The sequence below is a fragment of the Bacillus rossius genome, chromosome 10, assembly GCF_032445375.1.
Source record: "Bacillus rossius redtenbacheri isolate Brsri chromosome 10, Brsri_v3, whole genome shotgun sequence".
NCBI lineage: Eukaryota > Metazoa > Arthropoda > Insecta > Phasmatodea > Bacillidae > Bacillus > Bacillus rossius.
In genome coordinates, this window is record NC_086337.1 from 58,085,634 (window position 1) to 58,157,722 (window position 72,089).

General features: G+C 40.2%; 2 protein-coding genes across 2 annotated transcripts; one reads left to right on the forward strand and one right to left on the reverse strand.

Annotated features, from left to right (window-relative positions):
* The first annotated feature begins 19,210 nt into the window (after positions 1-19,210).
* On the forward strand, positions 19,211-43,131 carry LOC134536266 (cellular tumor antigen p53-like). Its single transcript, XM_063375978.1, has 9 exons — positions 19,211-19,316; positions 21,791-21,893; positions 25,909-25,981; positions 27,745-27,861; positions 30,198-30,384; positions 33,538-33,757; positions 34,872-35,073; positions 36,620-36,759; positions 38,443-43,131. Exons 2-9 carry the CDS (start codon positions 21,835-21,837, stop codon positions 38,495-38,497), a joined length of 1,053 nt encoding a protein of 350 aa, XP_063232048.1. The 5' UTR covers positions 19,211-19,316; positions 21,791-21,834; the 3' UTR covers positions 38,498-43,131.
* A 2,585-nt stretch (positions 43,132-45,716) lies between these two features.
* Positions 45,717-71,931, reverse strand: LOC134536265 (ribosome biogenesis protein BMS1 homolog). The gene is made up of 20 exons (XM_063375976.1): positions 71,623-71,931; positions 70,834-70,954; positions 69,859-70,049; positions 69,285-69,433; positions 67,802-68,057; positions 65,592-65,720; positions 64,648-64,838; positions 63,788-63,912; positions 62,093-62,539; positions 61,342-61,757; positions 60,591-60,769; positions 59,782-59,944; positions 58,344-58,501; positions 56,899-57,087; positions 53,883-54,013; positions 52,636-52,744; positions 50,218-50,488; positions 48,740-48,915; positions 46,954-47,115; positions 45,717-46,104 (listed from the first exon to the last, which is right to left on the reverse strand). Exons 1-20 carry the CDS (start codon positions 71,675-71,677, stop codon positions 45,892-45,894), a joined length of 3,831 nt encoding a protein of 1,276 aa, XP_063232046.1. The 5' UTR covers positions 71,678-71,931; the 3' UTR covers positions 45,717-45,891.
* Between the last annotated feature and the right edge of the window lie 158 nt (positions 71,932-72,089).

Consider the following 72,089-nt stretch of genomic DNA (forward strand, 5'->3'; position numbering starts at 1 on the left):
ACTATGTATAGGGCTGTGCCGTAATAAATTCATCAACTATTCTCCAGAAACTTTGTGTTCTTCTTCAGGCGTCCCGAGTGGCCATAACAGCTTGGGGGGCCCTACTGCGTTAACCACTACCTCTAGCCACAAGGCCGAACCCTCCCTGAGATCTCGAACCCAAACCAAAATCACTTAAAATCATAGGAGGTAGCGGGGACGGCGTCAATATGCTGTGTAGGGACTGTACAACATTTTCATATAGTTAGATCTTTTTACCCAACACCAACCAGCAGCCTCAGAGTCTAGTGGACCAACTGGGGCCGACGACCCACAGAACAGCAGCAGTTAGTTTGCAGACTAGTCTGGCGCCCTCCTATATAGATTTCAACACCTAAAAACCCACTAGGTTCACCTCTGGTCACAGCCATGAGACCGCAGGTGATGCCAAAACTTATTAATATGAAGAGTCCCAGGTTTTTCTTCTTCAATGACAAGGTCTAGAGACTTCCGAAGGATACAGACATTGTACAGTTCTCAAAACCTTGCCATTCATGCTCTTTAAATGTACCACTTTGACTTCGACATCTTTTCCAGGGAACACCTTTAACACTTTAGCCATAAACCATTATAGTATTCTTCTTTTACCAACACTGCTGATGAGAACCATGTTACCTTCTTTAATGCCTCTAATGCAACCACTTTTTTCGGATGCGTTGTACAAGTTGATTTAATGACATTTTGCACTCTTGACAAAAATTATAAACTACATTTTTTTTTTGGGGGGGGGGGGGGGGGGATGTAATAACCACCGTGTGCGTAAGATTTAACCACCCTATTCCATATCCCCTCACCTTAAAGCAGAATTTTGGTATTTCATGATGCAATTTGCACACTTGATGTTCAAAATAAGACAAAAATTACTGTCTACATCTGATTTCAAAAAAAACCTACTTCCACCAGTTTTATAATTTCAGAAAAAAAAAATTATGTTGTTATTTAGTGAAACTTAGGTTTTAAGGTGTAACCATGTTATAAAAAATGTATTAATAATATTAGGACAGTGCAAATATTTGAGTTTTTGAATTATAATATGAATAAAAAACTATTCATATTCAATTTGACCTTGAATACTTACACTTCAAAACAACGAATATTCTTTCTTACAAATACCGGTACCACATGATTTTGTCATTTACCAACGTTCACTGCTGAGATTAAGTCATTTGTGCGATATAAATACAATTTTTGATATTTAATGGGATCTCATAATCAAAAACATTAACAATTAGCGATGTTTTAAACATGCAACAAGTATTCTAGGATTTGTTTTCGATACTGTCTCGCTAAACAGCAACGGAAAAAATTGTGTAAACAATTCAAAACACGGCATATTTGCCTTTTCAAACTTTAAAATAAAATATTATTTGTATTATTTTCGTCACATGCACCAGATGTAGGAAAACATCATAAACCATGGACTACAACACCACAAAACAATGACACTTCCTTGAGATGAGCATTAAAAGAAGTAATTGTAAAAACTTTCTGAATCAATATGTAGAGTAGCAGGTTGTGGAAAATCAGGCGTATAGAAACTAAAATGAAAGGTTGGTGGGTTCAGTTAAGTTAAGTTAGGTTAGGTTGAATAAGGTTTATAACTACATAATTTAAAATATATATATTTCATAATTTATTATTTTAACAAACATTTTCCATATAATTACGGTAACTGACCTGACTTAAACAGCCTTTCACTTCAGAATTATTGCCCAACTCTCCCGAAGTTGTTAATGACGTGAAAATTCTTTTTAATGGGATTCAAATTCTCTTTCTTACTATTTGAATTCAATATTCGTATTCACGAATAATTTGATATTAGTATTATATTCAAACTAAAAAACATATATTCTCTCAGGCCTAATGAACAGAATGAGGCAAAATAAAGACATCACTTACTTACTGCTCGTCCTGTTATATTTCACATCTCGCATATTACACTGTCATACAAAAAAAATGTACTCTTGGAATGTTACATTAAAAGACCTTCCAATAAATAATAAATATGTGCAAATATTGATTCAAAGAATATTGTTCAAATATGTATTAACATGACTAAAATCATTATTTATTTTTTTACAATGCGATGTTATAAGGAGCTGCAAAAAAATAAGACAAGCATTTTCTTTCAAAAGGTACTTATGTGAGCAACCTGCAAAGCTATTAAAAGCTTTTGAAGATGTACAAAGTCTTCAGTGTGTCACGTGCTATTACTGGCAAATTTTACAGCCCTTTAGATTTTCAGTGATCAAAATCCGAACGTGCCATTTTCAACAAGCCGGCGACTAAATGCACCGTCGCGAGAATCGAAGTAACACCGCACACTTGCTGCCTGAACAGGAATAAGTGGCGTCTCCACACGCCGATTTCCCGTGCAAAGCACCCGCGACTGTGCGTGAAGATCTCTCCCCGTCGTGAACGGACGCCAGCCCGGGTTGGCCGGTCGCGGATCACTGAGCGTCGGCGAGAGCGTCATCCCCCAGGGACGGATCCTTTGCCCTCGGCACCTTCCACACAGTCACGCGCCCCTGTGCGTCCCCGACAGCTGCCAGCTTGTGACCGCTGGAACACAAAAAAATTACGTCAGCTTTCATAATTTTTTTTACATTTTCAGGGTGTCCACGCAATTCTGGAATAAAATAAAGACACCGTTACAGTTCACACGGAACCTCGCGTACACCATTTTATGAACACGCACTAAAACACTGCCTGAAAGAAAGAAAAAAAAAGTATGCTTTCACAGTACATATATCTGATGGCAGACTTGAGAAAACATTATTTCCTCTTCAAATTATTATTACTGGGAAATTTCCCAAACTTATCCAGGATTTAAAGTGAAATCCCATCTTCACTGACCAATTCCATAGCCCATCAGAATGTGGACACCCTGATTTTTAGTTGTAAAACAATCACATTTTCTTCGTAATTTAATTTAGCTCTCAGTCTTTTCCTCACTATTGAATCTGTACGTAAATCAATAAATAAAGCTGCCGATGGAATGTCGAGACAAACTGTCCCAAAATCTTAAATATTTCTACGAAAAATTCATAATTCTGTTTGAATACGCAAGTCATTTTAGAAAGAGATGACTGAATAGAGCTGACTGATTGCCATGACACGATGAATCATGAATGTTCTCTTATTTATCTTATCAGGATTCATTCCATTGTTTAACTTTGAAACTAGAATGTGCCTTTTTTTTTCAAAAATGATTTCAGATATGTAATTATAATTAGGTATATATTTTCTACATTTTTGGTCCGTAAATATACCGATATTTAACTACCATCAAATTACATGTCGGTAGTATTTCTTCTGCCCATGGCGAGGGTTAGAAGAGAGAGTGATTGTTTTTAGCAGGCAAAAATCCCACACTACCAACTCCACCTAATTCTTCAAATTCCCTTTCGTTGGTGTCTTTTGAAGATATTTTTAACCTCTCTCCCACCCCCAAAAAAAAAAAAAAAAATACTTAGTCAATTATTTTTCAGTCTTGTTCAAGGTTGTTCTATATGTGTGGCACGTAGTTTCGAATTTGGGGTACGAGTACCTCAATGTAAATTATGCGATGATTCTCTGTTGGTAAGTTAGAACGGCGGTCCACTCACGAGCGAGGGCTGAAGGAGACGGCGGCGACGGGCGAGGCGTCGCGCTGCTCCGGGGACTGGGAGAGGGCCACGGGGGCGGGGGCCGCCTTGCCGCTGCCGAGGCAGAGGTACTCCAGGGTCCCGCCGGGGCCCCAGGCGAGCAGCAGCTGCGGCCGGGCGTCCAGCCACTCTGCCCCCAGCACCTCCGCGGCGGGGTGGATCACCCGCAACGGGCCGGCCTGCAGAGCAGCACCCCGACTCTCTCCCTGGCACCACACTCACTCACTGTAGCAAACCTCATAAAAAAAAATTCCCCCGACTTCCCCGATGCCTGGAAAAAAAACTGACCTCTATAACAATTACCGCATTCTGTTCCAAGCACTTTTATACAAAAAAAAATTTTCTCGGAAATAACGACATTCCTTGAATATTTAAACACTAAAAGATTAAATGATTTGAAGTTTTTTTTGTTAAATTTTACTTAAGTCCACAATATAACCTGCATTTCAATGCTATATGGTGTATTAACTTGAATTTTGGTGTTACGCAGTGTTTTGACATGCATTTTGATTTTCTTGCAATTCACCATAATAATCTTGTCCCTAGTTGTTACGTTATTATGGAACATCACAAGGACTCAGTTTGGGACGAACCACTGGTAGTCTAATTATTTTATTTATTTATTACAGTTGTGACATGCACACCAACACATCATAAAGAGGGTACTAGGGTGTGCACGGGGATATAAAAAAAAAGGAACGAAAACAATGAAAAAAAAACCATATTAAAATAAAAGATACAAGCAAAAACAAAATGCAAAGGACAAAATAAACAATAGACACAGACACAATAAACAATTGATTTAATGAAACAATCATTCTCTACAGGAAGAGATGAAATAAACAAATTTAGACGAGTCAAAATCAAAAAGTTAACGAAAGCCACAGAGCTATTGGGATTGTAATGTCTGCAGCTTTTAATATTGTGTATTAATCACGTTCGTAATATCCAGGGCTAAGATTTGAATTGTTCATACGATTTGCTTTGTGTCTGCTGTGCAGATGTGCTCTATGTGCTGCAACGTGAGTCATGACCTGTTATCAGAAAATACCTATAAAGCTATTTGCATGGAACCCTGTTTGTTTCCTTACAAGCAACTGTGAACCAGCTTGAGTACCTTTGTGGCTCATTACTATGATTGTATGTGAATCAGAAAGGCCGTTAGACCGTACTTTCGTTCTTGTTCTGGCCATTAATCCCTTTGCCCTGGATATTACGAACGTGATTAATATACAATATAAAAACCTGCAGACATTACAATCCCAATAGCTCTGTGGCTTTCGTTAACTTTTTTGATTTTGACTCGTCTAAATTTGTTTATTTCATCTCTTCCTGTAGAGAATGATTGTTTAATTAAATCAGTTGTTTATTGTGTCTGTGTCTATTGTTTATTTTGTCCTTTGCATTTTGTTTTCGTTTGCATCTTTTATTGTGATATGGTTTCTTTCCTTCATTGTTTTCGTTCCTTTTTTTTTATATCCCCGTGCACACCCTAGTACCCTCTTTATGAGGTGTTGGTGTGCATGTCACAACTGTAATAAATAAATAAAATAATAAGAGTACCAGTGGTTCGCCCCAAACTGAGAACCTGCGATGTTCCGTAATAACTAACAACTAGGGACAAGATTACATGGTGAATTGCAAGAAAACCGAAATGCAAGTCAGCCAGGGGCATGCAGCCGGCCCAAGGGAGGCGGACACTCACCTGGCCCTCGGCGTGCAGGTGGATCTCGGAGGCGTCGCAGGAGAGGAAGAGGCCGCGGTCGCGGGGAGAGTGCCGCACGCACGTCACCGTGCCGCGGTGGCCCTCGAAGGCCGTCAGCACCGGGTCCTTCAGCGGGATCTCGGACGGCACTGTGCACCGAGGCCACGGCTCGACACCTTCCTCCCTCCGCCCCCGGGGTTCTGTGAACGCTCCATTATCACCACCCCTCACTGCCTTCAACCATCCCAACGTCAAACCAAACATTTAAGTAACATACAGAATACTTCGTCGTCGCAAAAATTCCTGTTGAACAGAAAGAAAGAAAAAAAAAAGGAGAGAGCCTTTTTTTGTTTCTCCTTTCATACTTCCTCCTAGCAAGAAATGGATATAGTTATTTACACAGATCAAAATCTTATTTCGCTGGCAAGGTGCTGCAAGTTTTCAAGCGACATGTTTGTCACAAGTATTCAAACACTGAACTTCAATGCTCACAAAGCAATAGAGCATCCAATACCCAAAACGCAGTTAAAATCTTAAGATCACTAATAACATTTAAATAAAAAAAAACTTTTAAGTAAATACATATAGAATGTTAAAACAAAGGTTACTACAAATTTTCGATAGTACTGCATTATTAGAAAGACTATCTACATGATATAATACATCTACACCATCTAATAGGTACAGTCTATGTACAAAGTGAACTCTTATATAAGACAATTACCTATCCCAAGACGTACAGGACAATTCTCATTATAACCAAAACTTCTAATTTACATACCTGCTAATTAAAACGACCTACAATATTTTTTTTTTGAAAAGGATGATATTAGACAACAATTACAAGAACACTTCAAACTGTTTTTTCCCATTGTAACTACCAGACTGCCTGACAGCAAGTCGAAAACTGATTGCTGTTGCAACGGTGCTTTATCCTGTCGCGTTTACTATCTACACAAAGCGCTCGGAAACTAAAAAACGGGACAAAACAAAATAATGCAACTTTTATGAAAGTTTTTTTTTTTACATATTAGCGACGTTCTAAAATAACAGCCGGAAAGGTCACGCAGTAAAAGATGGTGTAAATGTCGGGTGTGTTGTGGAAGTTGGCCCCACTGACCGGCGGACGGCCTGGCCAGCAGCGTGGAGCAGCGCAGCAGTCCCCCGCCCTCCAGGCCGGCCACGAAGGAGCCCGGCTCGTGCGGGGAGAAGCTGAGGGAGGCGACGCCCACCTCGGCCGAGGCGCGGCCCCCCAGGGGCGAGGCCCCCGACCCCCCGTGCTCCAGCGTCACCACGAACCTGCTCGAACCACGTCTCACTCTGGAGCACTGCCCGCTAGACTCACTGCTTCACTGAGCGCTTTGCAAAAGTGCAGCACATCCACACAACTTTCAAACTTTTCAAACACTCATCATGGCAATTAGTCGTAGAATAAATTTTGTTGGTAAAAAAAAAATTGTTTAAGTTTTTTCATACAAACAATTCTTTATTGTTTTTGATTCAAAATGCCAAAAAGGTTGCACCATTCTGACAACAAAAAAAAGGAGGGACAACTTAATTCAGTACAAAATTATTTTTTATAATTACTAGCATGAAAAATAAAAAAAAATCAAGAATAGAGATTTTTTTTTGTTCTGCATTAAATTAATTTTACTTTAGCAACACCAAAAAATTTGAAACCTACACTAACATAACATGTTTCACGCAACAAGCCGAATGCTAGCTGACGCCTGCTCAACCACGTTCTCCTGGCCCAAAAGTTAGCATGTAAGCGTATCACAACCAACCATTCACAGTGGTGTGCTACGCTGCTGGTTGCTACAACATACGGCTAACTCAAAATGAGTCACATACCCCCCCCCCCCCCCCTACTTTCCTGCAACATGCCCGAACATGATACGTCACAGTGTTGCGTTGTGTGTCTCCTCTCAGGCAGTGGAGTGATGCCTAGATGCTACTGTTCGCGACAGTACGTTAAGAGGACTGCAATTCCAAACATTTGTTCCTAAAAAAAAAAACAATAATTTGATCTTAAAACACAACTTGACGTATAACACATTCTTTAAATGATTCGTGCAATGTGGAATTATGATTTAATGCAATTTCTTGGACATAAGCCACTGCAATTTATCACTGTTTTTCATGGTAAAAATTCATGAATTCAAAATAAGAAATAAAAACAAAAAACATAGAAAACCTACTGCGTTCATCGACGTTGTCGTCATTGTGTTGTTCACAATCTGTTTATCTTCATCGTTGTGTTTGTATATTTGCTGCGTTGTCCATGGTTTGTTGTCTGTCTGCATTTACCGATATATTGTAGAAACTGTGTCGTCCGTAGTTAGCCCACTGTCGTTCATCTGTGCCGTTGTTATTTATTCCATGATCAAATTCCTCCCTCGGGATTCTTGAGCTGTCTGATATTTAAGTCTGAATGTTTCCATCCGTGCTGTCGTAGTCGTGTTGTTCGTAATACCTGTTTAGGTTCAACATTGGGTTTCATCTGTTTGACGTCAGCTGATTTAGAATCGTTCACTGTGGGTTTATGTTTTCATTTTTATTTATTTTGCATTTATGAATTTTTTTTCTCCTTGACGAACAGTGCAAAACTGCAATGGCGTTACGTCCCTTCGAGTATGAGGTCGAGCGAGGGTCCCCACAGATGTACTCTGACCTTTCGGCCGGCGTTGCTCACGTATCCCCTCCCACATGTGCGCCCTTGAAGGGTAGTGTGGGAGTATCTTCCAGTTCGTTTCTTTAAAACATTCCAGAGCTTTTTGATATACAGAACTGTTAGGAATCACTCCCTGTTGTTTGATCGGGAGGGTGTTAGAGCTTCGGCAATGACCAGCGGCTGGGGCCACCAACCCAGCATAGTCGCCTCCTCAGCCCCTCCACCGCACTCAGCTGACCAGACAGTTCGTCGCCTGAGAATTGGAGTGTTCTATGTCCATTGAAGTCGGAACTGAGATATAAGCATTTGAAAGTTCAAATAACTATGAATATCATTACATAGAACAAAATAATATTGGTCTTAAATTAGGAACAAACATTTTTATGTGCGTAGACGTGTGTGGATATAGTACAAATGTGGATATAGTACAAATGAATACTAATATTAATTTCATGTCCATAGTATAAAAAACCTAAAAAGTGGACATAGAACTCTCCAATACTCAGGCGGAGAGTCGGCTGTGTCCCGAGCCCCGAGCCCCGGGGACGCACCCGTCGAGGGGGCGCAGGCCGGCCGGGGGCACGGGGTCCGCCCGCCACAGGAAGAGGCGGCCGTCGCGGCCGGCCGAGGCCAGGAGCGGGCGCGGCTGCACGGGGTCCGTGCCGGGCGCCCAGCAGAGCTGCGACACGGCGTCCTGGTGGCCGCTGGCCGAGGAGCCGGCTGGCAGCTGTGCGCCCGACTGCAGGTCCCACACGGACACCTCGCCTGCGCACACGTCCCCGGCGCTGCCGACTCCCGGGCACACACTCACACGTATCTCAGTACACGCGACGGGAGTGAAACTTCTTTGGCAATTCAAACAATGACTCGTAAGTATATTGTACGGGGGTAAAACAACATACAGAGAGAGAGAGAGAGAGAGAGAGAGAGAGAGAGAGAGAGAGAGAGAGAGAGAGAGAGAGAGAGAGACAGACAGAGACAGAGAGACAGAGAAACAGAGAGAAAGAGAGAAAAAGAGAAAAAGAGAAAGAATAGAATTTTCTAAATAAACATGAACTAACAAAGTTATTATTATTACTCACTTCAAAATAACTGCTCAGGATATCAATAATTACCGATCAATCAATAATGATTAATTAAAAAATAAATAATACCCACTGTTGAAATGTTGTGTGTCTTTGTATATTTTTTGTTGTGCCCGCTTCTTGGAGTCTTGGACTGTTGGTAGGCATTTTACCAAATAAAAAATAAATAAATAAATAATTTCTAGTGGCTTATCTGTCACATTTTAAAAATATTAAAACCATGTACATACAGTGTGAACCAGAAGCATACGCAGACTTCTTTACAGGTGTGAACCGGGCAGTGGGGGGAGGGGGGTTGTGTGTGAGAGGAGGCATAACCACTTTGCCTGCAGTTTGATTTCAAATTATTTTCTTTCGTGACTGGGAATTATAGATTATTATTTTTTAGAATTACTGGGGCAATATGTCCCGAACTCCCCCTACCAACCCTTGCATACACCACTGGTGTGAACAGCTTATGACAACTTGTTTGAATTTCATTGAATTGTACATATATTAATTTTCTTGTTTAGTATGTATTACAGTTGAAACTATATTTGCATTCAATAATGGTAAGATCACTAATCCAACATGTCTGAGTTCCCAAATGTGCTAGACTAAACAGCTTGAACTATTTCCTAAAATAAAATTTATATTTACATACACATACGTAATACACTCCATCGCAAACACAAACAAAACATAAGGAAAGATAATTTTGCTGATTGGTTCATTGTAACACTTCATTAAATCTACTTTTAAATACAGTATTTCATCTCATTTTCTCATTTCATCACCAGGAAAGATACACAAACATCAATCATCAATAAAAATGAGTTGCGCAAACCTGGAAGATACTTTAGTTTCTCATAATAGTGTTTTTTTTTTCCTAGTGTACTCTCGACAAGCAAGTTAGTAAGATACAGACAATTACAAAAAAAAAAAAAACACGGGAGTAGGAACAGGTGATTGCCAACAGTAAATAACGATCCCGGCTGTCGCCTAGGGTGATTCAGTGAAACCGTGAATATGTTTAAATAAGGAATGAAAAAAAATTGGTTGTCTGTAAAGTCGGTTTACGGAAGATAGTTTAACGTGACAACGTCATAACAAAACATTGATGAAATAAATGATTGCATACTTTTATAAATAAAATTGAATCATTTTTATTGAATTATCACTATTTTGTATGGATACAAAAAGGAGTGAAATGAAATCTACAATTTAATTGATAAATTTACTTTTATTTTCACTCAGTAATTCAAATATGTTTATTACTTTAACGAAGAGATTATTTAACTATAACTTTTATACATGTTTGCTATTTAACTTCTTCCAATCTGTGTTATTCTGTTAAGGATAGGACGATGATAGGAAAAGTAGGAAACGAATGGGAGTGTTTCAAGTTTAATGTGCCTCGAAAAAGTCAAATCGATGGTTGTTCCAATCGAGTGGAAGAGAGATATATATGCGGCGCAAGCGTACAATGAGCGTAACGGAAAAATGTGCGTAACGGGACACTTTCGTGCGTGTAGCCGGCATTCATTGATTTATTAGACGTTGTCACGTCAAAAAATAACAAAATAATTTTTATTTATTTGTTACAGTTGTGACACACACATAAAGAGGGTACTAGGGTGTGCACGGGACTAGGGTGTGCAAGACGAACTGAACAGCACCCAGTCTGCCAACACGGAAGGCTCTGAAGGCTTGCGCCGCCGAGGAAGGGGGAAGGGGCAGCTCACCGCTGAACGTGCCGACTGCCAGCACGGACGGCTGCGAGGGGTGCGCGGCCAGGCAGGTGACGCACGCCCCGGTCCGCAGGCTCTGCCCCGGCGACGACGGGGAGAAGTCGTGCCTGCAACCAGCCAACCCCAGCACGGCTCACCACCGCCGTCCCCAGCCGGCAAGCTGCCCTGCGCTCCGACACGTTCCCCACACGACAACCATGAACACGATTATACTGAGAACTGCGACGGGACTGGAATATGACTCCGGAACGCACGTCGAAGTACTGCATCAACCCCGAGATGCCAGTTACGTCACGGAATTAAGTAGCACTTAACCGAAACTCGATTCAAATCACAAAGAAAGTAATGAGATGTCATACTCACAAGGATGCTATACTACGTCAAGTATTAGTAAGCAAATAAATATTTGTTATTGCGAAGCATTAGTATTCGAGGTTGACTCAAACACGAATAGTTTATTAAGCAAATTCGTATACTAAACTTTGAATTTTCGCACAGGACTAGTTACCACTATTCTGTGGAGTAAATTTTACGAAACGGCATTTATTAAAAAAAAATTAGAAATCTTCTGTTTTAAAAATAAAATTGAACTAAAAATAAAACAATATAATTAGTCTAGAACTTGGCACTTGACCACATCGATGGTTTGTTTTACTTGCCCTCTCTTTCCGATTTATCAACTCTCAGCGCGCTCTTCAGCGGTTCAGCAGGTGGAAACAGTATGATGGCTGGTCAGTTTACGCTCAGGTCAGTCGGGAAGTCTGGGTTCCCAGACTCTCACTTAAGACAACTTTTCTATTTCATTGTTATCAAAAGACTGCTTAAAGTTGATAAAGTTGTTGAATTCCTTAGTTTAATTAACATTAGTAAAAATCAAACATGGATTTTAACACGACTTAAAATTAGTAATTAAAATACACTCAATTTTAAAACATTAGAATATCCCATAGTAGGAAAAATTACAAAACTGTTTTGTAATTGGAAATTTTAAATTTTCCTGTTGGATTCAAGGTGTGCTTGTAAACCAATTTCAAATGTTTTTCTGAATTTTTTTAGCAAATATTTTTACAATTTTTTTTATTAAATATTGATTTTTAAGCCTACATACATAACCAAAAATAAACACCAGAAAATGATACACAAAATTTCCTACAATTTTGAGGAACATAATGACATTTAAGTTAAAAAAAGGTACGGTACATATATTTAAAGCTTACTGCCACTATAAACTAAAGTGAGGCACAAAAAAAAATGTAAGTTAGCAAACAGCTGCAGGAAATTAAAGTTTCGTGACTTCACACCATTGCGGCTTATTTAGGGACTTTATTTGAGACCTTCCTGACCAGTTTCCATACCTTTGCGTGACCTGGTTGCCCTGAATCACGTGCAGTTGCGCGCGAGTGGACCGTGCCAGCCCGAGGGCACGCCTCACCTGCTGATGTTGAAGAGATGCACGGCACCGCTGTGGTCGCACCACGCCTCGTGCTCGCGCCGCCCGTAGCCGACGGCAACCACTCGGCCGGTGCAGCTCCACGCCAGACCGCCCACCCTCACCTGTATCGCACCACTCTCTCTGTATCGCACCACTCTCATCTGTATCGCACCACTCTCACTTGTATCACACAACACTCTCACCTGTATCGCAACACTCTCTCTGTATCACACCACTCTCATCTGTATCGCACCACTCTCACTTGTATCACACAACCCTCACCTGTATCGCAACACTCACACCTGTATCGCAACACTCTCTCTGTATCACACCACTCTCATCTGTATCGCACCACTCTCACCTGTATCGCACCACTCTCACCTGTATTGCACCACTCTCACCTGTATCGCAACACTCTCACCTGTATCGCACCACTCTTCAACCTGTATCGCACCACTCTCACCTGTATCGCACCACTCTCACCTGTATCGCACCACTCTTCAACCTGTATCACACCACTCTTCAACCTGTATCACACCACTCTTCAACCTGTATCACACCACTCTTCAACCTGTATCACACCACTCTTCAACCTGTATCACACCACTCTTCAACCTGTATCACACCACTCTTCAACCTGTATCACACCACCCTCACAACCTGTATCGCAACACTCTTCCCTGTATCGCACCACTCTCACCTGTATCACACCACTCTCACCTGTATCACACCACTCTCACCTGTATCACAGCACTCTCACCTGTATCACACCACTCTCACCTGTATCGCAACACTCTCTCTGTATCACACCACTCTCATCTGTATCGCACCACTCTCACCTGTATCGCACCACTCTCACCTGTATCGCACCACTCTTCAACCTGTATCACACCACTCTTCAACCTGTATCGCACCACTCTTCAACCTGTATCGCACCACTCTTCAACCTGTATCGCACCACTCTCACCTGTATCACACCACTCTCGCCTATATCGCACCACTCTCGCCTGTATCACACCACTTTCACCTGTATCACACCACTCTCCCCTGTATCACACCACTCTCCCCTGTATCATACCACCCTCAGAACCTGTATCTCACAACCCTCACAACCTGTATCGCACCACCCTCACAACCTGTATCGCACCACCCTCACAACCTGTATCGCACCACCCTCACAACCTGTATCGCACCACCCTCACAACCTGTATCGCAACACTCTCCCCTGTATCACACCACTCTCACCTGTATCACACCACTCTCACCTGTATCACACCACTCTCACCTGTATCACAGCACTCTCACCTGTATCACACCACTCTCACCTGTATCACACCACTCTCACCTGTATCACACCACTCTCACCTGTATCACACCACTCTCACCTGTATCACAGCACTCTCACCTGTATCACACCACTCTCACCTGTATCACACCACTCTCACCTGTATCACACCACTCTCACCTGTATCACACCACTCTCACCTGTATCACACCTCTCTCACCTGTATCACACCACTCTCACCTGTATCACACCACTCTCACCTGTATCACATCACTCTCACCTGTATCACAGCACTCTCACCTGTATCACACCACTCTCACCTGTATCACACCACTCTCACCTGTATCATACCACTCTCACCTGTATCACACCACTCTCACCTGTATCACACCACTCTCACCTGTATCACAGCACTCTCACCTGTATCACACCACTCTCACCTGTATCACACCACTCTCACCTGTATCACACCACTCTCACCTGTATCACACCACTCTCACCTGTATCACAGCACTCTCACCTGTATCACAGCACTCTCACCTGTATCACACCACTCTCACCTGTATCACAGCACTCTCACCTGTATCACACCACTCTCACCTGTATCACACCACTCTCACCTGTATCACACCACTCTCACCTGTATCACACCACTCTCACCTGTATCACACCACTCTCACCTGTATCACACCACTCTTACCTGTATCACACCACTCTCACCTGTATCACAGCGCTCTCACCTGTATCACACCACTCTCACCTGTATCACACCACTCTCACCTGTATCACACCACTCTCACTTGTATCACACCACTCTAGGCCAGCGACAACAACTTCACTCTATCCACGGGCATAACATTATTACTCGACGCATATCGTCGCTTAAGAAACAACACCGCCTAAATTATCATTTTTTTTTTAAATTAGTTTTTATTTCTAAATGTAAACCTAAACATTTAGCATCTTCTCACGAATTGATTTGCCAAAAATCAAACAGAGTTATTAGGGTCTCCTGAAAAAAAATATGCTTTTTGTCATATAAGTGGGATTATTAAGCGACAATATGAATGAATATAAAATTTCTTACAAAGTTTTTTAATGTCAATATTATACTGATGACTAACCAACAAAAAAAATATATTATATTTTGTGATTAAAGAATAATTACCTAAAAATATAGTGTTTTGTACTCAAACAAAATAAAATAAAAACCACTTTAATCATAAGAATAATTAGCATGGAACAGAAAATATATTACAAAAATAAATAAATCTTTCAATTTTTCCGTGAGAAAACTGTGGTTTCCAAACAGTGTAGGTATACTGACAACTTATACTACATGTATGCAAACAAAGACAGCTTGATACTTGACAGTGGACCTGATAATATTAATTTTTTGGAAGATTCTTAAAGCAGGCCAAACAAAATGATGCTACCAGTAGACTATTTTCCTAAGTCTTCCTCGTCTACTCTGCATTCAGGGCTACCTAGAGAGAAGGCATCATTCTGCCATTCAGGTGAGACCAGAAACCAAAGTTTCCATAACTCACTCTGTGCAGTGTATTCCAAGGTACACCCCACGCTTTTGTATAATCACCTGGTTCAAGGGACTAATTTTTGTAGAGGTGTTAGAATACACAATTATATGTCATACAGCTTAATTTAAAGAAAATTAAGAGGACGTAAATTTACGATATGTCGCATTAAAATTCGTAACCAAACAATTTTTAATTTTTTCATCTTAAAATAGAAACTTTAGTCATAAACCAATTTCAAGCTGATTAATTTTATGTTGCCAACTTTGTGAATTTTATTTTGAACGACCATGTAAAGCAAATATCCTTGCTTCTACTCGACGTTATGTTTTCAAATTTGTTTACATTTTTTCTCCTGCTCTTTTTTTTTTCTCGTCATCTGCTTCACTCAGCTGACCCTATGATCACGCAGGGTTGAACACGAGGTTATCGAGTGAAGGATCGACTGAACCTGATACAGATCTTCAACACAGGTTACATTTACAAAAGGGTGAACGTTCACTCGGAGCGGGACAGCAGGACCGGCCGCGATGACTCACGTCCTCGCGGCTCCTGAGCTCGGGCGTGAGCAGCGAGTGCAGCCTCCTCACGCGGTCGTCTTCGTCGTCGTCTCGCTCGGCTGGCTCGTGGCCGAGGAAGGCCCGGCTCCGCTCGGCCTTGTCCAGCTCCGCCAGCACCCCGGGGCAGACCCGGCGCAGGAAGGAAGCCAGGCGGCCGTAGTCCACCTCGGGGGCGGCCGCGGGACCGAGGCCCGCGCTGTCCGTCTGCGCCTGCACGCAGCCCGTTCCCCCGACACCCCTAGCTCGACGTGCGAGGGCGCAGTTGTCTCTTCACAGTCCCATAGCAAATATCTTACACTGATTGTATATTTACTCTTTTAGGGATTATATATATATCTTTCTAAAGGCTTTTTTTTTTTTAACATTTGTTATAAGTGAATGAAGAAAATTCAAATTATTGAAGAACTAGCACATTAAGTGTCTTTAAACAAAAAAAAAATTTTTTTTAAATTGTTGACTTTTTCACTTTCTCTCTTTTACTCCAATTTCAGATCTTACCAAATCATTAGAAGGGAATTAAAAAACGTGGTGTTATTTTGAGACTGGTTTCGGATGCACTCCATTAAACACTTAATTATCATTGGTTCATCCCTACAGTTTGATACGCTTTTGAAGAAGGGGAAACCAATAATGGATTGTGAACCTCAATGTCTCCCAGTCACGTGAAATTTAGAAAAGACGTGTTAACCGTAGCAGCAGCTAAAGAACAAAAGACACCAACTGGTTCACGGTCCAGTGGAATCTAGCCTAGCAAAAAAACTGAAATAACACTGGCTACCTACTATATTTTGACCCTGGCTCCTAAACTTTCAGAGATTTTGTAAAGGCCTGCCCTTAACCCATTGAGCTAGCCTGTGGTTGACTCTAAGGAGATCCTAAGAGTACTGCAAGTCTATCATATCTATGGGACCCCTCAGAATACCCAGAGAGCCCTGGATCAGACCTACATTAGGAACTTGTAAAGGGTTTTACAATATAAAAATAAAAAAATAATGGAAGGGCCCTCGCAACTTGAACCCAACTCACCTCTGCGCTGCAGGATGCTCCGGCCTGGCAGTCCACATCCCCGTACGTCCGCGGGTCTGTCTGGGCTTCGGCATCTTGCGACGAGCTGCCGGGAGCAATCCCCAACATCAGCCGCGACAACATTCGGCCACGCTGCGCACTTCACTCCCCACAGAGCAAAGCGACACCACAGTATGGTGCTGGACCCGCGTTCCAGACGACCCGAGTTCGAATCCCGGTCCAGATTCTGATGACCGTTCCTCACGGGTCCCCGGGACCATTCCGGCCAATGCACGCTGGTCCCTTACTACAGGCGAGACTGACCCATCCCAGAATACTAAAAGTACATACATGTTGAACAGGTCACTGGTTTCTTTCAAGTGGCCTTCGCAACCGTGGCAAGGGGCAGGTCAGAAAGGTGGATGGTTATGAACGTGTAGGGGCGTCTTGAGGGAGAAGGTCTGGGGTGGTGTCGCGGGTGATGAAGGGACACTGCGACTGCTCAGGGGGCATCAAAGGGGGTGGGTAGTAATCTGAAGGCTCAACCCCACACCACGCTGGTCATGCAGATGCTAGCATAAGCAGCTGCAGTATGAGATCCATACTTGGTGATGGAGGCAGGGCCATCTGAAGAAACCAACGGCCCGGGGGCAAACAATTTTATTGGGCCATTACATAGTGTGCAATTTTTCAAAACCCACAATTCAAAATAAAATTACAGACTGTAAATGTTAAAATGGATATAACTGTAAACGTGATATTCGTATCACAAACATGTAAGGTTTCCAATAATATATGTTATCAATAGACTTGTAATTTTCATCCTATCACAGTACAGTTACACGTTATCTTGTGACTCATCTAGGTACCCGTGGCTATTTTGCCCCCTCTGCCACACCCACTCCCAGGCCCTGGATGTAGGTGTGCGAGTTAGACAAGGCAACTGACTGGCATGCGATGCACAGGCAGTCTGTGACGGTTGCAGACTCCAGGTGGGGTACACCGCAGGGTAGGTGGCAGATAGAAAGATGTGTGAGGCTATCTAGTGTGGTCAAGGGTGAGGGGGGTAGAGTACACTGGGGAACAGACTACAGAGAGAGGGGGGAAATTTTACAGGGAGAAGGGACCAATTGTTGGAAGTTCCCAAGGGTGCACAGTAGATCTATGTGGGAGTTGAACATGCTTTCAGGAATTTTGATAGAGGCAGGGGACTATGCCCCCCTCCTAGAAACAATCATTATATACCCCCCTCCTGAAATCAATCATTATATATCCCCCTCCTGAAATCAATCAAAAAAATTACAACCTGTACGTTTTTATGGTACAAGCGTGGGAATGGGTGTTTTGGATGGGCAAGATTCACATGCTTGTTTTGCACAAGATAGCTATTTTTATTGAGAATGTTAAAACAGAGTACGGAATTTTCGGTATCATGTTCTAAACTAGAATAGGTATACTTAACAATACTTTGGAACGGTAAAATCAATTTAAAAAGAATAATTAAATTATATAACGTGGCCCGTAATGACATCGGCGCCACACTGTTGCTGACTTCTCAATTTGTTATGGTATTGGGATCTAGATTACTCTTGGGTTCTCGCCCGGTGGCAAGTTGTTCATACAACTACATACGAGGGTCAGGAGGAAAGAGGTGCTAAGAGCAGCTGGGGACTAGGATACACTCATACACAGAGGTGGGTATACAGGGCGGAGAGATCACTGGTGGAAGATCCAGAGGGACTGGAGACGAACGGAAAGGGGTATGAACGCTTTTCTTGGCAGGACAGGGAGTAGAATGGGTTGGATGAAGAGATGGTAGGGGTGAAAGATGCAAACGATCTGAGGAGATTGCTAAGATGGGGGGGGGGGGGAAAGTGAATGTAATGGGAGGACGTCTCCTAGTCACCGGGTCAGAAATCCCAAATGCAATTAAATTCAATTTTTCAACTCACGTATCTGCTAACGCACAGGATGAAAATCCTAGAACTTCTGAAGGAGAATCATTAAACATAATTTATTTTTTTATTATTCGAAATGTAATGTTACTAATCACTCTGAAAACATTTCAGCTTCAGAACAATAACCTATCAATCAAATCACCCACAAAACATGTCTATGTTTACTTTTTTTATAAAGCAAAACCATAGAGTAAAATATGCGGAAAAGAATAAAATAAGAAAGGTTTCCAGCCAAGAATAAAAAATGGATTTTGCAAATTTCATTTAAATTTATTTTTCTTCATGCACACAAGCACTTTCTGAAATTTACTGTTATATTAATATCAACCAGTCTTTTTTTTAATGCTGCAGCAGAACATGGTTTTTTCCCTTAAGGTTTTTATACACACTTTACATTTCCATTGAACTGTTTTTTTCCCCTTAAAAATAACAAATTAATATTATGAAAGAAAAAAATTGGATGTGTTAGCACTTATTTGGTGTTATCAAATATCGTGTTAGTACTACAATATATGGTGTTAGTTTACGGAGTGACCCGAACAAAAAGACGCCTTTTTTTATGCTTCTCGCACCTGTTTCTTTGGGAATCCTAAAGTGTAGCACTAAGATTTTTTTTATAAATATTTACAATTTTCTTTGTTTCCCGGCATTTTGAATTTAGGTGAGTTTTGGAAAAAAAATTTGGGTTTATTTCTTTAACATTTCACGGTAGCAAAAATGCAATCTAGTTCGTTCATTCTTTATAGACATATTAACTTTAAGGTAGCTATTCAAACCTTTAATGAAAACCCATAATCAGTAGAAGGAAATAACATCATTGATGTAATGTATGGTAAATTTATTTAATATTATACAAAAGGAATCTGTGAATCAAATAGAATAACTAAAAGGTATTTAAAAAATCTATAGCTAGAGCATCTTGGATAAGTGAAGAGTTCCTTGCACTATCTAAAAGGAAAAATATTTTATGGAAAATATTAAAAGCAGAATCATCCCCAAAACCTATTTTTGAACAGTGACTACAGAAGTTGCTGTGTCAATGTAAATAACTAAAATGTACATTAAAAGTAGATTACTACCCCTACTCCAACAAATTCAATGTTAATACTGAAAACCCCAAAGAAACATGGAAAATCATAAATTAAATTATTCATAACAAGCCAAATAAGAGCCAACTAGAGGAAATTAATTGAATCAATAATGGTAAAGAGTATTCCAATAAATGAAGTAGCTGGTTAGTTTCATATGTTCTTTTCAAATATGGGTAAAAACCCAGCACGTAAGTACCAAAACTAGTTCCACCAACTAAAAGTCAGTCTCTACAATTGCAATGTCCTAAACTGTGTCAGACGGACACTGATCACTGATTGGTCCACGTGAACCTCTGACATCACGCGTGGTGTGGGTGATGATCCAAATCTCCGTAGTCAAAATACATTGGATAATTTCAACTTTTTGTCCCAATCTGTGTCCTTTGGTGGCATAGAACAACAACAGAACTTGCACTATATTTGAATTTCCAGTTCCCATTTCAAAAGGTAAACAAAATAAGAGATTTATTAGCATTTACTTTTGCCTTACAAAATAAAGAAATATTATTAAACTCCCACAAATTTCACAAATTAACTAAATATTCTAAACTTTGTTGTGTACACATTTACAAGACATGAAAATAGTATACAAAAACAATTGAAAAACAATTATTTTGGTGCTTTATATTGACTACGCTCTGGTGACTACTTTATAAGTCAGTAGATTCGAATATCGGAAATGTGACGTCATTCAAATTAGGATAATAACACGGGCCACCCACACGTTCGGACTGTTGTAGATGGGCCTTAACAGTAACATTAAATTATAACTATCCCGACAATAATATTGGTTTCACTGTTAGTAAAGGATGTTTTGGAAAAGTGCAATGTGAGTTGAAGGTCACACCCAGGCGGGCAAGTCAGCCAGCCGACTGACGATAAAGTACATAACCACGTATCTCCCATTACGCAGTGTCGTATTTGTCATACAAAGTGCGATGAGAGGCATATAAAAATATATGGTGTAACATATTTATAGTTAAGTGTCATTCAATGCATTTATATTATGTAAAGTATATTTCTGCATAATTTTGGAACACATTAAATAAATTAGCCTTGCTATTTATGGAAACTATTGCTTCAGAATATGCGATTTCGAATAACACAGGCATTTTTAGGAACGAATTAGTCGTGCTAAGTGAGGGATAGGTGTCCTGTATTGTTCAATTTGAAAACTAAATTAATTAAATCACATAATCTCCATATTGTTTTTCTATGTCTTACAATAATTAGTTCTTTCTCTATTGATATATTGAACCCAACTATTTACTATTAGCTGTAAATTTATGTCTGTAATATGTTTACTTCATCTCGTCCTGTAGAGTATGACTGTGTCCGTGTTTATTGTTTCTTTTGTCCTTCGTATCTTGTTGTTTGCTTCTTTTTTTTTTATATCCTTGTGCACACCCTAGTAACCTCTTTATGAAGTGTTTGTCACAACTGTAATAAATAAAATTAATATATAAAGTTATAAATAAATATTTCATGAAAAAGTCAAATTATTATTTTAACATGACTGCCAGAAAGGGCTTTTAGGTTATACATTTTGAATTTATTTTACTTTGAGAAACAGTCTGATTGGAACGTTAGGGTAGTGAAATAAATAGCGTGAATATAGTTTTCAAACATTTTAAAACCCTTAAGGCAAGTATTAAATTATAGCGAACAGTGTTTTCACTCATGTAGTTCGCAGGGGACACGTTGGAGGGTCAGTGTGTAACTTTGTTCGAGAGTGAGCTAGTGTGAGCCAGAGTGAACATGTCTTGAATCGGGTCATGGCCTAAGCATCACTAGTGACCCAGAAAAAAAAAGAGCTTTATTTTTTCTTATTTATTCTTATGTTATTTTACAATGCCATCGGTTGTAAAAAAACAAAGGATAACGTAGCCAAATCCAGTACAAACTACGTGCGGGCTATACAGTTTTCTTTCTCCTTCAGTTTAGAAATGAATAAAACTCCGGTCATGCAAATGAACATCAATCTATTGGTTTATTTGTTTTGACAGAGCCATGGAAGGTTTTTTATTCTAACACGTGATTTTAGGTTGACGCTCGCTTGGCTTTTAGCGACATCAGTGATTGCCAAAGATGGAAGACTTCCAGGGGCAAGAGCTGATGTCGCCGTCCCAGCTGGATGCTGTCTGGAGGTACGTGCGGACTACGGCACCTGAAGAGTCTGCCCTCCCTTCCCTATCGGTGTGGTTATTTGCATGCATCAGTCTGTGGGAAATCGTCCAAGAAAGTCTGCTGAACCTTCTTTCGAAAAAAAGTGTTGATTTGCCCTTCAAATAGGTGATAAAAATAGCAAAATTTTATTTGAACAAAAAAACGCAAATTTTTGTTTATTTGATAACGTTTTTACGTCGCGGGTTCTCGATAAATTGAGAATAAAATTAATAAAAAAATTTTAATAGGGTCATTCCACAAGACATATACAAATGTGTGTTGCTGCACGAATTTTTATTCCCCCGAAACTTAGTTAGTGTTCACAACTACCTTTTCTGAGAAAAACCACAAATTTTTATATTTTTATTATTAATACTTTCTGAAATATAGCTAATTTTATTTTAGAAGTATGTATGGTGTAAAACCATCATTTTTCGGTATTTTTGATTGGCCATAACTTTTTTGTGTTAAGAGCTATACACCTCGTACACATATAATTGGAAAGCTCATTGAATGTACATTTTTGTAAAAAAAAAAAAAAAAAAAAATCCTGAAAATCAAACATTTTGAAGAGAAAAAAAATGGGATTTTCAGGGCAAAAAAACCTAATGTGGGACCAACTTTAAAAATCTAAACTAATATGATTTATAAAGCTCCTGAGGATACTATTTTAAGAAAAAAATAAGTTTGTTTTGATACTTTTGAGTACCAGAAAAGTTACAGAGCTTAGAATATGATGAAATATGAACTACTGAAATGTTTATTTTTCAGTACAAATGAGTAGGATGCAAAATTAATAATTGAGTACCTGTTTAAAATAAAGGTTCAAATGTTCATTGCACATTAAATGAAATGTTGAATACCTGTTTTAAAATATTTAAGGAGACTTGTTGGCGAAAAGTTGAGATAAGCAGAGACATGTTGTGTGTTCTTCCCGTAGCAGTTGTAAGCTCCAGGGGGGAGAGTATTCTTAGAATGTGCTCCTTCTTGCTCCACACTGTGTCACTTGATGAAAGTTTGTAAGAAGTTCCTGGGCCGTGGGGGTGGAACAATTGTATTTGTAGCTCTTGGTCCATGTTAAACACAGCAATTTCTGTTACAAGTCCTAGCCACCAATTGTTATTGTAAACACAACAAAAATAATCATTTACCTTAGGTACAATGTGAGGAATTTCTTTGTTGATGGGCACTATTTTAAATTCGGTGGATATGGATGTCTTTCGAACTTTAAGACTGAATTTATCCACAGGTACAAAACTGTGCAAAGTTCTTGTTTGTCCAACTGCAGTAGCATTGTCAAAACGAGGCTGAAGAAATTTGTTGGCTTCTTTTAAATTGTCTTCAGTGCAGTAAAAGAAAGTGATTCCTTTGATTTGTGATTTACAAAAATTATACATTTCTATAGGAGTTGCAATGTGATTAGTTAGTGTACGCTGAAGACTTGCTTTAGTCACCAACCGCTTCGCCGTACCCCCAACTCCATCACATGGACTTTTGCCGTGAGAAGTAGCAAAGAAATGCCATTCTGCTTTTAAACCGAAGTCTATTTCATGGTGACAAAGATTGATAAAGTTTTTCTTATTCTGATATTGTGCTGCAGAGCCATCTGAAAAGTAAAAGATTTTAACAATGCCAATGTGTGATGACTATATGTGCTGCAGGATAATCCTCTGAAAACAATAAAAGGCAACAGTGCTATGTTCTAATGAATCACTAATTACACAATAACTTTCACTTTCCAGTTTACCTCCAGACTTGAAATACAGGACAAAAGGGTGAAGAGTGCCTTGAGAGTTGACCCAATGGTAAATTTGGATCTCGTCTTGCATTTCAAATGTAAAGTTTTCTGAGAAGTCACCCATGATAATACACTCATTTTCTTGAAGGTTTTCATTTAGGGATTTTACTGCAGTGGGATTATAGATACTGAGATTGTTGTTTTGATATGTGATGATGTAGTTTTAAGTCACTACCTACCAAGACCTTTAAATTAATTATCACAAAATTCTTCAGGTGTAGTTACAAGTTCTAGAAGTTTACATCTATCAGTTGATAACCATTGTTTATATTTGACTTCTTCACTGATTTCAAATGCTATATTTTTTTTCGTGATACGTACAAATGTTTTTTATGTTTTCACAACATGATCTCAAAACTAGAAGTTTTTTTTCTCATCAATAACATCACTTAATGTTTTGAGTTTGGATGATCTACTATAGGCTAGATTATGACATACCTCTCTAACAAATATCCCAACAGAACACTCCATTCTTGACATCACTCCATAAATTAATAACAGTTAATAACATAGAAACATCTCTGAGAAAAAATGTCAATATCACTGTCTAACTTGCAGGTTATATATACTGCATTAATAAAAAAAAATTCTATTGAACAAAAAGCACTGGGAAAAAAATATTATTTCCACTCTCAGCACAACTGCTAGCTTGCTACTAAGGCTGTCTACTGGAAATACTTCTAGGTATTTATTCACTATCTAATGTTGTGACTCAGACTTGCTGCACATCAGCAGATAAGCATGCCTCAGCATGCAAGGTAAGCATAACTGACAGACAGACAGATACTGCTTGGAGTGTCCTAGATGCCAGGCAAACTTTAAAGTAATACATTCCAGGTTCTATAAATAACTTTCCCCTTTATTTTAAACAAGTACTCAGTTATTAATTTCACATCCTACTATTTGTTCTGAAAAATAAATGTTTCAGTAATTTTTTGATATGTCATCATATTCTAAGCTCTGTAACTTTTTTGGTACTAAAAGTATCAAAAAAAAACTATTTTTTCCTTAAAATAGTATCTCAGGAGCTTTATAAATTATATTAGTTTATATTTTTTAATTTGGTCCCACATTAGGTTTTTTTACCATGAAAATCCCATTTTTCCAAAATTTTCGATTTTCAGGAAAAAGTTTTACAGTGTAGGACTGTGAGTATCATGATGTTTTGGCTGGCACACAAAGTGAACATAGGGATGAATCACAGGAAAAAAAATTCAAGTTGTTCATCAAAGTCCTACATTAATTTTTTAATTATTTAAATTACTGAAAATTGAAGATTTCTTGGTTAATTTCATAAATTTACAAAGTAGTGAAGAGTGCAAAAAATATCCTATGTCAATAAGCCAATAAAAAGTACATTCAATGAGCTTTCCGATGATATGTGTACGAGGTGTATAGCTCTTAACATACAAAAGTTATGTATGGCCTATCAAAAAATACCCAAAAATGATGGTTTTACACCATTCTTTTAAAAGAAAATTAGCAATATTTTAGAAAGTATTAATAATAAAAATGTAAAAATTTGGGATTTTTCTTAGGAAAGGTATTGTGAACACTAACTAAGTTTCAGGAGAGTAAAAAATCATGCAGCAAAAAAAAAAATAATAATTTGTATATTTGTCATGGAATGACCCAAAGTTAATTTTGTTTGAAGGGTAAACATTACATTTGTAAAGAATGGTTAATACAAATATACCAGAATAAATTAAAGAATTATTTGTTTGGTGGGGAAGGGGGGGGGGGGGAACTTAGAAATTACATATGCTTCTAAAATGTAGATAGTTTCTAAACCTTTTGCGTTATTATTCTGTTAAATCTTTAAAATTTAGTACAGTTAAATATATATTTTCGAGCCACAGGTATAGCAATCCTAAAATTGTATTTTCAAGCCCTAAAATAAAAAAATAAAATATTTTTGATGTTGAATAAAATTATGTTCAAGTTCTTTGGTGTATGTAATTTTTTTTTTAAAAGGTGTGTAAATGGACATACTAAATGAGAAAAATTTTTTTTATCTTTATTTGTATTGTTTTCAAAATTATAAAAAATTGTTTTTCTAATAGTTTGGTTAAATCAAACCTTGTTAACACAAAGTGACAATATTACGGTCCCTTCAGGTTAGTGTTATTGAGGTTTCAGTGTGCCAACGCCAGGAGATTGTGCAATGTCTACATCATTTGTTTTGCTCTCTCCCTCAGGGTTATAAACGACCAGGAACGAATACACACCAATATAATGGAGGAGCAGCAGCAGAATTTAGTGGAAATGTTGGTAAGTTCTTTAGCTCGTGCGATGGTTATCTGATGTGCCGAGATCAAATATTGCAGAATGTCTTGTGTGGGCTGTGTGGTCAGGCTTAACGTAAGTTTATTGACTGATTAGCTGGTAATATTTATTTATCCATTATCAATTTCTCGGCATTTTGTCCGTAGGAAAATACAGACAGTGGGGAGGGGGTTGGATGTTTTCTGAGGTTTGTACAGTTGGCGATCTTTAATCTCATTTTTCTGTAATCTGGCGTCGATCCCGATCGAGCTTATCCAAATCATGGAAGCAACATGATATCCAAGATTTTTTTTTAACAGTTACATCATGTACATTTTTTCTTGCCACAGAGCATGTTATTGTTATGACCAGGGCTGTTGAGAGAAAGTAAGAAAGCAGGATTGTCTACAGAATTTTTTATTTGGGTGGTTTCAAATTTTCAAATTTTCTGTTTTCCTTTTGGGAATGATAAATATTTTAGGATTTCAGGTGGCGGCCCCTTTCATGTACACCCCTGCAGGGGGCAAATAATTTTGTCTGGCTCTCTCCGTATTATTATATATTAAAACCCATCAATTTAAAAGAAATATATATATATATTACAGACTGTATAAATAACTGTGACCATAAATATAAACATGATCTGCATTTATTGCATAATTTTGCAAGTTGTAAAGGTTTCCTCAAAATTCTATTAACAAAATACTTATGATTTTCGTCCTATAAGGGTATGAATTAAAAAAAATAATCTCTCTTCAAATTGGGATTTCTTCCCCCTCCCTCCCCTTTGCCCATCTCTAGCAATGATTCTGTATGTTAGTTTTTTTAGTACTGTATGTTAGTTTTTTCTGTATTCCCATTAAAACTATTGACGTTCTATAATCTGGCAAAATCGCTAATCTGCCATTGCCTGGCACGGTTCTGAATGTAACTGATTAAAGAGCCTGGAACGTAAAGGTTTTCAACTCATGCTGTGTCACCCAGATACTGTGTGTAGTAGTAATATTATTGAAGTAAAACTTATTTTGGAACAATGAGAGTGAATTTCAAGGCTCAATTTTAATGCAACTTTGTTGTAAAACATTGTTGTGAAATGTTTCTGATGAGATAATGACAGAGAATAGGTATTTGGCCAAAAAGATATAAAGAGACCACTATGCTATACATGTTGCTGAGCTAATTTTCGTTCTCATCTTTGTGCGATCATTCATTCCCCGTCCAAAAAAAAAAAAAATTAAATGAGAGAGATAGATGAACAAAATAACAAGACAGAGAGTGTGCACCTGCATTTATTTCAGAAAATAGACTTAGGTATCCTTACATAGCCAGCTGTGAGTGCCTTGTATTTTATAATTTCTACCAGCAGACTCGTGTTCCTCGTTGTTTAACCAGCAGCGTACAGAGCGCTGTTGAGACAGTCCTTGTATTTCCCGCATAGGTAGCGCTTCCTGTTGAATTTCGTATTTTGTTTAGGGATTTGGCATGCTCCAAAAGGCAGAACTGTTTGAAGAAACAGTAACATGCACAGTTTTTCTTTATGGTGTATTTCAACATTATTGTTGGTTAGTCATTATTGATTGATATCCTGAGCAGTTATTATAAAGTGAGTAATTTTGTTAATTTGTGTTTATTTAGAAAATTGTCTTCTTTCTCTCTCCTGTTTTACCCCTTGCGATACACTTAACGAGTCGAGGGTTTAATTGCAAGAAGTGTCACTTCCGTCGCGTGTGCCGGGTTTTTTTGAAAGCGTGTGTTATGGGTTTGGGCAGACGTTCTGCAGCAGCCTCTCTGCCACGGGCTTCCAGCCGTGCAGCGAGGGGTGGGCCGGCCCACACAACTTCAGGATGAGCGTCAGCAGCGAGGCTGCCGGGAAGACCTCGTGCGTGGTGAGTTCTGGCGTCGAGCCCCGCTCCGGGCAGCACCGTTGACGGTTACTCTCCTCTCCTCTCAGGGCCGGTGCTGGGTCACGATCGGCCGGCTGAACTGTCGAGTGTAGCCGATTCAAACACAGGGCGTCTTGAAAGCTACCTCTTCGTCACACTATTGATCTACTTGTTGGATGCGTACTGCAAAACACTTTATTCATTAAATTGGAGGTTGAGAGGGCGTTTAAAATCCTTCCTTAATATTAATTATTTTCCATTTGAAACTACCTGTGGAAAGATTTATATTACACTAGCTGCCCGACCCGGCTTCGCACGGCTATACTAATGGAAAAAGAATTATGCCACATCTCCCATTTACAGTAATGGTAAATATAAAAAATTCATTGAAAATTTATTACAATGCTGTATAATGTACCGGAGAAAAAATGAATAGCACCGATGGTTTCCCGACTCGTGCACGCAACGTACAACTGATATACCCGTTCTTCGCTACGGCAGTCTACAGGCAGATCACTCTTGCGCCGCTCATTATACATGCCCCTCCTTGTGGGTACGCCACTGCCGCGCGATACCCGTTGCCATGGAGACGCAGAAGGCATGAACAATGCAAAATACTGTTCTCATGCAGACACAGTACCCACTGTTGCCTGGTTTTAACCACCTATGCTATGGGATCTAATTTTCGGAAAATGTCATCCTGCGTAACATAAGGAACATTACTGTGAAGTTTCAAGTCTGTAAAATATATATACTTGAAAAAAAAGGGCAATTTTTGATATTTAAAGTACTTGCAAAATTTCAACGGTGATGAGGACTGCACTAACAATGAAATAGCCGTTGCCATAGAGACGAATGAAGCATCAACAAAGCAACAGCCGTTGCCATGGTGATTTCCTACCAAAAACTGGAAATAAAAAAAAAATTAAGGGGTGGACTACCCCTAACATTTAGGGGGATGAAAAATAGATGTTGGCCGATTCTCATAGATACCGGATAAGCACAAAAAATTTCATCAAAATCGGTCAAGCCGTTTCGGAGGAGTATGGCAACGAAAACTGTGACACGAGAATTTTATATATTAGATTATCGTGTTTCAAGCAATATTGTTAGAGAATATATGTATTTTTTTTTTACTGGTCAGACATTTGAAGTTTCAAGATATATTTATAAATATTTTATTATTGCCGGATGTAAAAAATAATTAGAGATTCTTAAGAAACGGGGTCCCTTACGTATTAATTCAAAGTTACCTAAACATTGCACAGTCCAAAGGTCAAAGTCCTGAAAGTCACCCAAAAGTAACAAAACTGGACTGGTCATGAAAATTGCAAAAAAAGTCCCTAAATAATTATCAGTTTTGCTGGAAGTCATGAAACTTTAATTTCCAGTAGCCTTTCGTTAGCTTATATTTTGACTTTTAATACGTCATTTCAGTTTATATTCATATGTAGAAATTATTTCTGAAAATGTTTTAGCTTTCTAAGTTAAAAAAAAGAAGTACATTCCTATGAATTGTAGAAAATATTGTATTAAATGTGCTTATGTTTAATTTTGGTATATATGTAGATTTAAAAGTTCAGAAAAAATTTAGAATTTGCTGCACTAGATATTTGTAGACACCCACAACAATATCCTGTGCTTTTGTTTGAAAAATTAGTGCCACCTTGTTAGTAAATTTTTGTTCATACATTAATCAGAATGTTTTTACATTCTGTAGAAATAGCGATGTACAAAATGTGTTTATTTTGTAATAATAAGTTGTTATTATTCCACTGGAAAACAATTACATTAGTGAAAAAAAAATCCCCATTAAGCAGTGTCACGTTCCTGGCAATAGGGGTTTGATAGAGAGAGGGAATTACTAAATATTCATCCATACATACTCCGTCACAATTACAACTTTGAAAATACTGAATTAGAACATAAAATAAGTTACTAGACGTACGCCCACGTACCTACCTCCACGGACATGTCTCTGCATCGCAATGCTTCAACCTACCAACACTACGAACTTCCATACCGCAAACTCCAATACAGTATTTCCTTTTTTCCCCCCCTCCTTTTTAAATATATTTTTTTTTCTTCCCGAAGCCTTCAGTCCACAATTTTATTATTTTCCTGCCAAATTTTTTTTTTTTACAGATGGTTTTAATTTAATTGTTTCTTGACATAAAAAATATTTTAATTCAAATTCGATGTTATCGGAACAAAATATCGGCACTAAAATATTGATGTTTCAAAGTTCGAACCTTAAATATTGGTAGTTGCGATGCATGGACGGTGGATGGCACGGCCGGCGAGAGCGGAGGCCACAGACCGGTCCCCGGTGCCCGCAGTACTCGTCGCAGCTGGACAAGGTGTTCCTGCCCATGAACGCGAGCCTGCCCGTGCAGTTCAAGTGCGTGTGGGCAGAGCCGGACCTGTGCGTGCGCGCGCTGCCTGTGTTCCTGGAGGCAGACGAGCTGCACAAGCCCGTGAGGCGCTGCAGCCACCACGTGCGCGACAAGGAGGAGACCAACATGGGTGAGGCTGCTTGCTACCAGCAACGGGCCAGCAACCGGGGTGGCTAGCAACAGGGAGGGCTAGCAACCAGGGTGGCTAACAACAAGGAGGGCTAGCAACAGGGAGGGCTAGCAACCAGGGTGGCTAGCAACAGGGAGGGCTAGCAACCAGGGTGGCTAGCAACAGGGAGGGCTAGCAACCAGGGTGGCTAGCAACAGGGAGGGCTAGCAACCAGGGTGGCTAGCAACAGGGAGGGCTAGCAACAGGGAGGGCTAGCAACCAGGGTGGCTAGCAACAGGGTGGCTAGCAACAGGGAGGGCTAGCAACCAGGGTGGCTAGCAACAGGGAGGGCTAGCAACAGGGTGGCTAGCAACAGGGAGGGCTAGCAACCAGGGTGGCTAGCAACCAGGGTGGCTAGCAACAGGGTGGCTAGCAACAGGGAGGGCTAGCAACCAGGGTGGCTAGCAACAGGGTGGCTAGCAACAGGGAGGGCTAGCAACCAGGGTGGCTAGCAACAGGGAGGGCTAGCAACCAGGGTGGCTAGCAACAGGGAGGGCTAGCAACAGGGAGGGCTAGCAACCAGGGTGGCTAGCAACAGGGTGGCTAGCAACAGGGAGGGCTAGCAACCAGGGTGGCTAGCAACGGGGTGGCTAGCAACGGGGTGGCTAGCAACATGGGTTTAGCAGCAACAGGGTGGCTAACATGTGGAATAGAAACAGGGTGGTATCCCTGCCTAATTTCAGTGAAAAAAGAAATATCAAAAAACCAGCAGATACAAAATTAACTTTTTCATGATGTCGCTAGCTTTTATACTTTTATATAATTGTATTAGTTTTTTTAATTAAAATTTATAAACTTGACGTTAGTTAGTTTAAAAAAGGTTTCCGTGTTGATATTAGGAACATTTATTTACAGTTCAAGTAGTAGTGGCAGTATTGGTAGTGGCAGCATGCTTTAGATAAATCAAGTTTTTTGTTCCTAGCTAACTTTACCGTGATGGTGATACCTGTATTTATTTACGATTTATTAAATTCAAGAACTTCATTAAAACCCAGGATGTTTAAGTTTGAGATGTACGGCCGGCACACGTAGCTAAGAAATGATGAGAGTTCAAAGTATGTAGTGTTACGAAGAATGAAAAGGGTGCTTGCTGATTTTTTGATTATGGGAGACACTTTTATTTTTCAGGAGTATCGGCTAAAAATTAACAAGCGCACATTGAATCAGCAGACACTTATTCAATTGAATGGGCAAAATTTACTTCTGCCGATCTGTATCAGCACAGCTCTAGTACGCAGTTCGAGTTTGAATTTGACCGAAAAACTTCAACTGCAGGTTCACTATGACAAAATAAGTTGAAAACATCAATACAACTTATGGTCTTGAAAGAGCTTCCTGAAACTGTAATACAACATTGAATATGGAACTGAACAAAAAAATTTTTACTGTAAATAATAAAGTATTTAGGATGGAATACTGAATGTCTGGATTATTACAGCAAATTTTGTCGTTGTTGCAAAACTACGCCCAGTTACTGTATATCAATAAAATAATATTTAGACATAGTCCAAATTCACGTGGCTGTATAACTTCTTTTAGTTCAACATAATCTAGATGCTTAGTGTTCCATTTTGAATACTTTCTCTATTATCCCTACTAATATTATAAATGTGAAAGTGTGTTTGATTTTCCTTCTTTCGCACTGCAATGGAGCGACATGATTTTTTTGTATATAAATAGTTTATGGGCCAGAGTGTGACCCTAGACTACTTATAATTATGAAATGTCATCCCTAAGGGAGTGAAAAAGGGGTAAATTCAGTTTTATAATAGGCACACAAACTGTGCGTTTATGTCATTTCTCTAAATCTTTCATATGATCATATAGTAAGGTCTGGAAACTTCCTATCCTTCTCCTTGGCGAAACCCATCTGCTTAGTGAAGCTCGCGGCAGCTAGCGAACTAAAGGCACTAATAACAGTTTAGTTTAGAACTTCGTCAATATATGACGTTGCCTTGAATTTGTTACGCGCTATCGTTTGGTGTGTCCGTCACGTCTTGCCTAGGGATTACCTGCCTTCCCACAAAATGAAGCTGAAGATTGGCGTCCCGGTTTTGCTGATGCGTTGCCTCGATGCACTTAGATTGTGCAATCAACGGGACATAAAAATTAAAATTTTTTCGTTATTCATGTGTATGTCCTACAGACTTGAAACTTGTAGTGATGTTCATTACATTATGATGTGTTTAGCTTGTGCAATGCCAGGTCTTCAGCTAGTTTACAATAAATATGCTGCTTATATCCATCATCAAATGGATATTCCAGCCGTGGAAGCACTTTAGGTAATGAGTCTTATTAATGTTTCATCTTATTTTGTCGCTATAACTAGGGATGTGCGAATCCTTGATTTTCAGTTCGGTTCGAATGTGATTCGAATCCCTGGCAATATTTGAGATATGAATCCGATTCTGAATATTAAGCACAGAATAATTAAAATTAACTGATCAATTTAATGTGTGTTCTCCTTTTTCTAACTGTAACTACTGGCAATTATTTATTACACTGAGATTGAAATGTTTATAATTATGTAAACTTAATTAATAATTAATAATAAACACATTAAAATATGAAAACCAAAACATATTCGATTCTCCAACTCAATCGTAATAAACTGCACGCCACAGGAAAATCTCAGTTTTATAAACATTTCAGCAAACGAAACCATTTTTTCTCCAATAAATAGCCAAGATGTTTTTTTCTTGTAGGTATGTAGTTGTTTTTAGTTTATAGTTTGCTATACAACAAAATTCGTAATTATTTTAATTATAATTATTTTTAGTTTAAGCTCTCGAAATTCTTTTAATGTCACTGTGTTAATTATTTAATTTACATATCTTTCTTTGATACATCATATTATAAATACTTATGTAATAGTAGCCTAATTTTATTTTTCACTGCTAGTATTTATGAGCTGTATTAATTTAATTTATAACTTTTGTGAATATTCGTAATACTGTTCGAATCCATGTACGTACAACGATTCCGGGTTCGGGTAATTGTGGATTCGAACCGTACCCGAAAATATCGGGTACTCGCACATCCCTATTCATCAGGTGATTTCAGACTTGTTCTGCACTAATGATGGTGTCATGGATGTCCTGACGTGCTGCCCAGACTTTGAGTTCCCGGCGCACGTGGTGCGCTGCGAGAGCATGGACAGCGTGTACACCGAAGACCCCTCCTCGAAGCGCCTGAGCGTGGTGACTCCCCTGGGGACCCCGCCGCCGGGCAGCGACGTGGTCGTGCTTCACTACCGCTTCATGTGCAAGACCAGCTGCCTGGGCGGCATGAACCGCCGCCCCATCCACGTGGTGTTCACCCTCGAGAGACACACGTGAGTACCCGCGCCGCGACGGCGCTGCGTTGGTTCCGCGCCTCATGGTCGACGTTTCTGATTTTGCGTGGTTTTGAACATATGTAACGGCCATTGGCCCGATGTCAGTTGTGGGTCCGGCTCAAGAGCGCGCTGAGAGGAGTGTCTGTCGCTGCGGCCGCCCAAAGTAAGAAGCTTCTCAGGACTATCACTGATGCACGTCCATCTGCCTACTTGATGCACATCAATCGCTTCCTTTTAACTCCAGGGCTCACCTCGGGCAGAAGACTGTTTCACGTTAAGTTTCATTTTATTCGCCAGACGGATTCTGGTCGCATTACACAAACTCTTAACGCAGTCCAGCAAACGTGCCTGGACCGCCCTTGTACCGATTCGTGCCATCGGCTCTTGATAACGTGTTGAATATACAGACGAGCAACGTCAATGAAAGTATTGAATTAACGTATCAGTTTCCTTTGTGCGGGCGACCACGCGGGGAGACAACACACGGACTGAGGCGTGTGGGCTGCCTTCGAGAGCCGACCTTTTTTTTTTCTTTTCTTCTTCTTCTTCTTCTTCTTCACGTGTGGTGTTTGGTGCGTATGTTACAAAAATTAATAAATAAAGGTTTTTTTTTTTTTTTTTTTTTGACGTAACAATGTCTAATAAATCTATGAACGCCGGCTGCACGAACGAAAAAGTGTCCCGTTATGCTCATTGTTCCATTACGCTGTGTCCCGTTACTCTCATTGTACGCTTGCACCGCATCTATCTTTCTTCCACTCGACTCTTTATAAAGTGAAGTGAAAAGTTAATGTGGTTTTCATTGCTTATAACAACAACAAATTCGGCAGTAAAGGTTAATTATTCTTGCTTTTTAAAAATCTGATTACTAGTATAATTTCAAGTGTTTATTCTTTTATTATTATTGAAATAAAATTGATTCAATTTTATTCATAAAAGTATGCAATCATTTCATCAATGTTATGTTACGACGTCACGTTAAACTATCGTCCGTAAACCGACTTCACAGACAACCAATTATTTTTTTTATTGCAGTAGACCGTGTAGTCTTGTCCCTGTGGTGAGGAACAGGTTGCATGCGTGTGATGTGGTGTGATGTGTCTGCGTGCAGGGGCGAGGTGGTGGGACGCGCGGCCGTGAAGGTGCGCATCTGCAGCTGCCCGAAGCGAGACATGCGCAAGGAGGAGGAGGTGGCGGCGAGGTCAGAGCAGTCCCCGTCGGCGCTCCCAGGCGGCGAGGCGGCTGCTGACCCCGCGACAAGGCCGCCCAAGGCCAAGAAGATCAAGCTGGAGCCCGCGAAGCGTGTTCGCTTCGTGAGTACACTTCCATGGCCTTGTACCGGGGATGCTGCTCCATGACATTGGCTTTCTTATCCAAACGTCATTTCCAAAATTACATCAAATTATTCACACAAGTCGCACCCCGAGTACAAGACCATCGTAACTCAAACACCAGTGAAAATACTATCACAACTCAGATGCCATAGTCTTGCACATATTCTTATGTAATGCTTTCCAGAGTGCAACACTGCATTATTTGCCATAAGTCCCGTGAAAGTAAACATAATATTGCGATGGTCTTGCAGTGCCTAGATAATGATTTTTTCCTGCTTATGGTAAAAAAATATCTCAAAAACTCAATTTTTTTGAGTTATGATAGTCTTGTACTCAGGGTGCGAAATGTCAAATAATTTTCTAATTGAATTTAAACATAACAGTAAAATGTTTTTTTTCTTCCTACACTTCAAAGAAGTCATCAGAAAAATGATTCAAAATACGGTAAAATATAAATGAGAAATATGTTAATGGAACTGAAATGAAGTGGTGTAAAATGCAAGAAAAAAAGAAAAACATGGCAAGGCATTTTTTTTTTTCAAACCAGAAATAATTTTTAATATGAAAATTGTTTTTTGATCAAATTAAGTGGAAATGTTTGAGTGTTGCAAATTTTTGTGTTGAGTAATTGCATATATTTTAAATAATAATTTTATGTTGCTAGTGTTTATGTAAATTTACCAAGTTAGATATATTTTTGAGTTAGTTCTAATTACAAAATTTCAGGTCATATTTAATACTGTAGCATAACTGCTACTTATTCGTATCTCAGTGAAATACCCATATATAAGTGTTTTAATTGCTCATTATTTTTGTTTGATGCATTAATAATCCTTATGATTTCATTGAAATTACTTTCCAAATAATTGTAGGGTTTTATGAAACAAAATTTACTAACTGCTTGGTTTTGTAATAACTTTCAAATTAGTATGTATGTGTTTTCTGTCTATTAAATTCAACAGATGAAGCAGCGGCCACATGTGGTGCTATCTTGTAGCAACAGCATTAATCATTTGCTCGCCATGTCACAGTCATTTGTAGCGACTTCACATAGTTCCAGCCCACCAATAGAAATGGACATAACATTTCTTCGACACTGCTGTGCCTGTTGCTGCAGATTGAAAATGTATAAACTTCGGTTCATGCGAGCGAAGATCGTGTAGTTCACAGAATGGGTTGGCGCAGTGTTTAGACTAGTGATCTAAAAATCATTCTTGGGTTAAGATCATTGGATCGCAGATGAAAAAGCAGAATGGTGTGACTATCCATTAGTCCACCATGTTTCTCGCTTGTGCAAAATCTGGTTCGGAACCCAGATGACTAGTGGGGGCAGAGTGGACCACGGAGGCACAACAAAGGAGGGAAACAGAAAGGAGGAAGGGATGTGGAGAAGGTTAAGAGGGAGAGAGAGGAACAGAATAAGGTGTCTACAGGAAATCAGAAATAGTGGAGAAAGAGTTTGTCTTACATTGTGATATGTGGCTTAAGCTGTTTTTTCAATGACATGACACATCAATCTTTTCAGATACCTATATTTGGAGACGAAGACTTCTTCAAAGAGTGTGCAAGGTTGTTGCGCACACATTTCATCGGCGGGAAATTAGTGGAGTGCCAACAACTTACCGCGGAGGAAAAGCAGAATTTGGACACCTTCAACTCTATCATGTGAGTAATTATTAAATCCCTGTTGTGAAAATAAAGCTGAAATTCATGTTTTTTCACGTTAAAGCTGTTTGAAGCTTGTAAAAACCTGATGTCAAATCAGTGTTTGTGTACTTAATGGAAATGTTCACAAAAAGGATTAACTTTTTGGCGTGATAACGTCTTAAAAATCAATGAACGCCGGCTGCACGCACGAAAAATCATGACTCATTGTCACGTTCCGCCTGAGCAGAGCGTGCAAGCGAGAGCGCGGAACAAGCGATAGAGAGGGCACGATCGGCTTGTGACGCATCTATCTCTCTTCCACTCCATCGGCCGATGCGTCCGAGCAGAAGAGAGACAGCGGCAGCCACAACCTACACGTGATTTGTTTTGTTTTGTCAACTGTTTATAAAGTGAAGTGAAAAGTTAACGTGGTTTCCATTGTTTATTTTCTTATGACGTTATCACGTAAAATTATCTTCCGTAAACCGACTTTACAGACAACCCCCTTTTTTAAAAAAAAATTTGTGCCACTACCCCATTCTAAGTATTGCTGTAGCATTTCTGAGCAGCATAGGCTAGAAGTAGCTGGTGATTTTGACAGTGACTGCACACTGAAGTACTCTGGTATTTTTCCGAGGCATCACATCACTAATAGTTAAAAAGTTTCATAATACTCTGCTTGAAAAAAAAAAAATTAAGAGACAGATATCAAAAAGTTGGTGTTTCATACTGGAGGAATGTTTTAAATCAAGAAAAAGTCTTCATTTGTTGAAAAATCAAAAGTTATTTTAAGGTACTACATTGAGAATGGTAGTTTAGTTTGCATCAAAATCCACATGCACCAGACAACGGAAACTGAACAGGAAGTCATAAAGAGGTTTTCACTTGAAGGATGAGAAACATTTGTTTATGATGCACCTCCACCTGCATATCAAACCAGTATTTGACCCACAGGCGAGCAAAACTTTGTTACTCTCTGCCAGGAGTCTCAAAACTCAAGCCATTCGCTCGACCATTTAACACAAGCAAAACATTTCCAATTCTCCTGAGCAACTGTCTTAAACGAATCTACAATGTTATAAATACCAAAACAAGAGCACTGCATGGAAACGACTGATGTGGTAAACGTTACCAACTCAATGATGTTTGTTAACGTCAGTTGAGAAAAAAAATGTGCAGATTTATTAACCAGATAACTTGGAACAAAGTTATGCAAATTACTTGGCTGTTACCGAAAACCATGTAATGCTATTAAATAGTAATAGGCACCCCTTAACAAAATTATATAAAAGCCTACAGTTAAAACATACCAAATTAAAAGTGAGATAAAATATTACTATATTTGCTTTTATACTTACTGGTTTCAAAAAAAAAAAAAGTCAGACAACTCTAGCCTAAAAATTATTCAAATATGTAGATGGTGACGAAAACATAAGAATTTAATGTTTTTATAACATAAAAATAAGTTTACCGGCTGTGGGTTTGTACTATTATAAAATTTAGTTTTCCAGAGTTTTTATCCAGAGGGAAAAAAAATTATTATCCCAAAGTTAAGGAATGGGGCTCTTTCCCAACATTTATCCCGATTTTCGGGATCCCGTCCACCTCAAGTAACGACACTTCATCCTCGGCAACTGGTTGTGCTCTATGCCTTAAGTAGCTGCAACATTAGGGCACAAGTTTCTTTTTTTTTTTTTGCAGTGACAGCGGCCAGGCTAACATCAAAGAAGAAATTCATTCAGAACTTGCTGAGTGAAGTATGTATGTATATTGTGGGTGCTGTGTAAGTACCTATAGTGCATTTAGGTGTGGTACCTCTTTGTAAGTAGTGTTAGATATCACGTATTACAAAGTATTTTTGTTTTCTTTGATAGCAGAACTTGCCTTTGTACACGCAGTTCGTGTAGTACCTACTTCTGGATCAAAAGATGGTTTTGTTTGTTAACTGTTATTTTTATAACAGTGTTTGTATATACGTAATGTAGATGAGCAGTAAGGTGCCAGTTACTTTTGGGGCCAGAGATCTGATGTAAAATTAAAGTGCAAAATTCGGAAGAAGCTATTGCTTTGCTCGGGTATTATCCATGTTGAAAGTGCCTTTTATCAGTGATGGGTCAAAGCCATTTTCTCAAATCTGAATATCAAATTCGAATCCCAAAGAGTAAATTTTTATGTACCCCTCGGAAGCCGTATCTAGGTCTCAAGGGTCCAAAATTAGAGAAAGTATAAAAAATTAAAAGATTACCTATGTCATTTAAACATTGAAACTTTTAAATTTTTTTTTTTTTTTTTTTCGTGAAATAATTATCCAGAATCAATAATATTTTAATTTTATATATATGTGTGTGTGTGTATATACAGTAGAATCTCGTTATAGCGAGCACGGTAATAGCGAGAACACGGCTATAACGAGGTATTTTTGAGGAATTTACGGCGTGATCGCTTGAAGCGCGCTTTTTTTATTTGTCTGCTTTATCTCCACCCCTCTCGCTCGCCACTAGACATCTTGCCGTTGACGCCTGTCACATTCTTCAGCCTTGCAGTCGCCACCTAAGTGCGTGGCTTTAAAAATAGAATCCCATCCTTTCTTTCTTTTATCAAACTTCCGTTAGTTATCTGTGCCGTGTGTAGACAAAGTTTGAGATTGGAACAGAAACAACGTAAGAAAGTATTTTTTTACAAATTAAAAATATGTATGTTTTTGGTTTTTAATCGCGTATATTCACGTTTTTTGTTGTTGTTATATTAAAAGAGATAATATTAAAAAGCCGCTCTAATGAGATTTAATTGTTTCTTGGTTAACAAAAACTTTTAATTATCAAATATTGTTAATTGTTTATATTCTATTTATTATTTACGCGACGTCATACTGTACGCGTACGCAATACGACTGGATTCGTTGCTGCAACATAACATAGCATGTTATGCTGTATCAGAAGTAACGAGTAACGTAACGATAGTAACGAGTACTAATTGTTATAGTTACGAATACATACGGGTACACATTTTTTCGTTATTTTTACACCTCTAGTAGGCACTACCGTATTTATTTCCGAATCGCTAGGACAGTTTTCTTGTAACTTTTGTTTCGGTCAGTTGTTAGGGTATCTGTCCGGGAAAGGGGTGGTGATGGTTTGAGTTTAATCCCAAATTTATTTTCTAAAGAAGTTGACAGGTTTCTTTAAATGAAAAAAGTATAGTTTTCCAGCGACTATTTCGTTTGAGGCGTACGTGCGTTGCCGCAGTGTAAGGAATTAAATCGTCGCGCTACACTAGCACCACCTGTTAGCAACATCCCGAACCAACATGGCCGCCAGCAGACAGCCCGCGTCGGCAATAGATAGCAGGACAATGCTGCATCGGCCGCGGGCTGATATGCAATACTTACGTGCCGTGGTAGGGTAATCTGGTTATTTTGACGCAAACGGTGATCGCATCTGTTCTTATGGGGTATCGTTTTAAAGAGAATTCACACATCTGCTCACAGAAATTAATATTTCGTTAATATAACCTGTTATTTTCCAATTATACAGGTTTAAACACAATTTTTATGCTATTTTCGGTTAATTTTTATTTTTTGGGGGCCAAAATTTGTCCAATTCGGTTATAGCGAGGACACAATTATAGCGAGGATCAAACCCGGAACCGTGACACCTCGCTATAACGGGACTCTAGTGTATATAGAGATAGACGCACACAGCGAAACCCCTTATTTACGTTACCGTTATTTACTTTTCCCCGTTATTTGCACTATATTCATCAGGTCCCGTTTAGTTCCCATTTAGTCCAATACAATACTTTCACGCGAATTACGTCTCAAAAATTGAATCCGTCCCGCTATTTACGTCAGGTAACAACCATAGTAGGCCTAAAAACATTGTGAAAAACGTAACGTTTATAGTCGGCAATGAACATTTTAAATCGCAAAATATACATATTTTAAAACATGAAAAGTTGCTTTTCTTTCTTAACATATAATAATTTAAGCCTAGGCGTGTAAAAGTCCGAGTAATTATAGCAGGAGACAATCTAAAATGTACTAGGAAAAAATGTAAACTCACGAATGTATAAACGTAGGGGAAATGTCGGGAATATTACGACTTTACGAGGCTGCTTGTAAGTTGTGATACTAAATTTATGTCACAACTTAGCTGGTACGAGACATAAACTTCGCAAGATAAAACGAGCGGAGTCTCAGTAACTTTTTTATACGTATTTTATAGTTTCAGAAATATTGTACAGTTGACACATATTTTTTAAACTAACCATTTATTTCTGGGGATCGTAAATAATTAATTATTGGTATCAAGACATCAAGATGAACGTAAACTTGAACATGTCACGGCAGCGAGAAAACTGGTGCGTATACCAATAAACTGGTATTAGAACTGGACAAAACTGGTACACGGGAGGTGGAGCTTATATTTTTTTCCGCTAAGCTCGCATCTATTGGCTGGCTGCTGATGGAACGTCACGAGTCTGGGCGGAGTGTTGAGTGAGTTATACTGCGCATGCGCAGCTCAGTCGGTGGCTACGCCGCGCCGAAACAACAGCTGATTGAGTACAATGACCTTTCTCCGCGCATGGCGTGCTATTGAAGGTAAATTTCCAATTTGCTGCCTTTTTTTTTAATTTTTTTACTGTGGTGCAATGCGTATGTGTAATGTAGCCCGTATTTGGTATGAACGCTGCAGGATGCGACTGTATTTTAATTAACTTTAACGTATTTCTTACTTTTCCCATTATTTGCACTTTCCTGCTTTTTACACTTATTTTCTTAGTCCCCATGAAAAGTGCAAATAAGGGGTTTTGCTGTATATATATATAATATCTCAGGGAATGGTAACAGGATAGCTATGAAGAAACAAATTGACGTAGTAAATGTCAGAGGTTATCAGTGTTGGATTATTAATTCACTTTATTTCCTTTAAAATCTTTCTCTTTGACTATAGAAGAATCCTTTGAATATTATGGATTTGATGGTATTTGAGGACTTGGTTGGCCGATCCCTAGTATGTGTTTCACAGAGGGTTCTGGTTGTAAGAAGTGTTGTGAGAAAAATATATTTTTCCAGAATGCATTAAATTTACTTATGAAACGAGGGAAAATAATTTCAGCTCTGTATGACACAGTTGAAGTTGTTGCTGGTGCTGTCAATATTGGCATTATAGATTATAGTGATTAAAGTATGTAATGTTTCTGATAGTTAATGTTGTCAGATGTGCCTTTACCATGTAGAACTTGGTTTCAAGACCAAATTCAACTGTGCTAGTAGTTTAGATGTGATACTGATAACTTATCAGTTAGGTAAGTTTCTGTGAGTGTTTATGTTTATGAAAGATACGGACTTGTGGTGCTCTGCACGGTTCTAGTAAAAAAAAAGCGTAGCTTTTTATTCTTTAAGCTAAACAAAAAATATGAATGAAAACCACGATATAGGTAGACCAATCATTACTAGCATCCAGATCCAGTAAGCGAACAAACACCACTCTCATTTAAATTCATCAATATTGGAACTAATTTATACATTATTCTTGCCATTTGAGTGTAATTTGTTCTCCATAGTCTACAGTTTGAATGTACTTTGGTTTATAATGCAACATGTTTTGCTTGCATGCTTTGTTTATTTGTATTTGGTCTTTTACGTACGAATGGCCAGAAATTTAACATTCCAATCAAGGGACTAATTATTTTAACATTATTAATGGGAAAACATATTATGGGGGAACATCTTAAGCCAATTTTACTGTAGTTCCTTATTTTTCCGGAAATAATGCAACGCTGAATACAATGTGACCCCAGACATTTTGATTTTGAGTTCATAAAAAATACTTTTTTGAATAAAAATAATTCAAACACACACCAATTAAAAATTATTTAAATTAGTAAATTTATATATTTACTACAGCTTTTCTGGTGACACTTTTGTCAATAGTGATTTACAGGACTCTTTTTTAAATAAATGTTAGAAAAAAAATTTTTTTATCATTAGTCAATTTATTAATGTATACTTTCAACAAGCAATGAAAGGTGGAAGAATTCTACTTTTCCCATTGTAATGTTTTCTCAAAGACAGTCCCTTGAAAAACTTCTTAACTGAGTTTCTCTACACTTAGAAATTTAAACTTATTAACATGGTAACATCTTATATATATGCATTTGCATGTGATGTGTGTAATGTATAGTTTAGTGGTTTTTATTTTTTAAAGATTACAATGCAGGAAATAGTTTTACTGTTGTTATTAAGATAGTCAATCTTTTTTGTATTATTGTTAGCTAGAAAGAAATGACTTGATGTGTTAAATAGGAAGAATTTGTTTTACTTGTTTTTATAATGCTGTCTTCTCGTATTTTTGTACCTTTATTAATTAAATTTTTTAAAAAATAAAACTTACTTGTGTTTTAATTGCCTGAGCTAGTGAGGTGTTCACTGTATTCGGAACCAACTAGAGAAGTACACGCGGAGGGATGGAGGTTGGGACTGCACTTGCACTGCATTTGATACTTGAAGTACAGAAAAATTTGTAATGTCAATGTTATATAAAGTATCAAGAGACACCAGTGATCACTACTGCCGTCTTCTGGTTTAGCAGCATTTACGAGAGTTTATCTGGTGCCACTGGTGTCAGTATGCGTGATTTACGCGGTTTCTTTTACAATGGAAAGCAGCAGATACTAATAAAAAAAATTGAGTTTTGCCACTGCACAAGAAAATCCGTTGTTCAGTAATAAAAAGTAAAAGAAATTTATGGGGGTTAGACGTTGCAAAGCAAAAGGACACTTGGACAAAAAAAAAATTTGATAGCCTGCACTGTTTTGTGGTAAGTACAGTACCTACTAGAATGACATGTTCACATTACGAGCTTTCATTGCCAATTTATTTCGCTAAAATATATATATATATACACAAAATTACAAATTTTTTTTTTTCAGTGTAAAAATGTTCTTTTGGAAACTTTTTCAAACATAACCTCAATTTTGTATTTTTTTATTTCAACATTTATATACATTCACATAACTTTTTTTTTTTAAATAATAAATTGGAACTTTTTTTGTTTTTTAGATTGATACATGTATACTTTTAAAAAACTATAAGGACAAAAAAATTTTTCCTTTTCTCATCAAATAAGTTTTTCCCCACCTAGGACTTATTGAAGGTGGTCACTTGAAAAAAAATGTCTGAACAGAATTTCATTATTTTCATCATCTTATTTGTACCTGATATTTACCAGTGGTGTTACAGCTAGTTATGATCTGCTTCTCTAAACTACAGTAGAATCTCGTTATAGCGAGCACGGTAATAGCGAGAACACGGCTATAACGAGGTATTTTTGAGGAATTTACGGCGTGATCGCTTGAAGAGCTCTTTTGATATTTGTCTGCTTTATCTCCACCCCTCTCGCTCGCCACTAGACATCTTGCCGTTGACGCCTGTCACATTCTTCAGCCTTGCAGTCGCCACCTAAGTGCGTGGCTTTAAAAATAGAATCCCGTCCTTTCTTTATTTTATCAAACTTCCGTTAGTTATCTGTACCGTGTAGACAAAGTTTGAGATTGGAACAGAAACAACGTAAGAAAGTATTTTTTACAAATTAGAAATATGTATGTTTTTGTTTTTATAATCACGTATTATCACTTTTTTTTTTGTTATCTTAAAAGAGATAATATTAACAAGCCACTATAATGAGATTTAATTGTTTCTTGGTTAACAAACACTATTAATTATCAAATATTGTTAATTGTTTATATTCTATTTATTATTATTTACGCGACGTCATACTGTACGCGTACGCAATATGACTGGATTCGTTGCTGCAACATAACATAGCATGTCATGCGGTATCAGAAGTAACGAGTAACGATACGAAAGTAACGAGTACTAATTGTTATAGTAACGAATAAATACGGGTACACATTTTTTCGTTACTTTTACACCCCTAGTAGGCACTACCGTATTTATTTCAGAATCGCTAGGGCAGTTTTCTTGTAACTTTTGTTTCGGGCAGTTGTTGGGGTATCTGTCCGGGAAAGGGGTGGTGATGGTTTGAGTTTAATCCCAAATTTATTTTCTAAAAAAGGTGACAGGTTTTTTTAAATGATAAAAGTATAGTTTTCCAGCGACTATTACGTTTGAGGCGTACGTGCGTTGCCGCAGCCGCACTCCTGCTTTTTTGTAAGGAATTAAATCGTCGGGCTACACTAGCACCACCTGTTAGCAACATCCCGAACCAACATGGCCGCCAGCAGACAGCCCGCGTCGACGATAGATAGCAGGACAATGCTGCGTCAGCCGCGGGCTGAGATGCTATACTTAATTGGCGTGGTAGGGTATTCTGGTTATTTTGACGCAATCGGTGATCGCATCCGTGCTTATGGGGTATCGTTTTAAAGAGAATTCACACATCTGCTCACAGAAATTAAGATTTCGTTAAAATAACCTGTTATTTTCCAATTATACAGGTTTAAACACAATTTTTATGCTATTTTCGGTTAATTTTTATTTTTTGGGGGCCAAAATCTGTCCAATTCGGTTATAGCGAGAATCAAACCCGGAACCGTGACACCTCGCTATAACGGGTCTCTTTGCATCAGACACAGGCAGAAAGAACAGAAAAAGCAGTCTACATTAAAGCCGACAGATTTGCTCTGGAATTTTGTTAAGTACGTACTTCAATTATATGTGTACTGTCTATTTTAAGAATTTTTATGGTTTCTGGAAAATATTTCTTATTTTGAATTGATCGCTGAAATAATTTTGATGGGAACCCAACACTTTATACAAAATCCTGTACTAATTATATGAAAATTGTGTGTGTGTTTTGTGGAAACATTTACTCTGTCGGGACGAGGAAGACCAAGTCAGTAAAGGATCTGGCTGGTCTTTCTCTTCAATAAACCGATTGGAGCTGAAAATTAGTTAGTTCGAGCCAATGCAGAACCAAACTTTCGTAATTTTTCCTCTGGCAGTGTACGAGTTTACATAGTAAATTTTTATTTGCAAAATAATATTCAATTGCGTATTCCAAACAATTCAGCGTTGATCCTCACCTGAATTCAAGTGCTCAATGAGAGACACCTATAGTTCTATTTGGTTTTTAAAACTGATGTGAAAATTTCCGTTAACGTCGGCTGTCGAAGCGAGAGTCACTACTATTGGGCGGCCGCGTGCCCGGGCTTCTTGCGCGCCAACTTGCTGGCGGCACGGAACAGCTGCTTCTTGAGCGTGCGTTGTCGCGCCAGCCGGCGCTGCTGCTCCTGCTGCAGCTGGCGTCTGTGCGCGGTGACGCGCGCCGCCATCTCCCGCTTCTGCTGCTTCACCTTGTGGCCGTACGACGTCCTCAGCATCTTCATCAGCCGGGCCACCTGCACCGCACGCACACACACACTTCGCACCTCGCTGGTTCCGCTTTACCACACCACCGTCTGCGACTTCCAGCCAAAGCTGATTTCCTAGCATATCATACTACCAATTTTTTTGACGTGATAACATCTTATAAATCGATGGATGCCGGCTGCACGCACGAAAAAGGCACGACTCACTTGTCCCGTTCCGCCTGAGCCGAGCGTGCAAGAACCGGCCAAACCACCGTGCGAGAAAATCTTCCATAGCATCAAACAGGTTAAAGGCGGGGCTTTTTTTTAACTAATTGTTCGTGATTATATTTAAACAAATAAATTATTTAAATTAAAATTGCAAAAACTGTAAATAAATTTTGAAAATTAAAAAAAGTATGCAATTTTTTCATAAATGTTTTCTTATGGCGTTATCACGTCAAATTATCGTCCGTAAACCGACTTTACAGACAACCCCCTTTCATACGTAAAAAAAAAAAGCATTTACATAATCTTAGTGGTTCTAATCTAGAAAGGCATTTGTGGATGTAAGAATTAAATTTGGAAGCTTTGAATAGGTCATATAAACTAACATATCGTTGTTGTTACTGCAAAAGGTCGTATGTCAAAAATTGGAATTTGTAAATTGTTTGCTGTTTGTTTTTTTTCGGAAGGCAACCTATGTTATGGGAAAAAGTGGTTTGTCAATAACTGTAAAGTAAGAAGCATAATTCTAAGAATACTACCAAAATTTCATAACATAATATGATAACCCTGATGAATGAAACAGTTTTTTTTATCTCCTGGGAAGTGAGACATTTTGACATACGACCTTTTGCAGTAACAGCGACGATATGGCAGTTGTAGCAGCGCACGCACCTTCTCCTCGTGAGGCTGCCGCACCACGGCGACTCGCTGGGACTGCAGGCTGGGGCGGGGCTCGGCCGGGCCCTGCCGGGGCTTGTTCTTGTAGGGCAGCTCCCTCTGCAGGGTCCGGGGGACCACCAGCGGCCGGAACACCTTCGGCTCCCGCTCCACCGGCTATAGCACGCCACACACGCCGCGCTCGCTCGTTTACAATTACAGTTCTCAACTCCTGTACCAAACAAAGTTATAAACCTTCTTTCGTAAGTTATGCTGCACAGGGCGTAAGCAGGGGGGAGGAGAATATATATATATATATATATATATATATAGACACACACACCTGAAATCCTAAAAAAAATACGTACCAGCAATACCAATGTCATATTGCTGTATCATGGTTCATACATCATACCTCATACCGTCATACCCTCTTGCGCAATCAACAATTAAGTAGGTAGTTTTTAAAAGACCCCTTTACTTCACCGCCTTTAAGAGGTTGAAAACTAGATGAATAGCACAAAATCCCGCAATTAAAAAAAAACATGTTGAATGGTTCATGCACATAATATAATTTTGTTGGTTGGTTAAATTTTTACAGATAAATCCCTACTGTCCAGAATAATCTCTGTAAATCTCTGAAATTTGCAGCCCCAACATTTAATTTGATCACTAACTACTTTTACTTTATAAATTCAAAGTAAGGCAGTTTAAATAGACATTTATAGTTTAAATGTGAAATACAAAAAATTAATTCAAAATTTCTTTTTATATATTGCTTCTAATCTTGTGGCCTGAAATTCGCCAATTGTACTGCGGTTGCACAAACGTTTGCTACCAAGTCTGAAACAAAAAAAATGATAAAGCTCCAATTTATCCATTACTTGCCATCAGTCTTTATTAAGGAGTTTTTAATGAGTCTTAGTGAAATTTAATAACTTTTAAGAGCCCTTATTCAATTAAAGACAAATTAAGGAGGTGTACAAAGCCTGTTACTTGCCAGTAACCTGAGAGACAACACACAAACATTTCCCGTGTTTTTCAAGAAACTTGAGAATTGTGTAACCGTAAACATAGGTTTTATTATATAAACAGCCGATATCGGAAAAAGTACCGATAATACTGATAACCAATATCTGTTATCGGGTCATCACTAATTCTCCTCCACCCATGAAATAAACTTCTGGACATGCTCCTCATGCTTCATAATACAGAAACCCGAATACATAACCAGCTTTAATAACTAATGTGGTACACTAGAGATCAGAAGCACGCATTCACCAGTCTAGTCAGTCTCTTCCCAGCATGTACACTAAGTCTAAGCATGCTCTGCACTCCCTGGTATCACAAAATTCCATGTATGTATTTCTAACCATTTCCCCGTAATCCAAAAGAAAGAATGCTACCTATATTCCACAATTTAGTAAAAAAAATATGCAGATGTCTGAATCGGCTTGGGTTGTGGGTTGTGAGCAGCATCGAATTCGAAGGATATAATCTCCGACGTTCCGCTCAAGGGCGTCGCCAGTCGATGGCCTGGGGGGGGGGGGGGGAAGTCGTGGAAAAGTATGTATTTTTTTTGTATTTGACTACATATTTTATATCTCTAAGGCTATAAGGGGGGAAGGGGCAATTGCCCCCCCTACCCCCCCCCCCCCGGCGACGCCCTTGGTTCCGCTTAACACCGTAGTCACAATTCTCAGGGAAGCATCGCGGCAAGCAACTGCTGCCTGAAGACGACGACGGCAACGTGGACCGATTCATCGGAGAGCACGTCTCGGGACACGAGGCCCCGACTGACCGTGTAGAGGCTGTCCACAGCGGGCTGGTTGTGGACGCCGGCCTCCCTCTTGAGCTGTCCCAGGGTCTTCATGCCGCGCCACGCGTCCTTCCGCTCCGGGGGCAGCAGCAGGGACGCGACGGGGGTGTAGAACCGGGGCACCTCCACCTGGTACCACGTCCGGCAGAACACGATGTCTGCAACACCGCGTGGCGCGCGGGCGCCCGTCACCACAGGTTGAAAATACCAAATTGAAAAAAAATACCACTGGCTCAATAAACTTTTTCAACTTATCTTAAAAATAAACTACCATTATATACAGTTGTATATAATACTCTTCAACTATATGTATTTGCTAATAGTTTTGCATCCACACATCAGTTAACAAGAGTTATAACAAAAAACAATCATTGTGTGTTATTAATAAACTCCTTAAATAGACCTCTAATAAATTGCAGGTTACATCCCTCACCCATTATAACACACATTTAGCTTGCAATTACTTTGGTGTGTTGCAACTTATTATTATTTAGTATTATTACCATTTTCATAAACTCTTCCGATGTTGGTACAGTCTGCTCTAGCCATCTAGCGAGACGCGAAGCAACTGTCCCACCAAGGTTCCAGGTGACTTGTTTGTGGTCATATTAAACAGATAAACTTGCCATCTATTAGGACTTAACGCATCTTTGGTGTGCCTGCAATTGTGTGGAGGTTAACCGAGAACTTGATTTAAGAAACAGAACCAAACCAGGAATCTACACAATACTGACTTGTAGGCTTTTGGACATAAGCCATTGCTAAGCAATGCTTCTTCAGAGAAATATGCATACCAGGTCCATACCAGGCATTGATACTATTATCTTTGAAAGATTTGTGCAATGGGAGTGCAGGACTTGATGTAGGCTTTTGGACATACGCCAATGCTCAGCAATTTTCTTTTCCAGCTTCCTCAGAGAAATATGCATACCGGGTATTGACATTATCTTTGTAAGATTTGTGCAGTGGGAGTGCATGACTTGATGTAGGCTTTTGGAGATACGCAACTGCTAAGCAATGGCGTATGTCCAGTGGCGTAGCCAGGATTTGTGTATGGGGTGTGTTAAGAAGCATGCCCCCCCCCCCCTCCCCCCGTGTTAAAGCGCGGGGATTGGGGGATCCTCCCCCGGGAAAATTTGGATTTTAAGGTGTAAAATAGTGCTATTTTAGCAGTTTTCGGTTCTTAAATTTAAATATTGTAATGGTAAAAATTTTATTAATTTTAATATGAATTTTTTTTGAGTGATGAATAAGAAATTAATTAAAGATTTGGAGCTAAGGGGGGAAGGTTTGAACCCTTAAAAAAAAAACCCTGGCTACGCCCCTGCGTAAGTCCAAAAGCCTACATCAAGTCATGCACTCCCACTGCACAAATATTACAAAGATAACTACACAATACTATTGGAAATTTTTGGCAATGGTCAAAAATCTCCAAACACTTGAACGAGTGGTGCTCCTACCGCTGAGCAGGATCTTGTCTTCGAAGGTAGCGCGGAAGGCTCCCTCGGGCTTGCTCTCCGCCTTCTTGATCTGGCCGCGGACCCCAGACACAGTGCGCACCCGGGCGCCCTCGAACTTGGCAACCTCCAGCGCCGAGCTGAACATGTCCTTGACGAAGGCCGTCTTCTTGAAGATCTTGTACGGGGCGCCGACCAGCTTCAGCTTCTTGGTGACGTGGGTGGACTTGTCCAGCTCCACCACCGCGCCCGTGGCGGCCACGCGGAACCCCGGCTGCGCACACGACACAATCCGCGTCAGTGCACACACGTGGCGGCCACCCTGAACACTGGCTGCGCGTACTACACACCCCCTCTGCCGTGCACAAACACAACTAGGTTCAAAAGTGTGGGTATGAATGAAGTTGACTGGTGTGTACTGACATCGTACCGCCTGTGACAGTGAAGCCCGGTCTCCACCCCGCCAGTACCTTACCCCGCTGCGAGACAGCACCCCTAGCCTATGCAGGCTGACGCTGCCCCACCCCCCCCCCCCCCCTCCTCCTAGGCCGGCCGCGATCAACAGCAGTCGACAACGGGTCATCAACTAGGACGGACGTGCTGATCCCCGCGTTTCCCATCCGTTCAAAAACCGTCCGGTAATTACGTGCGTGTGTTCATTGTGTTCAGCAACCATATAGCCTAGTAGCTTAGTAGTGCACGCTGGGGCCGACGACCCACCACAACAACGGCTAGACGCTTTAAGACTAGCCTGGCGCCCTCTCGGAGAACAAACACCTCAACAGAAACACCAGCAACTACTAGGCTCACCCCGGGTATCGAGTTCAAGACCCCGGGTGATGGCAGTACGAACAAATTTAACATTAGAGTTATTGGTAGCACCGACCATTGAAAGATAGATACGTTTGTGGGTGCCACTGTGACTAGAAGGGTTTTTTTTTTGAGAGTTAAGTCATGTGCCGAACATAGCGTGCGTGAGCTGCAACACTGTGAAGGACAGCGGGTGTGTTTTGCACACAATTCTAGCTGTGGGATGCTGAAATGGTGACTTGTTGGGTGAATTGTGTGTGGACAGTCCCGTGGATATGATTTACTACACGATATCACAAAGTGAACGAATGGTGTCCCGGTCAAAATGAGACTGCGTCCGTGCTAACGAAGAAACTGTGCCTGGCAATGGTTAACAACATCAATTATGGTCCTAGGTGTTGCAGGCTCTCGACCGAGACATTCAAGTGTTGTAACTCCGAGTGTTGTATTCTATAACAACGAGCCTCCCACTAAATCCTTTCTGATAACAACTTACACTGGATAAAACTATGTTTCCTGGGGAAGAAAGTGGAAGAATAATTTTTTTTTTCTTTTCAGAACTCAAGTGATGGGTCTGCCTCACGGCTGACGGGGTTAAATCACAGCTGAAACATCATGACTAGGGGCAATATTATATGTTAAATTGCGATAAAGCTGGAATAACACCGAAACGCAAGTTAATACGCCATAAAACACCTCAATTCTACAAAAATCATGATATTAATAAGCATTTTTAATCAAAGCTTAACTCAAATTACAAAAATATATACTTTTAATATATTAAATTAGATGAATGCAAATTGTTTATCATGGAGTTCGTACCAAAATGTATGTTACTAAAAATATTGGAAAAAAAGTTCCTTTTTTATATACTATATATATATTACTGAAATAGGTAACTAATTTTCTCAGTACGACATTTACAAACGCATCTATACATGCCGATTTATTTTTATTGTTCTCAGTAGCTAGACATGCTTATCGTGAAAGTCCATCACGTACCTGCCGGGTGGCGATGTGTCCGACCGTACCTGCCGGGTGGCCATGTGTCCGACCGTACCTGCCGGGTGGCCATGTGTCCGACCGTACCTGCCGGGTGGCGACGTGTCCGACCGTACCTGCCGGGTGGCGACGTGTCCGACCGTACCTGCCGGGTGGCGACGTGTCCGACCGTACCTGCCGGGTGGCGATGTGTCCGACCGTACCTGCCGGGTGGCGATGTGTCCGACCGTACCTGCCGGGTGGCGATGTGTCCGACCGTACCTGCCGGGTGGCCATGTGTCCGACCGTACCTGCCGGGTAGCCATGTGTCCGACCGTACCTGCCGGGTAGCCATGTGTCCGACCGTACCTGCCGGGTGGCCACGTGTCTGACCGTACCTGCAGGGTGGCCACGTGTCCGACCGTACCTGCCGGGTGGCCATGTGTCCAACCGTACCTGCCGGGTGGCCATGTGTCCGACCGTACCTGCCGGGTGGCCACGTGTCCGACCGTACCTGCCGGGTGGCCACGTGTCCGACCGTACCTGCCGGGTGGCCATGTGTCCGACCGTACCTGCCGGGTGGCCATGTGTCCGACCGTACCTGCCGGGTGGCCATGTGTCCGACCGTACCTGCCGGGTGGCGATGTCCTGCAGGGCCAGCACCCCGGTGCCCTGGGGCGTGATGGGCCCCCAGAAGTGAGCGATGCAGGCCACGTGCTCAGGGGTGTACTTCAGCATCCTGGCAACACCACACACAGGGGTCACTCCTCAAGCCGGCCATCCCGGTTCCAGTGAGAAACAAAAAAATTAGAAGCAGGCAAAGGGACATCACGTTTAGGACTAACGATCCGCCCCGAATTCACATGGACAAGATCTACCAATGTGGCCAAACTGAAGATTTAATAAGTGAGCACCTATAAGTATCATGTGTTTTCAAATATTATGCACATACTAGCACACGTACTGCCCATAACGAAAGAATTTATTCGCTAACAATACTGACATTTTTTTTTTTTTTCACGTAAGACAGCCCAAAAGAATTTTTGTTCGAAAATCACACGTCAAAGGGCTGTGTTATGTCCATGTGAATATACTCAATGCTAAAAATCTGTTCCTGCAACATTGAATGTTTCACAATGTTCTTTATTTAGACTATCTCTGAATAGTATAAAACAAGGTCGCTATCCACGCCTGTGTGTTTGTTTGCTTACTTCCGATAAACTGCACAATGGATTTTCACGTGGTTTTCACTATCATTTAGAGAATTTATTCAGAAAGGTTTATTGTATTTAGTGTATTCATATTAAATTTATAGATGGTGAGGGAAATCTCGATGTTTTGTAATCAATTAGCGATAATGTATACATGACTGATAGATAAAATTAATGCACTACAGAATAGTATGTCTTAAAAAGGCTAGAGAAAAGTCCATGATGGCATTAGTCAATCTTCTAAGGATGACCTTTATTATCCATTTTTAATCTTTTGAAAGTGGCAAATCAATCAAAATAGCTAAAAACCTGAGATGTGTTGCCTTTGCCGATACTGGTCCCTCTACTCTGGAGCTCGAAAAGGGGGCGACAACGGGTGGAGACGCTCGTCATTGTCTCAATGGCCACAAGGAGGCCGACTTGCAGGAGGCGTGGGTGGCCCAATCGAGTCTCTTCCAGGGGTTCCCCGCCAGAGAGTGCACGAGGTTCCGGTCAGTGAACGACCCATCGAGACAAACTACGTTTAGTGGCCCTTGACGAACACTGCCAGCTGTCCCCGCAGTGCCAATTGTGGTAAATAGCTTACAACATTTCACAATAGAGTTTCCAACCACTCCCTGGTTGGTTCCGTGTGTGTCTGCGAGGGAGAGAGAATGAGCGCGTCACCTGTGTCGCAGATTGTCCTCCAGCTTGGAGAAGACGGGGACGGTCTGGAAGCGACGCCAGCCCAGCGACACTATCACCGGGTCCTGGGACTTGAGGATCCTGCCGTACCACCGGTGCTTCTTCAGCCGCACCTGGGGGCACGGACAACGAGCACCTGCGCTCACGCTACACACTCCACTGCGCTACACCACGTGGCTAGAGACGAGATCCTGTGGTCTTATTTTTATAACGACTGTTTGTTTTATGGAGACTGTGTGACATTCACAATGTTAAAATGTAATAATTTTTTTGTTAGTGGCTCAAGTCTCATTTTACTTGAAATAAATACATAAATAGATGAAGGAAAATTTGTGTTGTCAAATACCAGAAATGGTAAGGTAAAAATTATGTAAAGTCAGGTGCATTATTACTGGGGGAATATAATACTTTTTTTCCAATACTTTTTGTCCAAAAATATTTTTACAAAGAAATTAATTAACACCAAAATATTTTGAATATTTAAAATTAAAATTTATGAATGAGTATAATTTTTCTTTAGATTTTGTTTTACTTCTTATAATGACTCAAATTTTGTATTAACTTGCATTTCAGTATTTTTGGTTTTAAAGTCAAAAATTCAACCTAATATCATTTATCTTGAGTTCTGGCATCCAAAGCAAACTCATTTTACCTCAAATTATCTGTCATAATTACATTATGAAAACATGTATTACAGGGAAAAGATTCTATGGTGAATTGTGATAAAACCAAATTAACACCCCAAAAGCACGTTAAAAAACTGCATTACACCGAAATGCAAGTTAATACACCATATAGCACCAAAATGCAAGATATGTATATCATGGAATTGAGTAGCATTTTACCAAAACTTCTTTAAAATCATATTAAAAAAACAATTTTTAATGTTTGAATTTAAGGAAAGTCATTTCCGGACAAATATTGTACCAAAGTGCATGGATCCGAAATAATAATTTACCGTGTTTTATCGCAGAATCGTCGCACGCGCGTAATCGTTGCAACCATATTTTAGGCTGTCAAAATTGGGATAAAAAAACTTCTCGCGTAAACGTCGCATAATGTTTTTGGTCCCGCTAATAGATGCCGAATGCTTTGTGTAGGTATCTTTTCCATATAAAACGATGTACTTTAAAGTAGAAATCTAATATTTATTCAGTCATTACCACTTACTTAATAAATTAACGGAAAAATACGAGGTTGTTTGGCGTGTAAATTTTCTTATAAAGACGTTTTTAAAAGTAATTTTTTTTTATCTGATCGTCTGCGTCGCCGCGGTGTAGGTGTAATCTAAAATTTAATTTCGGTAGTTACCACTTATTTATTTAATAAACTGAAATACTAAGTTGTCTGACGTATAAATTTTCTTTTAAAGACGTTTTTAAACGGTATTTCCTTTATCTGATTGTCTGTGTTACCGCGGCGTACCGCTTATAAAAATGTAGCCAGCGCATCATTCATGTTTGGATATGTTGCTTCCCGTATAGAGCGCGCGCATGTAGTCGAATATTGATATCTCGCCGACTGGATGCAACGCGCGCACTCTGTCAGGTGCCGAGTTAACTACATTTGATAGCCCGCATTCTTTCGTGGCAAGTGTGTACTACGACATGTTAGTTCACGTCAGATTTTAGTGGCTTGCATTCGCGTTAGAGTTTTTAATGTTAAAGAAAGGTTTTTGTTTAAGGAATTATTAATATAGATTGTTTGTGTGCTCTTGTATACTCCGCCTTTTTTTAAATAAACGTACTTTCCTTGAACGGGTTTTGTTTTTATGAATAACGTTACCTAACAAAAAAAAATTTTCCGCACAATGGTCGCACCCCTACTTTTCAAACTTGATTTTAGAATAAAATCTGAGACGATCATGCGAGAAAACAAGGTAATTTATTTTATGGTACATCTCTTATTGAACCACTTTTAAAACAAGAAATGCTCGCTAAATTATTTTTATTGTTCTGAATGCATTTGTTTTATACCAATATATTACCAATTATTTTATTGTAAAAATGCAGAATAAATTTTACCACCATTTAGGTAAAGTATTACAAAACAGCTTTTATAAAAATAAAAACAATAAAACCAAAATCATCTGTTTTAAAAATGAAATTGGACTAAAACCATAAAACTCTTCTCTGTATGTATTACCTAATGTTGTTTAAGATCTACACACAAAAAAAACTACATATATATGTATGTACATTTATTCATAAAACAACAAAAATTCCACGCAACCTAATGTTCCACTATCCTTTTGAAATTTAAAGTTCTTTAATCATTTACAAAAAAAAATTATTTTGAAATTATTCGTACATACATTAGCAGTTTCTATTTAAAATACCTAACTACTTGGTCTCTGTTACAGTCAACTGGTTTTACAACAAAATTCACAGATTTATAAATAGTGGTTGACCTAGATGTAAAAAGTAGATTAATCCAAAGACACTTTGCACCCACGGGAGGGGTTTCAGGCATATGTTAATGGAGGGAATAAGAGGGAGGGAAGGCCGTGTGCACGGGCGCCCATGCAGCCCGTTACAACTTCAAAATTTAAATATGGCACCCTTAACTCAGCACTCCTGGTGATCATCAGGTGAGATTCTGTGGTTGATCTGACACCGGCGCCATCGCACATCTGGCTATCGTCAGCGAAAACCGTGCTATCAGGTAATAGCAGTCTCATTACAAGACGTACACATTAACGTTGGCCATGTTTCCCTCACGTAAAGTCGCGGGAACGGAACCCGGACGGACGGACAGATGGACGGATGGGCGGACGGACGGACGGACGGACGGGCGGACGGGCGGACGGATAGGCGGACGGACAGACGGATGGGCGGACGGACAGACGGATGGGCGGACAGACGGATGGGCGGACGGACAGACGGACCTGCGGACGGGCGGACGGACAGACGGACCTGCGGACGGACGGACGGACGGACGGACGGACGGACGGTCGGTCGGACAGACGGACGGACGGACGGACGGACGGGGCACGCACCTGGACGCAGCCGACGTTCTCCTCGCCCATCTGCAGGCCGCCCACGATGAGCGGGTAGGTGGGGTCGAAGTTAGCGACCAGCTCGTAGGGGGCCCGGGCGATCTCCACCCGCACGTACATGCCCGGCCGGAAGCCCTCCAGCTGCACTCGCAGAGCGTCGTCCAGGCCCTCGAACTCGCTGCGGTTCACCTGCGCAGGGCTGCCACGCTCGCACACACGCTTGCGTTACTACACCCTCCCCCCATCCCCCCCCCCCCACAGCGGTGCGTCTGCACCGGCTTTCAACTGCGCATCTCATACCCACAGTGTTACGTCTGTGTGATTTAAATTTGTTTCCTGTGTCAAATATCTACATATGACATTTTCATAAATGGTATTAATCAACTCACATAAACAGCTGTGTTCAGCGCACAACTTTATTTTCCATAAAAATTTTTTTAAGGAATTTTGGGAAAAACTTTTTAAATAGAAGAATATTGTTTTATGGAAATTTTGCGCTTCACCATATTTTTGTTTCCCTAAATCTGGCAACCTATACATTTATATTTTCCAGATGAGCACATGATATGTATTTACTTATAAATATAAGTTAAAAGAATAATATTTTAGGGAACGGTATTAACAAAAGAACAAAGATAAACATAACTAAGACTACTAAACTTAAGAGTTTGCCAGTGTTGAATTTTTAAATATACTATATTTACTCCAATATTTTTCTTAGAATCTTTACCTCGAATCCCGAATATTTTTCCTCAAATCCCAAATCTTTCAAACACTGGAGATTCGGTGGGATTCGAGGATTCGACCGGCCCATTCCAAATTATAATTAACTGGTATAAGTGCTACAAGTATGCCATTTTTTAAGCATTATTTATTTTATGAGATGATAAAAAAACAAAAATTATTTACATACTAGTAAAGAAAAAATTTTAAAAGTTCCATTCAGCTTCAGAAGGCTTTTGGTACAAACTCCCACAACTGACCACTGTTCGAGCATGAGTTTGAAATTCTTCACATTTGAAATTACAGCCTGTATTTACTAACCTAGTCATGCTGAAATAATAATTCACTAATACAGAGTTTATTAACAATAACTTTGCAAAAATAATGCAAAACCACTATTTTAAGTTGTTTTAATGTTGTTAAAAGAAAAAAAGGAAAAGTTAAAATTAGGATTTTTGTGCATTAAAAAAAATGATGTTATAAGCAAGAACATTACAAGATAGTTGTAATTGTAATTACTTAACTAGATTAAAAATCAATCAAATCACCTTGGACGCTGTTTGGTAATTGTTTACTGAGCACAGTTAAGGCAACAAGACCCCAAGGATTACAGTGGTCTACAAACCACTCGGGCACCAACTCAGTGTTCATAGTGCTGGGTCATGACGGTTGTTGGGGTGGCACCCATGACCACCCTGGCTCGAGGCAGTAGCGATCCGCACCTGGGACTGGTGGTCCACCTCCTTCTTCAACTCCTCGTAGAAGGACTTGCCGCCCTCCTTGTCGTCGTACTCCACGTCGAACCTCTCCTTCAGCTTGCGCTTCTTCTCTGCCAGCTGCTCGCGAGTCGGGCCGGCCGGCTGAGCGGGCCCCGCCCCCTCTGCGGGACCAACCCCCGCCCCCTGTGAGTCGGCAGGACCGAGCCTGCTGGTGTTCTCCGGTTCCAGCCAAAGGAAATGCTCTAGTAGATTATTATAAAAGGCCTGAATTTCAATGAATCCCGCCACACAAAGTGTAATTAAAATAGATTAAAAAGCTAAAATAATTAATAATCTAATAAATTTGTTTAAAATATGTATTCTTTCTCTTTTTGATAATACTGTGCTATGATCACTACATACTTATAACCCTATAAAAATACAAGTTTATCAACTTTTGGACTAGTCAATAATTCTTGGACCTGTTGTGACTGCCTTCGAACGCTGCAACCCTTCGGGCAGTCGGCCTTGCTTGGCACGGCCCCAGTAGCAGATAACCAACCAACCTTACCCTCTTCCCTGCTTCACCCCTCGCACTGTAGGGAGTGGGGGGGATACGTGATAGACAAGATTTTATGGTTTTATTTTTAAAACAGGATTACAGTGTTATTATTTTTATTTTAATAAAAGTTGTATTTAATATTTACTCCACCAAAATTGTAAACTTTCATACTACATGTTTGCAATTAAGTTATTTATAATAAATTGGTCTAAAACAGATACATTCAGAACAATAAAAATAGTTTAGTACATACACATTTGTGGTATAAAAGTGATACAATAAGAAATGCCGAATAAAACAAATTAAATTAATTTTTCTGATCCTTCCACTTCGGTACAAATATTTGTCTGAAAATTTTTACATTCCTTGAATTTAAAACATAACAAGATTTTTTTTATTTTTTTTATTTGAATTAATTTCAATGCGGTATTTTTGACATGCTTTGCAATCTTATTTTTGTTTTATTGCAATTCACCATAAAATATTGTCCCTAGTGATGGAGGCCACCCAGCCTGCCAGGTAGTCGGGGAGGTACGGAGTAGACCAGACACCTGGCCACCCTCACTGGACTAACTCTCTTCCAGCCGCCCCACGGAGGGAGCTACACACAATGCTAAAAACAAATTCTCCTGTAAAATAATATAATCGGTGTTTAGCATTGAACACATTTTTGTATCAGAATGACTAAAACTGTAATAATAACTGTCAATAGGCCCTAATTTAAAGTCTTGGGGAAAAAAATTCAACAAATAGTAAATTTTTAAAAAATATACATACAAAAAATTATAATAATTAGAGATGATAAACATTTTAATATTCTGAATGTCAACGAGCCGGGCACTATCGACCTGGCAACAGGTACTCTGCACTGGCGATGAGCGTATGACAGAGCCCACCCACCTTCGTCGCCCTTGTCGGCGGTCGCCGCATGCTTCTCGCCCGTCTCCAGGTCCTCGAAGTCCCCGAACACGTCGCCCTCGTCGTCCATCCGGAGCAGCTCGGCAGCGTCCTCCGACGGCCCCCAGCGCCCCGTCACGAAGCAGTCCCGTATCGCCTCCCGCACCTTGCAACACGCGACGGCTCCCCTCAGGGCAGGCCAGGGCTCGGGCACTCGGAGCGACAACTGACTATTCATCAATTACATTTCGATACCAGGCGCTGACCCACAGACCGAGGCAACTACAGACTCAACAACTTTAACACTGAGGAAAAAAAGAGCATGTGTAACTCAGAATACGTGATAGAAGTGAAACTATGTACTTTGGCAATTCAAACAATGACTCTTTAAGTATATTGTAAGAGGTAAAATGGCAGAGAGGGAGGAAGAAGAAATTAACAATAAATATTAAACACTGTTGAAATACACCATAAATAAAAACTGTCTCATAATACTGTCCCTAAACGAAATAAGAAATTCGTAACAGGTAGTGCTATCTATGCAGAAAATTACTTTCTTTGAATTTAACATTAAAAAGATTACACATTTATCATCAGAGTTAAGTTTTAATTTATATTTCTTATTAGTTTCATGATTTTAGTTCCATTCTGGTGCTTTTTGAATTTCGGTGTTACGTGGTGTGTTGACACGCTCGTGGGTGTTGTATAGGTTTCACCGCAATCCACCCCATGTGGCCTTGTCCCCGCCGACAACACGATGGCTACGGTTGGTCGGGAACACTGCAGCGAGACAGCAAGACGGCGGGGCTCACCTCCGGCTGCATCCAGTCCCTGAGCTGCGGCTGCTGGAACCTGGAGCAGTCGTCTGCGTCCCGCGCGTCCTTGCGCGCCTGAGCCTCGCGCTGCCGGCGGCTCACCACTCGGAACAAGCCCCCCACCTCCCCCGGCCCCTCCTCAACGCCGCCCGCGTCCGCATCGCCGCTCAGCTCGCCTGCAACCACACGCTTCCACTCGAACCAAGCACTTCGTTCGAGTTCTCTTCTCACAACCAAGCATAACACCAGCAACACCAAACTCTTTCTAGTTACCAAACTAAATTGAGCTTAAGACTAAAATGTCTTGTCTCTAGTAAAAGGTGAGATTGACCAAAAAAAAAAAAAATGACACACGTCTTTCCCACACCCAAGCCAAGGTATACTCCAAGGTATACTCATGCCTCATGTCTAGCAAATATCCAGCAAATGGGCCAATGAGAGCTAGAAAACCCCCTCCCACCCCCAAAACACCCTTTTCCATTGCTGCTGTGACTTCGAAGCAGATCGAAAGGATCGGAGCTCTGCGCACTTGGCAAGAGACAAATGTTTGCATCAACCATGCCTGTATTATCACAGTGACTAAACAAAACATTCACTTCAATATTCATATAACTATTTTTTTTTTTAAATAATAATAGCACGACACTACAGATGAGTGTACAAATAAAATTAATAATTTTTTATGCTTTCCCAAAATAAGTAATTTATACTCACGGAAGTTTGTCCACCACTTGAACCTTCAACTCACCATAAACCAACTTCCACAAATTCTGAGTGTTTGCCTGCCGCTCCACAAAAGCATCTGCCGCCTTCCGGGCCAGGTCGTCCTTCCACCTCAGCGAGGATCGCTCCGCGGCACCTTCGACACCAACGGAGACGCTCTCGGGGTCCGAACTGCCGGCCTCCTGGTCGCTCCCCACGTTGCTGTCATCTCCGTCATCGCTGTCATCAGCCTCCTCGTCACCGTCAGACAGCTGTCCGCCTTCACCAGCACTGTCGGTATCGTCACTCCCGACGTCCTCGTACTCATCGTCGTCACTGCTGCCACTGTCCTCGTCTGCCGGGACGACCTGCGCGGGCGTCCTGCCGCTGACGTCTCCCCGCTCCAGCCTCGACAGGGCGTCGGACACTCGGCTCTGGATCAACGTGTCGTTGTCTTTGTTCCTGCAAGCGAGATCGCGCACTTCACAGAAACTTCTCCCCACTCGTAACCACGTGAGCTTTCATCCTTAACGTGACGGATATCAACTGAGATCATACTTTATAACTAATTCACATCAATTAATAGCAATTTACTGCAAATAATTTGTACAATCTACTAAACTTCAAATTTTATCTACTACGTATTCTGTAATCAAAATTAAGTTACGAGAGACTATTTTACAAGTTAAATTACAACCTGAATGAATCTTTACTTGATGGTAACAAAACCTTCAGCGCATCCAACTCATTCAAATTTATGAAATTTGACTAGTTAACTCGCACATGGCAAATCATACCTGATGGATTTTGGAGTTGATTCGAGATCCCCCTTCACATCTTCAGCTTCATCGGGCGAAGCACCGGCGCACGGAGCGGCACGCACGACCTCGGACTCTGACTTCAAGGCGCTGATGGCTCGCGCCAGCTTCGTCTCGACCTCCTCCTCGCTGCTGTCGTCTCCGGACCCACCGGAGCCCTCTCGCTCCGCCGACACCACCCGTGACTTCCTCAGCTTCTTCCTCCGCGGCTCTTCGACTCCGCGGCGTGTCGCGGGCCCCGCGCCAGGCGGGCGTCGGCGCAGATCAGAAGCATCGATCCCGTCAGACAGCTCGGAAACTGCGTCATCGTCGCTGCTCGAATACCCAGACGAGGCCTGGTCGCTGCCGCCGACTCGGTCACTGCCCGCGTCTGCAGGACCATCCGCGGCCTCCTCAGCTCGCTTCCTCTTGCCGGCCACCGCGTCCCTGAGCAACACACGGTTCCGGAACATGAGTTATAAACACAACTGTTAACAGGCGCTAGATCTTGGACTCCTTCTGAAAATGCAAAGAAGTTAGATAAAGAAACCACGTTTTTACAGCACATGGTTTTACTTTTGCTAAAGCTGTTACAAATAGAAGGTACAAGTCCGTCTCTCCACGACAAATAACAGCCAAGAAGACGAAAAGAAGAGGAAGAAGAGCAGAAAAAATTTGGTTCATCAAGGGAAAAAAGCCGTTTGAAAAAAATTCAAATTTTTGATTGCATTATAAGAACATTTTATTTCCGTTGCAGATAGCAAAAGTACTGTATAAACTTTACAAAATTTTACGTAAAATTTAACTTTATTTTAATATAAAATGACATATTAAAACAGTATATCATAATTTACAATTTATTTTCTAATATTAAAACAATACTTATTGTGATCAAAAATAATTTCTACATGCTTGAAGTACAGCCTCCAATGTTTCATACTTAAAGTGCGACAGGGCAGCTCCTGCAAGATATTTCGGGAGGGGCTACAGTACAAAGAATGGATGCATGTCAAAGATTGGCCTTGGAGTATGATGAATTTATGGTCTCAAACATTGAATTTCAATAGTTTCATACAACTTTTAATGAAAGAAAAGCTTAATTCATGAATTTAAATGTTTAAGTATACCATCAAAAACAGAGTAAAATAATAAAATTCAGGCTTGGGAGGGGCTGTCGCCCCCCATCCCTCCCACCTGCCCCCCTGGAGCCATGGTTGAGGTGGGAACACTAACTGAAATGAGGCGTCAAAAAAAACTAAATTCAGGTTAGCTAAGGCCTGCTAGAAAACTAAAAACCTTTGTGACATCCCGCACAGTTACTGTTTACTTTGGGACTGACGTCACTGCAGTGACCCTGCACGCACGTAGACCATCCAAGGGTTTCCCCCCCTATTTTTCATTGACAAACCCGGTTCTCTTGGGCGTTAGCCCTTCCCATCCTGGGGCCCCCAACGGGCGTGGATATGAAATACACCGTGTACGTGAAAGCCGTTTGAGAGTTGGCTACGGCTAGAGGCTACCCATCTCGACAGTTGGCTGTGTCCTTAGCCCTTGGACCTTATCAGCACTGCTGACGCCCACATCACACAGGTACCCAGTGAACCAGTGGTCCGGTGGGGGCCTGGCTGTTCGGGCAGGTGACCGGAGCGCACAGGGAGCCCTCGGAGCGTGCTCGACGCAGAGCGGACCACTTGCCCCGTGAAGTCCCGGGTGGAGCTGGAGAAGAGTCGCAGCGTGCTGTGCGCCAGCTTCACGTCCACCGTCTCGCCGACATCCAGGATGGTGCTCACCAGCGCGCGCTCCGGCCGCTCGGTCTCCTCCTGTGGGCACGGACACCGCGGCGTCACACGGCACGGCCGAGACCGCGATCAGGGATTGTGAACGGGTGTCCACGCAAACCTACAATAACATTTCTCCCACATCACCTGACCAAAATGTCCAATTTCGCAGACTTTTTTTTTTTTAAGATTTATCGAAACAAAAGAAAATCCAGCCTTGCCGAGTTAAAGTTTAAATTAGTTATTCATTACGATATCACCGCTTACTCATTTAATTAAAAGAAACACGAAAACTGTCTGATGTGTAAATTTTCTTTTAAACATGTTTTCAAATGTTACAACCTTTAACTGTGTCGCCACTGTGTAGAACGTGCAAAAATGTAGCCATCACTAGCTGGTATCATCAATGTTTAGTTACACTGATGCTCGTATAGGGTGCGGGCACGTAGTCAAATATTGATATCGACAGCTCTGCCTCCAAGTAAAGCACATTTGTTAGCCCACACTTTTCCGTGGTTAGTGTGCACTACTACGATACTTATGGGTACAATAGGTTATTTCTAGCTCACGTTTGGATCACGTTTTCTTTATTTCCATTAAGTTGAGTGAAATTATGTTTTTTTTTTTAATGACTAATTAATTTAAATTGTTTGGCGTGCTTTTATGTTTATTATCCTGTTTTATTAAATGTACTTTCCGAGCGACATGTTTTGTTTTCATGAAACGCAGCCTCGACAGAAATGCTTCCCCGGCACGAGAGTTGCTCAGGGCTCTCACCGGGCGGTGGGAGTGGCTGCCGCCCAGCTCCATGTACACGGCGTCCTTGTCGTACACCAGGCCGCCCACGCCGGAGAAGGGGGCGTAGACCAGGCGCTCCTTCTCCGCCAGGGAGCGTCGCCCCAGGCGGTCGGGCAGCGGGCAGGGGTCGGGCAGGAAGGCCACGTCGTGGACGCGCAGGTCCCCGCAGCCTGGCACGCACCGCCACAGACACCTCCAGCCGTCCATGTGGGTTTCAAATCATTTCAATGACAATTCTTTTTTTTTAACTAAAAATTATGCAAATATCTAGTGAACCAATTTCAGGACTTTTTTCAGAACCTCTTAAGGAAATTTTTTCAACGTTTTAACTCGCTACGAATCTCACATGGCTATTTATTTTTGTTTCCACAGGTGGTTTACATAAACAGAACTGGACCGTACTTGTGGTAGAGCGCGTGCCACACAAGCGTCGAGCGTGCAGGGGATCGTGGCGGCTGACCTGGAGGCTTCACACGCACGGCTTAGAACCAAAACAACTTAGAACAGTCCGTAACTTAGAATTCTCGAAAAATATTCGCATAACTTAGATCTTTCGTAATTCAGAACAAATGGTAAATTAGAAACACACAACTCCAAAACTCCACAACTTAGGAATCCCATAACTTATAACTAACACAACTTAGAAACAAATAACTTAGATAATTCAATGTTGAGTGTTTCTAAGTTTAGTGACACAACTCCAAAACTTCACAACTTAGGAATCCCATAACTTCGAACTAACACAATTTAGAAACAAATAACTTAGAAAATTCAATTTTGTGTGTTTCTAAGTTGAGTGACACAACTCCAAAACTCCACAACTTAGGAATCCCGTAACTTAGAATTAACAGAGCTTATAACTGCCATAACTTATAAACTTCAATGTCGAGTGTTTCCAAGTAGAGTGCTCCCGAGCCACTCACCCGGTATGTGGACGCTGGACAGCTTGTTGAGCGGCACGCCACGCACGTAGCCGTACAAGCACACCTTCCTGTCCGCCTTGGGGTTTCGGCGCACCTCCTCGGGGGCCGTGACGTCTTCCATGCGGTCCACTGCGCACCGGCACGCCCGCACGCCCTAGACTCGCTCCCTCCGCCTCCGATTACCAGTCACATTCCCTCAGGCATTACACTGCAGCTGTTCCTGTCACGCAATAAAAAATGTTTATAGTAGGAGAATACTGTACGTTAATGTATGAAACTAGCATGGTTTAGAATATTAAAAAAAAAATAATAACCATAAAATAAATTACTGAATCTACAATTCGGAATAGCTATTACCCCTATTTTGATTCATGTCGAAAACCTAGGGTAAATTGGTGCTCAAACAACAACCAAAATCTTCGTAAAAAACACAATTCTACTGACAATTAATTATGGTCAATTGTTTTATAGCAAAAAAAAATTGAAAAAGATAATTATAAAAAAATTTGGAAAAAAATTTTTTTTTAATTAAATTCTTTAGTAGATATTTGATAACAAACTCTTTTTTAAATTGTTGCCAGATGTAGTATAAGAAATATTTTTGCATATTTTTCTTATACATAATATAAAGATGAGATTTATTATAATTATTATTTTTAATTTTACCATTGATCTACCCCATTTTACCTTATACATTTAATCAATATCTGATACCAACAATTCTATGTATCATGATTGTATATTATTAAACAATTGCAATAATATGTTATAAAAAATTACATACTAAGAAACTGCTATCAGTCTGTAAAAACTTCTAACAACCACTGACTCCATATCAACATCAGAATCACCAGAGCATATCCATGTTTATTACCAAAACATTATTTACATTCCCTGTCGCTTCTCGCGAGGTAGACGGGTGAGATGCTCATGCACAAATTTCACACCTTGTTCTGGGACTAGGTTTATTTTTAATATAATTATAGTACTTAAATAAATATTAATTAAGAAATTTATATAGTACATACGTACAACTTGGATATTACAAAATTTTCCCTGATTTTTATTCCAAATTTCCATCCAGAAAACCGGCTTCCCGGAATGCTATTTCACTGTCACGTCATGCTCTGACACACCAGCCCAGGGCAATAAAGTGAAGAGGGCGGAGCTATGGCGTGTCTCATCCTTAGACTGCAGTGTGCCTTTAATGGGCATTCGCTCCCTCTTTCCAATGCACAATATCCACTAGCACTGTCCTGGTTTTGTGTGCTACGACACAGCAAAGGTTTTAGACAAAACTTCATGACGTAAATGAAAATTTTTTTAAACACATCTAAAAAATTTATTTTGGAATGGAAAATTGGGTATGAGAATTTCGGAAAATTAATATTATTGTTGTATTTCATTGTACACAATTCTTACTTCTAAATAAACATAAATTACAGACGCCATCTTGGTTTCAGTTATTTTCATCAATTATTTTATACCGTATAATATTTGAATATTCGTCTCAGTTTGACCATAGCACATACCTAACTAATGGAACGTCTTGTTATTAGTTTTGACTGACTGCTACAAATAGTTTCTCCTATGAAATAATAATTGGTGTTTAGAATTTTTTTTTCTTTCGGAATGTTTACAACTGTGATAATACTGTCATTACACACCATTTTATGGTCTTAGAAAAATCAAATAATTTTTTTTAAATAAACTGAAAGTTATAGTTGTTGATAGTATTCAAGATAAGAAACTTGACACTAAGTGCTCCGCCTACCCGGGCACACACGCGGTGCGCAGAGCTTCAGGAAAAACAACGCGATTTCATAACTACTCAAGATATCCGAGCGGGGGTCTGCTTCCGAAAAGCGTTTAAGAGTTCTCTGAGGGCCGAAAAGTACTTTTGATTCCGGATTAAGTTTTTAAACTGTAGTTTTAGAAGAGTTAAAACGGCTAAAACAAATTTTTTCAGAGTAATTTTTAGGCGTAAGACAACCGGTACAGATTCTTGAAAACACTTAAGGGACTTGCATTACACCTTTATCTTCATTTCCCCGCAGTATTATAATGTCACAGTCACCGCTCATGTGAGGACGAGAAGACTGCGCGCCAGTCCATAGGAGACACCGCGCTAGAAGCACCAGCCAGTCCCGCCTCACTGACACACGCACACCCCTGACGAGCAGGGTGTGAGGCGGACTACAGTTAGTTACCGAGCAGGTAGGGGTGGGCGGAGCGCCAGGCGAGCGGCCGGAACTTGATGACGGACACGAAGCGGCTGAGGTTCTTGACCTCGTTGCGCAGGTACTCCCCGTGGAGCAGCCCCGACAGGTAGAACAGCTTGGCGCCCGCGTACACCTCCGTCCAGAAGCGGTGCTTCAGCAGCTTCTTCACCTGCCGCACCTGCTTCGCCTTCTTCAGCACGTCGAGGTGCGTCAGCACGCCCATGATGCGCGGCATCCCGTGCACCTGCCAACGCCCCGGTCCCGCTAGCCGTCGCCCACACACGCCGGTACGCTTCTCCCCGCTGCGTTCACTACCCACCACGCAAGAGTTCCACCAAGTACTTTCCATTTATTAAAATGGTTGCTTTTTTCGTTACCTAACAGGGATTGGGTTTTGGACACGCACTGAAGTACGGTCTGCGAGTTAGGTTACGGTTGCATCCCTTGCTACCTCGCTTGAATGTCTGGGAATACCGCCCCTGCGTTTACTACTCGCCACCAAGTATTTTCCATTTGCCAATCGTCATATAAGGTAAAGAATTATGTATTTCCTGTTATCTAAAGCTGGGCCTGCAATGATCCATCACGTCCAACTGCCGAACACATTACCTAAAGCTAATCAGAAGGCCCGTCCATCTGTCCGTCTGTCAAAAGCTTTCCAAGCTTTCACTTTCGACGGAAGGACGGGCGGAATTATAGCCTCCACAATGTTTGCAAGGTATTTACTTCGTATAAGGTTATGAAGTTTGTTTGTCTAGCTTCTTCCATAACAGGTTTTAATCTTGCAAACAAATTTTAAAGTTTTTTTTATTTCAAACAAAATTTTATTGAGACAAATAAATGTTTTTAATGACATATTGTTACCTCTAAAATATATAAATAAATACCTTAGCGAAAAAAATTGTGTATAGCTTATATGATTATAAAAAAAAAATCAACAGTATCTTTATAAGTAAAAGAAATTTCATACAAAATTTATGCCTGCCTGTCAGTTGGCAATATCCAAGTGGAACAATATTGTGAAGGACGTGACGAGTGTTGTGAATCAGTCAGTCAATTGATGAACGGACGGATGGTGGACAGACGGAAGCGAAGAATCATTGAGAATCCATCTTTACTCTACATAAGGGCCACTGTGGTATTTGTTTGCAAATGGGAAGCATGGCAGATGTAAGCCAGAGGGTTTTATAGGGGTACTCCTATTTTCCCCACTTGTTAATTTCATTCAATCCTCCTTTCTCATCTCATTGCGTCTCATAGTCTCTAATGAACTTAATATGGACATAAAGATAATACTTAATTTATTCATTCATTCTAGTAAATCACCTATAAAAGCACAAAAAGACTATAAGATATATTCCTTTCAAAATATTTTGCCAAACTCAACCAACATACACCTATTTAATTTTCCACAGCACACAGAGATGAAAGTTCCAGAAAAAGAGTATTAAATCCGTAGAGGGACGCTCACCTGACAGATGTTCAGGAACTCAAATATTTCCATCTCGAAGCCAAACGACGCATCTATCAGGAGCAACACGAGATCCGCGACTTTGGCTATGTCGATCATGCTGTTGATGTCGTTGTTGCACTCCATGAGCGTCAGCCTCCGTTTCTTGCCTGCGAGAGAACATCAACAAGCATCACTCTACCATAAGATAATTATACTCACCCGTTTACGGGGAAAAAATAATGTGGTTAAATCAATGCACAAACAACGTGCAGACATAAAACAAGGGACAAAATAGCTTAAAAGTAAAAACGTGAAGTTAATGTAGCCATTACACTACTCAGTAAAGTTCTTGAATATATGTATTTAACAATATTAAGGGACTATTTCCTTTGGAGTGTCAGTCATGGTGGTTCATGGCAATAGCGAAAGCAGACATGTCTGTAATGTGAACGGACTTTACGGAGGTCATTATCATCAGACGTAAATATTAGGGAATGAAGATCGTGCAGTCTGAGAACGCGTCAGAGCAGCGTTCAGAGGAATGACCGCTAGAGACCGGCCATCAGTGAAAGCGTGGGAGGCGCAGAGTCACCTGACACGATGGTGACGGGGCCCTTCAGGCTGGTCAGGGGCTGCTTGGTGAAGGTCTTGATGAGGCACTGGATGAGCGTGGTCTTGCCGACCTTGGGCGGGCCCACCACCGCCACCACGACGGGGGGCGGCTCCAAGGGCGAGCGGTCCACCTGCGGGATGTGCTGCTTCTTCGTCTCCAGGTCCTCCTTCCTGGGGCACGCAGACCAGCTCTGCTCGCACGGTCGTCGCAACTAACACCATCTCCACAGCCTTCCTTTATTTATTTATTTATCAAACTGTTACATGTCTACCTACAGCTGAAAAGCCAAAGTGGAGGTCACCATACATAAACAACACAAAAACTAACATAGAAAAGGAAAACAACTATGACAAAACAAGAAATAAATAAACAAACAAGATGTACAACACATAAGTATGAAATTAAAATATTACGACTTTAACGACAATGGACAACTAGTGGACAGTGAGTAAACATAAGATTACAAACAAAATACAAATAAAACATTTATCTGAACCTTAAGATGTGATCTCACCTGCCATGTTTCTTATTGATCATTACTATTAGTTAATGGCTCTTTCTGTAATTTTAACACTATACCTCTCTTGCATTTGTAGTTCTGTCACAAATATTTTTAACAGATATTTACTAAGTGTTGTATAATGGATGTAAAAACTTGCATAAGTGTGTGTAATTATTATCACTTACACAACTTTTTTACACTTAAAAATATAAATTGAAAATATTTCTGACAAAAACAATAAATGAACGTGAGGTAGACCGGTAGACCTGTAGTGTTACATTTTCAGGAATCACCCTTAATGAATAGTACCTAGGTAATGATGAGAAAATGTAATATAAATCTTAAGATGGCTTGTTTTGGAAAACACTTGTTTGTAAAGTTGAGTTAGGTTAGTGAGGAACGTACAAAAGTGTGAGCTGAAGGTGACCTAAACAGCTGAGTGTGATGCTCACCTGCGGAAGCGGCGCTCGGCTTTAACGGCGGAGTTGAACGTGAATGCCTTCGGGTTGCGTTGCTTGTCCGGGAGTTTCTGCTCCTTGGCGCCTTTTGCCTTCTTCTTCTCCGCCTTCCGGCCTGTACAATGCGAGCGTCAAAAATGGCCCCAGTTTCCCAGCGTTCATTACACACCCCTCTCAACTGTTTGGTGTCCTTAAGTAACGATACTGAGTTGACGCTTTGAAGAGCTGCGACACAAGATAATGCTTAAAACTCTGTAAGTAGACAGGGCTTGAATCTGTAAATTTGACATTGGTAACAAACACAATAAACCACCCACAATTGCAATTTCAAACTGACAATCTATATAAATAAAAATGTACCTAAATATTTGTTTGTTCAAAATCCAAAAGTTCTTCACAGATTGCTTTGAAATTTTGATACATTGTGTGTTTATCTATATCCTATGACACACTTGTGACAGGTGAAAAAAATAGATAAAACTAGAGATGGTAAAAACATGCATTGTAATGTAAACTATAAACAGTGATTTTTTATAAATTAGTGGGAATTCAGAAATGCTTGAGGGTAAATACAGTTACGTCTCTAGTGTTTGAAAAAAAGTATATTCTAAATTTTATTTTTACTTAGCGTAAAAGCCCTTCTGTAAGAATATTACCTCAAGAGTGCTATGTTTGTGTTATTGCATTATTTGTGGCATGTTGAGAGCTATGCATAAGTGAGGATAAGACAACAGTTCAAAGTGTGAAAAGATACTTGACTTATTAAGTGCCTATGTTTCTTACCTGAATGCCGATCCCGATGGGACTTTTTCTTTTCCAAGTCATTATTTCCATCCATCACAAGAACTAGATACACCTTTAAACAGGTTAACTTTAAAAATTATTCACTTTCCAGACTGCATACCATAACCTTTGACTATCGTAATGTCAGCTATTTATTTTCCCTCAAATATGTAAAAATAACTAAAACATGATATGTTTAATTAAAAGATGATAGCAACAACTTGCCACTTTACACATTACAGCCATCAAAAACACGTGTGCAGCACGGTTTTGTTTTGCAAAGACGATTGTATATAGTTCAATAACAACAATTTTACCAACCGGCTGCATAAGTATACCAGAATTTTCCTCTTCATCAGTTTAGCCAGTCTTTCTAATGAAAAAGTCACGACTAGAATTCAGAAAAATCACATAATTATAATTCATAGGATGTGCTTGTGAGAGTTTTAAAAAAATATTATTATATT

Bases quoted from the DNA above. Each gene is read 5' to 3' on its own strand.
- LOC134536266 (XM_063375978.1), top strand. From the start codon at position 21,835: ATGGAAGACTTCCAGGGGCAAGAGCTGATGTCGCCGTCCCAGCTGGAT. The intron at 25,982-27,744 runs GTAAGTTCTTTA...GGGTTTGGGCAG, and splicing joins AGAATTTAGTGGAAATGTTG to ACGTTCTGCAGCAGCCTCTC. The intron at 33,758-34,871 runs GTGAGTACCCGC...GTCTGCGTGCAG, and splicing joins TTCACCCTCGAGAGACACAC to GGGCGAGGTGGTGGGACGCG.
- LOC134536265 (XM_063375976.1), bottom strand. From the start codon at position 71,677: ATGGATGGAAATAATGACTTGGAAAAGAAAAAGTCCCATCGGGATCGG. The intron at 61,758-62,092 runs GTATGATTTGCC...TCTCGCTTGCAG, and splicing joins TCAACTCCAAAATCCATCAG to GAACAAAGACAACGACACGT. The intron at 57,088-58,343 runs GTGCGGATCGCT...AGCCCTGCGCAG, and splicing joins AGGTGGACCACCAGTCCCAG to GTGAACCGCAGCGAGTTCGA.